General features: G+C 53.6%; 2 protein-coding genes and 1 long non-coding RNA gene across 3 annotated transcripts; 2 read left to right on the top strand and 1 right to left on the bottom strand.

Annotated features, from left to right (window-relative positions):
- The first annotated feature begins 23,085 nt into the window (after positions 1–23,085).
- Positions 23,086–24,492, top strand: GPR55 (G protein-coupled receptor 55). The gene has a single exon (XM_044381645.2). The coding sequence runs from the start codon at positions 23,114–23,116 to the stop codon at positions 24,074–24,076; it is 963 nt and encodes a 320-aa protein (XP_044237580.1). The 5' UTR covers positions 23,086–23,113; the 3' UTR covers positions 24,077–24,492.
- Positions 24,493–50,454: 25,962 nt separating this feature from the next.
- ITM2C (integral membrane protein 2C) lies at positions 50,455–64,272 on the bottom strand. The gene is made up of 6 exons (XM_026491725.4): positions 64,045–64,272; positions 56,175–56,315; positions 54,152–54,340; positions 52,845–52,955; positions 52,176–52,326; positions 50,455–51,655 (listed from the first exon to the last, which is right to left on the bottom strand). The coding sequence occupies exons 1-6, from the start codon at positions 64,162–64,164 to the stop codon at positions 51,564–51,566; spliced, it is 804 nt and encodes a 267-aa protein (XP_026347510.1). The 5' UTR covers positions 64,165–64,272; the 3' UTR covers positions 50,455–51,563.
- LOC130542338 (uncharacterized) lies at positions 51,525–53,620 on the top strand. Its single transcript, XR_008956821.1, has 2 exons — positions 51,525–51,678; positions 51,941–53,620. It is a non-coding gene; the product is annotated as an uncharacterized LOC130542338 (long non-coding RNA).
- Positions 64,273–69,656: the final 5,384 nt, after the last annotated feature.

Genomic DNA, 69,656 nt, shown 5'->3' with positions numbered 1-69,656 from the left:
ACCATCTTCTCTGGGGGTCAGTCCTACCCTGAGTGGAGCCTCTGCTGGGCCCTGGTCCAGGCACAGGCCAAAGAATCTGCTCCTGGGAGGCTCTAGCTCCCCCAGCCATCTGCATCCTCCAGGCCCCATGTGGCAGGAATCTGGGGTGCCCCGTAGATCAAGGGTAGGGGGACTGGCTCTTTCTGGAGCCCAGCAGGACACTTTGACCCTGGGCCTGCTGGACATAGCTCTGAGTGCTGCTGGGTGGGGATGGCAGTCTAGGGAGCTGTCTGGGGGTGGAGTGGGGGGAGTGGTAACCCTTCCCCAGACACACCTCCCTTCCCTGAAGTCCAGATTTCTGTGACCCTGGGGAGCTGGGTAGCCTGGAGGCGACAGTCTTCATAGGACAACAGAAGTGGACCACTTCTGTGAAGATCACCCTAGAGCATTTGTCCTCTTTTTGGTTTGGAAACTTCTCTGGGAAACATTTGGTGCTTGTTATGCCCAGGGTCCCAATCACCTCAGACCTGTGGACCTTCCCCTCTCGCTATGACCTGGGACACCTTCTGCTCCCCTGGGCATCAGCATCTCAGACAGGTTGACAAGGACAGAGCTGGGCAATGTTCTCCCAAGTCAGGAAACTAATGACCCAACTCCTTGGATCCATGGGAAAGGGACTCTGTCACCCAGAGCACCCCAGGCTCCTGCCCGGGGCAGTAGTAAGCACTGGGTTCTCAGAGGCTCAGCCAGGCCCCCAGGGCTAAGAAAGGGCTCATTGTTAGCTGGTCCATCACTGTCCATCTTGCACACTTGTCCTCTTAAGACAAGCTTCCAAGATGCACAATGCTTCCAACCTCAGGTGGTGAGATGGGAGCCATGTTGTAGCCCACTTTCCTTCCTAAGTACTATTTGGGGGCAACATTTAATGAACTCTTAAGAAAGGTCGGGCCCTCATGCTTTAACTGGAAGTTGTTTACCGAGACCCGGAAGAGATGCAGCTGAAATCAAGGTTCTCGTGAACAAACGATTGGACTTGGAGGCCATATTTCCTCCAACCAAAATGGTGCCCTTCGTTGGCTCAAGAGGAATGAAAAGAAACAAGGGCATGAGATCCTATGAAGAGCTTATGGCTACCCTGTGCCATGGTGGGTGGCTGGGTATAAGGGCCCAGACCTCCTCCAAGCCCTCCCCTTTGCCTACTGCTCGGGATTCTGCAGAGTTTCATAGTTTCCAGAGCTGGTAGAATTAAGCCAAAAGAGTATCTAGAATCTTCGCTTATTCTCCTCCTGATTCCAGTATCCCCAGCACCAGCTAAGCTGCCCCACCTTTCCTTCCCTCAGATGAGATGCCCTCAGGAAATAGCGAATAGTTTCCAAAGCAATATAAATACTTGTTCAAACCATTTCATAGAAAAATGGGGCAAAAGGCTCAGGTATGCAGGACTGGCTCAACCATCTTTTGGTCATCTGGTTATAGAAAGAGAGCTTTGATTGTACTTCTTACATATTTTAGAAGGAGTAAGCAGCATTACGTGGTCTATTGTAAAGAAAACCAATCCCATATGAAGCCCATCCCGAGAGCCTCATTCCCCAAGTGGCTGTTCAGAAGGTCCTTGCCTGGCCAGCTTTTTATGTGACGTGTTACATGACCCCCCCCCCGCCCCCATTATTAATATGAGAAATGACTCAACAAATTTTAAAGGATTCAAACATCTGGTCAATTCTCTGTTTTATTTGGAGATTTCAAACTGCTACATAGTTTGCAGATTCTGAGAAATTAGCATTGATGTTCTCCTACCTGAGGACTTTTGCCACATGATGCTTTTTTTTTTTTTTTTTTTGAACAAGCCAGGGCAAGACTTTTCAATGGCTCACATTGTTACCCAGAACCACACGCAAAAAATTACAAATTATTATGTACTATGTTTTTATTTAATGTTTCCGGTCTATGTCGTAAGCCCCAACCTAGAATCAGGGCCATCTTATTCAAGGAACCCAATTTAAAATTTGTTAAATTTGGGTGCCTGGGTGGCTCAGTTGGTTAAGCGTCTGCCTTCGGCTCAGGTCATGATCACAGGGTCCTGGGTTTGAGCTCCGCATCAGGCCCCCTGCTCAGTGGGGAGCCTACTTCTCCCACTCCCTCTACTGTTTCCCCTGCTTGTGCTCTCTGGCTCTCTCTCTGCCAAATAAATAAATACGATCTTTTAAAAAAGTGTTAAATTTGTGTTTAATTTATTAATACGTGTTTTAAAATTTATTAATAGACTTGGGAGACTAGAGAGGCAAAAGGAAAACAGGGAAACATTTTTTGGCCTAGGAGATCTGGCTCAGTTCAGACCAAAGAGTTACTACTTATATAAAAGGAATCATCATAAATATTGATTACTTACCACTTAGGCTCCAGCCAAGCCACCTAATAAGCCCAGGGTAGCTTGGCTGGTAAATAAGGTTCCAGTAATTCATTTTGTGTTTTGACAAGCTTTGGCCAATTTATCTTTCGGGATCATGCTGGACTCAAAGTTTTTATAGACAGTGGATTTCCATAAGCTGAAACCTACTACTGGATGCTTTCCTGGGTGCTCTGGGTGGGTAGGGTCTCTAAAGGCATCGCCGTCAATAAATGTTCTTGATTTCCCCTCCCAAGATTTAGTACCGGCCCCGCCTCACCTTCCAGGCTCCTTCGCATGTTGGCTAGCCCTTTGCCTTGACCCTTCCTTTGTCTTTTGTGACTTGTAGGTCGTGCCTCTGACCTTTCTGTCTTCATGAGTTCCAATCTTTCCACCAACCCGTTTACTAGTTCTCTTCCCTGGAGTTAGCTTCTTGATTTTTTTCTTACACTATGAATTATTTCCTACAAACCCGCAAGCTTCCTCCATCATACTTACCCTGATCGCTCCCCCTTCTATATCTCCGTGGAGAGTGGGTGGCATTTTGGGGTACCCCAAACCCTTGAGTCGAAAGTGGAACTGCTTCCCCGCCCCCAGCCTAGTCCTGAAGCCCATGCTGCATCTCCTTGTGAATTCCCCCATGACCCACCTAGTCCCAGTGTCAGCAGCTCAGAGCCGCTGTTGGTTCTACTAACCATATCCTTGTTTCATTCTGGTCCCCTGGTCTCCATGTTTCCTTCTATGTCTCCTCCACCCCCAGCTCAGGCACCATCTCCTCCAAGAAGCCTTAGAGTCTAAAGAAAGTTTTATTCATCTGTGTATTCCCAATGGCGTGCACACGGCAGGCCGTCAACTTTGTCAGGGAATTGCAACATATCATGTAAAGCTGGAAGTTTCCAAAATGGCAAATTAGCAAGAGTGTGTCCTCAGCATCACACTCGATAAGCCGGACTCCTTCTGCTTCTACAAAGAGGGCATCTCTGAACGCTGCAGATGGTGACCTTATTCCCCTGGCTAGCCAGATGTAATTTTTATTGGCCCATTTTGCAGAAGTCTAGGGAAACAGAATTTCGTCCCATCACTTGCATTTTCTTTCCTGTTTCTCACTATCAACTGCTTGTTTATTCGCATCGCTGTAATCCTTGCAAAAAATTCCATCCAAGTTTATTCCCTTAAAGCTATGGCGTAGCTTATGTATTGTTCTGTGTTGCTGAAAGTCAAATACAATTTTTTTCACGCAAGATACATCATAATTAACCAAATGTCTCACTTTCGTAAGCACGGCATTGTTCATTTCTCATATTAATCCTCCATAAGAGTCGTTCTTTAGTTGTTTTGATTGGGTTTGGGACTCTTCGAGAACCAAAAGACTTTTGGAATGCAACCTGCAGGGATATGTTCAAATTCTCCAACTGCATCCTGAGGTGGTCGGAGGTCGGGGGGCTTTCCCCTGGCCCGTGGGCCGCCATGAGTAAACTGAATTGAGCCACATGGCAGGAAGGTGAATCTTCCTGTCGCTGTCACTGGCGCAGGCCAAATTTCCCCCTGGCTCCGTCCTCTCTGGGTGTCTCTTGAAGGATCTGCCACCTTTTCTCCTGCTAAGGGCTCTGGGCATGGGATGCTTGGGACACCAGGACTGTGGTCGTGCGGAGGGACAGGAGGCCGTGGGTCAGCTGTGCAGTGACAGAGCTCCATAGGATCTAAGTGTGGTTCAGGGCTGTGCCATCTGAGAGCATTAGCTCTGTGTGTGTGTGTGTCCTTGAGGGTGTGTGTGGGGGGGGTTGGTCCTTGTGTCTCTGCACCTGTATCTTTGATAAGTGTGTGTGTGTTTCTAGGTTAGGGTACGTCCCTGGGTGTGTATGTGTGTGAGGGGGGTAAATGCCCACGTGTGTCATGGGTGTGTGCGCACCTCAGGGTGGGTGTACATAATTCTGGCTGTGAGCCCGTGAAGTTCTGAGGAAAGACTACAACACTCGGCACATGTATTCTGGACACAGGGACTGAATAATTGGGCAAAGCCCCCTTTTATGGCAACGCGGTATGCTCCCCATTTGCGGGCTGCTAGGAGCCCGTTAAGAAGGACAGACTTCCGGACAGAGAAAATAATGAGCAGACATGTGGAGTCCCATCAGCCTTCACCGCCTGGGCCCCTCGTCCCCACAAGTAGCTGAGCTGGAGGGGGGAGAGGCTGCCTGTCCCAGGGACCCCACACTTTAGTCTCCGCAGCCCCACTTCATGCAACCTGAAGCCGCTTCTCTGGTATGTTCCAGACATTCCCACAGGCTGACGACCAAGTCGAGCCCCAGGTAACACACAGCCCCTTTGTGGTGGCGCTGGGAGGCTTTTCTCGGAAACGTGGTGCCCTGTGGTGCCTTCCAGCCATCCGTGAGGGCAAGAGGAAGAGCTCCTGTCCCACCCCAGGCATTTGCTCTCAGACCCCGGAGTCTCTGCAGGGAGGGCTCCCGCGTGTGCTCATCTGTCCAGGCAGAGGGAAGGAGGGACCCATGGGCCTCCTGGCAGCCAAAGAGCGTCAGGCCATCCTGGATACAGGCAGCTAGAAGCAGGGACCCTGTGGGGACAGAAACCCGCAGACTGAGGACAGGGCCAGTCCCCAAAGCTTCCTCACTGACCTGTGGTGGCCAGCTCCGCCATGTTTGTCAGGGACTGTCCTGGAAGTCCCCATAGCCCTGGGCACCCAGGATAGTTGGTCACCCTCACCCCAGCCCAGGTAGCATTGGGGTCTCCTGACAGGAAGCTGCCTCTTGCCCTGAAGTATCCTCGCTGAGTGCATTGGTTGGGGCCCAAGGATATGGGCAAGTCTGGGGACTTTGCTCACCAGCCTCAGACCGGCCGAGCCTGGGTGGTCCTGCTGCGTTTGGCCGGTGTCCACCTTCCCGCCACCAGGATGTGGGGCTGGGGCTTTCAGTGGAAGATTCAGGCTGTGAAGAGCTGTGGGTCACCTCAGTTTGGTCTCCAGACCTACCTCCCTGAGGTCCTGGGGCAGAAAAATCCAGTGAAGCTGGGGAGTGGGGGGGTGGGGTGGGATGGGAGGATTGGAAATTGCTGAGAGAGGGGCTGGGGAAAAAACATTGAACTCGAGACTGTTGCACGGCTTTCGGTGAGAGAAGTGCAGAGAGGTCCTGGGCCTTTAGAAAACTGAGGTTTTGCGATTCTAGAGTCAGGGCTGGGTTAGAAGCCACCGAGTTCTGTCATCAGAGGAGGAAGGCAATCAGCCTTTTGTGTAAAATGGTTCAGAGGAGAAATAGCCAGGGTGGCGAAGGGTCTCCCTTAACAGGTGGCCCCAGTCCCGAGGCCAGTGCCCCGGGAGAGTACATGAGCTGTTGGCACTGAAAGGGAGATTACGAGGTGGACAAGGAAAGCGTCTGACCCCGGGGGCAACATGGGCAGGCAAGGTGGGTGGGAACAGGACGGGCTGAGCAGAGCCCCTCTGGGGGCGCTGGATGCTTTAGCGTGGCTGTAGGCATGACCTCAGAAACCAAAGTCAGGGACTTCTGAGGCCAAGCTTGGATAGGGAAGACCTGGTAATGCTTCCCCTGAAGTACCCAGACAGCCCTTCCTCCCCCTCCCTGCAAGCCTCCATGGCCCAGCACCTTCTAGCAGGGCTCCACCCCTCCTCCCGCTGCCACAGCCTCCCCCACCTTTGCTCTGCCAAAGGGAGCCCTGGTCGCTGTCTCCTGGGGAGGCTGGCTTCGGGGATGGGGTAAGTACCAGGCACAGGGCACCGTTGCTCCTTCTGAACAATGGGGACAGCGCTTGGCCCCAGGGAAAGAACAGCCCTGCAGGGAAAGGTACCCTGAGTCCACTGAGCCCAGCCATCCCCTCCCAGTGGGAACTCTGAGAGCATGGAGGGGCCCAAGTGTGGACACAGAGCAGTTTGTCATGTTTCTTGGGCCTGTGGCCTGATCCCGAGGAGGGGCACCCACCGGCTGACCCGGGCCAGACCCCCACGTGGCTGAGAACTCACTGGGGAGACGAGGGCTTCCTGGAGCACTGGAGGGCCCACAGGGCTGCCCCGCAGAGGCCAGGCACATGCTGCTCCCTGTGCCCAGCAGGTGCCCGACTCACAGAGCTCCCAGAGATCCAGGTGCCCCCTGGTGGGGATGTCAGCTCCCTGGGCTGGTTTGCAGGCTGGCCCAAGGGTGGGGAGATGCGGGGAGGAGGTGACTGGGTGGGAGGGGAGTAGGGGCAGCTGAGCAGTCTGGCCAGGTGGCTGGAGGCCAGCCCAGGGCCAGAGGGAGGCCCAGGGCAAAGGCAGAGTGAAGAGCAGAGAGGGAGGCCACGCTGAAAGGGGGGAGGCAGGACCAGGACAGGGCAGGGAGGCCGACAGGGTGAGGGCAGCAGGGGACTCCAAGGAGCCTGTGGGGACAGGGGGCCCTGTGGGCTTCCAGGGGAGAAGAGGGCCAGCTGGTGAGAGGTGGGAGCTTGACTGGGCGAGCTGGGGGGCCCAGGGCGGGGGCCAGCAGAAGGCAGGGCTGGAGGGCAGCAGGGAGGGGAAAGGGGCAAGGCAAGGGGGAGGGGAAGGGGGTGGGCTGGGGGCAGCAGGATAATAGTAGTGCTGCTTTTCCTTCATTGCTGCCAGGGAACAGGGGAGAGCCCTACCCAGGCTTCTGGAATCTGCCTGCCTCGGTTGCTTTAGGATTTCTGAGGTCCTCGTGACCTCAGAGGCAGAGAATTCTTGAGAGCGAGACCGGGAAGCCCTGCCTGCAGCTCAACTATGCCCATCGTAGAGATAAGGAAACTGAGGCCTTGCGGTGGGGGGAGCACTGGGAGGCAGTGCTCGGGTTGGTACCAGATGGACTTTTTGGCAGGGAGCCAGAAAGAGGTGGGATCAAGGAATGGTGTGCAGAGTCCTGGATCAGGCTGGCGGGCAGGAGTCAGCAAGAGAGCCAGGCTGCACACACATCTGGGCAGCTGGAAGATGCTGGACCTTTGGCCCCCGGTGGAGACTGTCCTGGTCGTTGCCATCTTCTGGAGTTGGGAACTCTGAGGGCATTTGCACGAGTCTGGGGACCTTTCATCTAGTGCATTTTCACACTCATGTGCTCTGTATTTAGAAGAGGTGTAGATCGAATTATTCTGATGAATACTGAAAACTTTCCCTTCCATAATAGCTTTGTCTTCATACAACAACCCGTGCCTCATGTAACAGAATTTAATGTACTTTTACAGAAGTCTCTGCAGTTCTAAAATGATTTAATGCATAAATGAAGCCTTCTGGTCACTTTAGAACAAGTACCCACCCAATACACGAATAATTTTCTACCTTCAAATCAACAAGTAGGGGATGAATTTCTGTTCCTGTGACACCTGCTGACGTTTTCTGTGCCCTGCGGACACCCCTTGTCAACAGCAGTGACAGCTGGGGGGAGGGAGGACGGTCCCCTGAGGAGACAGGTGGGATGGGCTGCAGGTGGGGGTGAATTCCCCTAAGCCGCGGAAACACCTTGGAGTTGTTGGTGGGGCGCAGGTGGCACTGGTTTGAGGACAAGGAGTCCGAGGTTCAGGCCTGACTAGCCAGATTTTCTCTCTCAAGTTGGAGGCAAAGCTGTCGAGGATGTGGGGAGCGGGGGTGGGGCCGACCTCGTGCCAGGAAAGGGGTCCTGGACTCCACGACCGCCATTTTCAGTGCGACCCTTTCCGACCCCAGCTCTGCTCTGTGCTCCTGCGGCGCCTGTGGGTTCCTGCCTGGACCGTGCTGCACCCCAGCTTCCCCATCTGTAAATGGGGCTAATGATCAGCTACACCTCGTAGGCGGTTTGGAGAAGGAACTGATTTTATTTATAAAGTGAGCCTCCTGCTGACTGATCCTTAGGACTCTTGATATTTTCAATGGTGGAAGGTGCTGTCACTGTCATTAATGAGGTCTCCTTGCAGGGCTGGGGTGGTAGAGGTGGAGACTGAGCCCAACTGGGCAGGAAGGGCCGGTATTCCATGACAATGAGTCAGCCGAGGTGGAGGACTCCATGTCTGGGGGCAGGAGGCCCTCGGGGCAAAGGGCTTTTGCATGAGAATGGGAGTGTTGCCTTCACCCCTAGAGAGGAGTTGGGGTGCCTGGGACCCCTCCCCCCCAGCTCTGACCTGCCAGGTGCTTGGTATTGGAGAAGCCTTTTTTTATCCTCCAACTTAGGATTTAAATAAAAAAATCAAAGATTTCCAGGAAGGAAATGAATACCGTAGTTTAACTGTGGCGGAGTGAAGATACACACATTATTGAAGTGCCCAAGACAGTTTATGGGAACAAAAGGACGTCCTCTTACACCCGAATGGACAATTGCCAGGCAGCAAAACAAATATAAATATGTGTGCATGTGGGGGGGGGGAAGGTGGCGTGGGGAGAAAATGCTCACAAAAAATTCGGTAGACATTTAATAACGGAAGTGTGAAGGAGAATATTACACACCCGAAGGACACGTGGGCTAGAGACTTAGTACCCTTGCTGCAAAAGGAAACATGAAGAGAAAAATATTTCAGAAGGATCCACCCTTCCCAACCCCCCACACGTCCCTAGGAAGCATTCAAGTGCAACCCCCAGCTGTGGCCTCTGACAGGTGCCAAGGAGCCCAGGGCCCAGGCAGGAGCGGCAGGGGGCCCTGCTTGCCAGGTGGGAGCAGAGGAACATCCTGGAAGTTCCTTCCACCCCCTCAGGGCATGGGCAAGCCTAGACTAAAGAAGCCCTTGTGTCAACCTGGGGGGGGGGGCTCTACTTAGAGCTCTGAGAGGCTCCGAGGCTCCCTGGAAGTGGGGGGTCTTTCCGATATAAGTCACAGAACCTCTCCCGAGTTCAGCAGGAGGGGAAGCTTTGTATGTCCATCTTTTCCAGAAGCCCGTGGTCTTTACAACCTTCACGGGGAAGGGCCCCCTCTGCATGCTGTGCAAGACCCACCTCTGGCTTGAAGACCGCTTTTGCTCAGGGGGACTTCGGGCCGCATCAGGGCCATACACGGCCGCGGGCAGGACGATATGGGGAGCGGGGAGCTCCGAAAACGACTTCCTGAAGTGGCGGTGGCGGGGACGGAAGGAAAGCCCACACCCAGCTGTCTGAGAGTCCAGAGCTTTATGCCTTAACCTCACCGCTACATTTCCAGCGAGAGCCGGAGGGGGCGTGTGCGAGGGGAAGGGGTGAGGTCTAAAGGGTTGCTGTCCCCCCCTTCCCCCCCTGGCGTTTTACTCCACCTTGCCTTGACGTGGATGCTGTCAGCAGCCCCGCACCCACTTTCAAGGAGGCTGAATGTTTTCAGTGTCTACGGGTGACTATTAGGGTCCCGCTGTCTTTTGGAGCAACTAGGGGGCGGCATGGGGGGGGGCGTCGGGGACTTGGTTCAGGCCCCAGGAAAGCGCCTCATTTCTGCTCCCGTGGAGTCTTGCAGGCTGAAGGCATAGGGCGGGCTTGGGGACAGAACCGTGGAGAGCCCGGAGGTTTGGCTCAGAGGGCGGGAGGGCACAGAGGGGCGGGACCCATCGCCCTCTCCCTGCCTTTCCAGCCTCAGTTTCTCTGTTGAGGCCTCCTCTTATTTCTGGGACCCCACCCTCGGCAAAGAGGAAGGTCCTGTTCTTTATGTTGCTTTTTTCCCAAAGACACTTAAGGCTGACATAATGTCAGGGGAGCTGGGGGACTCAGTGCCATCAAGTACCGGCCACTTGCCGGGTGCCTTCACACCCCTGTCAGACCAGCTCCTGAAAGGAGTTTTTGAGAGAGGTGCTGCTGTCTGTCTGGGTCCCCACGGCCTGGGACAGACAGTGATAAACAGATACTTGTTAATTGAAGGAATGTGTGGCTGCAATTTATGGAAGTTAGGTGACGAGCCAAGTTTACAGAACAGCTCCAGAGGGCATGGCTCTCACTGGCATCAGGCTGCCTCCGATGATGGCGACCCTTCTCTCAGACACGCCCGTCCCATCCCGATTCCTTCCTGTTTCTGCTGTTGCCCTCCCCCAACCCTGACCCTGGCACCTGAGGGAGTCTGTCCTGTGTCCAGTCCCTGAACTCCCATCCCACCGGGGCTGGTCCTGATTTGAATGGGTGTGAGAAGAAAAGCATTACACCGTTCCAGAACTTTCTCTTTGATGGGATGACTTCCAGTCCATTGCATTTGTTCCCTTGGTCCTCTGAGCACCCCTGCCCATCTCCGGTCTGGCCAGCCCTCCAGCCTCAGCTCCTGCTGGTCCCCGACATACCCAGGCTTCAGCTGCACAGAGACTCCTGGCTCTCACCCAAGACATCGTGTTTCTCCCTCCTCCTGTCTGCACTTCTCTGTGCTTCTAGCATCTTCTGTCCCCACTTCATCCCTTGTCCCTGGTCCCTGAGCAGCTCCCCCGTGGTGGGGTTGGGGACATCCTGCACGTCTCTGGCCCAGCTCTGACGCCCTGCGATGCCCCCAGTGGGCAAGCCTGGAGGAGATGCCCCAACGAGTGCAGGGAGAACCTTAATCACTAAGGGAGCAAATTAAAGCAACAACAGAAGGCGGTGTAGTGAGTCCCCCGCTCTTTAGCAAACCCAGTCAAAGTGGCTTGTTCCTCGCCCTACACGGAAGTGGCTCGTGGAGCTCAGATGCCGCTCAGGACATTGGTCAAGTGGGACGCAGGAGCCCCCTACTCTGGGCTTCTCAGCTGGTGGGCAGGCAGGACCCCCTCCCTCCATCCCCCCAGGCTCCCAGAGCCTCTGGTTTGTTCTGGAAGATGAGAGGGTGGGCAAGACCAGAGGGCCTGGTTCTGGGAGGTTAGAGAAGAAAGAAAAAAGTTCATATTTGTGACTCCCCAGGGCCGGGCGGGAGCAGGGTGAGGAGCGGAGCTGGAGGGGCAGCCCAGAGCCATACGTGGGGCCTTGGGCAAGTCCCTGCCTGGCCTACCCCGTAGGAGCGTCTCTCTGGCCCACATGCTCTCCTGCGGGGGTGTCACCATTCCGCCCTTGATGAGGGTCATCAGCAAAGCTGTTCAAGAGAGGGAGGGTGAGAGGTGGCTTGTGTGCAGAACGGCCCACGTAGAACTCAACCTTTTGTGTTAAAAGAGGGTGAAAATAAGAACACATGTGGACGTTTGTTGGTCCAGACACTCTGGAAGATGCTGTCGTCAGTGGTACCCTGAGGGGTGGGTGGACACTGGATTGCGGGAGGTGGGGGGAGGGTGCGCGGGGTGGGGGTGGTCTTCCTGTGTGTTTACCGATGTATTTGAACCAGGTGCATGTACTCCAAGTTTTAGATAAGAAACAAGAGCAATACGACAGAAATATTCATTACAAAGGAGAAGATAGCCAGATTGGGAGGTGGGGGAGGCTCCCTTCGAGGAGGGGCGGAGTGGAGACTCGTGTCCGTGGGCCCCTCAGTGCTGAGCCCTCCCAGGCCTGCTGGGGGCCTGCAGCGGACAGTGAACTTGGTTCTGCCTGTAGCAAAGCACAGGCATGATTGGAGTCATAGTGACAACTTAAAAGGGTGTCACAGTCGGTTCTGTCAATCCCTTCACCCAAGGATGGGGAGCCCATGCTCTGGAGGGCCAGGTGACCTCTCCACAGTCACACACAGCTGCTATTTCTGCAGAAATGACCATATGCTGAGATAAATTACCCAGACCCACTTCGGGGACTTTCTATTCCTGTAGATACCGAGAGTCACAGCAAGCCCGGCCTGTAAAAATAGCCCATGCTTTGGTCACTCATGGGGTCTCCTGGTCCCTATACCCCTCCGGCATGTGGGCAGCAGTCCTGCATCCTAAAGCCCCGATGGGCTGGATACTGGCTGTCCCCCGATACTGGCTGTCTCTGGGTGATGCCCGACTTTTCCACGGGCTTCTTAACACCTCTGCGAACACCCCGTGCTCTTTGCACCCCCACGGCCCCCACCCTCTTTTTGGAAGCTGAGTGAGCATGAGAGGTGACAGGAGGGAGACCTTCTTCCTTGAAGCATGCCCCCCTGCCCCATTCTTGTTCTACTCGGTGGGGAGGGACCCCTGCAAGGCCCCTCTCCAAACCGAGAGAAGAGGCACTTTTCTCATCTTGGTCCCACCCCCTAATTTCAGTGATGAGGAAGCTGAGCCCCAGAGAGGGAAGTGGCTCTCTCCGGAGCGAGCTGGTGACCAACCCGGGAGGACAAATGACATCTCGCAGCTCACTCAGCTGCCCTGGACCCCAAGCAGGTAACAGCCCCCCCCGGGGGGGCCACTTACAAAAACCGAGGCACAGAGCCACGGACTGACCTGGCTTTCCCGGATGGCAGGTAACTTTCCTGAGGCCAGTGGGGCCTCCGTGGTCTGGGTTCTGTCCAGACCTGCCCAGACCCAGTGTCCCCGATGGCCGGAGCGCCAGCAGCCCAGCAGGCCCCACGAGTCTCCGTGAAAATAGCAACAGCAGGCAGAGGACTGGTTGGCTCCTGATCTTAGTGACATGTTCTACGAACCCTCAATTTCCTCTTGATCTGACTCAGGGTTGCAGCTTCTTGCTGGGGTGGGGAACCCTCACGGTAGTAGCCCAGGAGCCTTCCCCAGGGGAGCTCGGCTTGCGTGCCATCACCTCCTGCGGGCCCGCTGTCCCGGAACCCGGCCTGGAAATCACCCACCGCCCAAGATGACACACTGGCAGGAATCACCCAACAGCCGCCGAGCCACAGGCTCCAGGCAGCTGGGCTTGGGAGCCCGGGCCAGCCACTTACCAGTTGTGTAAACGTCCCTGGCCTCGATGTACCTCTCTGGAGAATGGGAGCAATGATGGTTTTTCCCTCATGGGGCTCTTGAGAGCAGTAAGTGATGGAAGTGCTTGATTGTGCAGGAAGCAAATGGGCAGCTTTGGGGCGCCTGGGTGGCTCAGTCGTTAAGCATCTGCCTTTGGCTCAGGGCGTGATCCCAGCGTTCTGGGATTGAGCCCCGCAGCGTGCTCCTCCGCTGGGAGCCTGTTTCTCCCTCTCCCACTCCCCCTGCTTGTGTTCCCTCTCTCGCTGGCTGTCTCTCTGTCAGATAAATAAATAAAATCTTTTTAAAAAGAAAATGGGCAGCTTTGACGGCTCTTACGTATTAGAACTGGATTATTCCCCATGTGTACTCCTATGGCACACTGACAACTGGCCGCACTTGGCCACCGTAGGGGAACCACCTCAGGTGATGCAGGTGGATCAGGGAAGTAGGCATTTGAAGGAGGGATGAGGTTCTTAGGAGGGGAGATGAGAGTCTGAGGAGAAGGAAGAGATGTTAAGTGGAACTGGGCATGCCAGAAAGTGGGGAAGGGGGCGCAGGGAGCTCCTGGATATATTGGATGCTCCTGCTGGTGATGCTGATCCTGGGGTGGGGGTGGGAAGATACAGGAGAGACTCAGTGTGAGTGCCAGTGAGGCCCCTCACCACCAGTTTGCTCTTGGGTAGACTAGCTTCTCTGAGCCTCACTGTCCTTATCTGTAAAATGGGCATGATTATAACAACATTCCAGGAATATACCGAGTCCCCACCGCAGAGTACTTAGCATGGCGACGGCCACATCTCGAGTGCCTGAACTGAGCCCCCCACTCCCCCAACCCCAACCCAACCCGCAAGGCTCAGGGTGCAGCTTCAGCAGAATTTTGGAGTCTGGGAGATTCTATGTGCTCTGTCCCCTCTGTGTCCTTTTTGCATCATGTCTCCCGGAAGCCCAGCTCAGGTGTAGACGGATAGATTGATTTACACTTTGGTGCTGATGGCAGGTCACTGCATCCAAGTAAATATTTATGTTCTAACTGTGGGATTCAGCACTGCACCCCCAGCGGAGACGGGAATCGCAGGCAACACTGGTCCAGGGGAGTGTTCCTCCCCCAGTTACATCCCCCAGGCTGCACCAGCTCCGCTCAGCTACCGCTGGCCCTCCCTTCTCTTAGATGGCTCACACCTCAGTGCTCCTTGTGGATGAGGAGTTTGGCAGCAAAAAGAGAGGGGGTGGGGATCCTTTTCAGCCCGCAAACCTCCTAAAGTTCCCTGCTCACTGTGGCTGGTGTTTCTGGAAAGTGTCTGCTGCTGGAAGGAGGGTTGGCTTGGGCTGAGCCACACAGCTGGGTGTAGGTGCTGCTGCCTGTGGAACACCCCTGGGGCTGCCCCTGCTGGCACACGGGCCTAGACAGCTGCAGGAATCAGAGCCCAGGGCCTGGCCCTTTAGCAGGAAGAGAGCCAGCTCGGTGAGGCCCCTGGCTCCCGGCTCGCTGGGAGAAACCAGAACCCAGGGGGAGGCCCCACAGCCAGAGAGAGCCAGGAGCTGAGGCCTCGGGACTCCCAGGCCCGTCCCTCTTCACACCCAGATTATGTTCTCTCCTCTTCACTAAACGCTAGAAAATATTAATATATTGACAGAAGATTCCATTTCAGGGTTGAAAAAAAAAATCCTTCTGTATGTATGAATTCCTCTGACAACATTCTGGATAAATGGATGGCCTGCCTTTGCTTACATACCTCTGGTGACAGAGAGCTCACTACACAGCAAGGCTGCTCTGCTGTCACATATTCTGTTAGCAAGGCAGGTCCATCTCTACGGCACTGGTGCCCATTCTGTGGAGTCATCCAGTGTAGCATGTCTTGAGCAGTGGGGGATGCTAAAAGGTCTATTCTTCTATAGACCGTGAGCAACTCTAGTCCTTTCCACATATTCTCCTGGGCTGAGGCTCCCTAGCCTCTCCACATGCAGCCTGAGCAGAGAGGCTGCCCCCAGGGCGCAGGTGATCAGAGCAGTGGAAGGGCCACTGTCACCCCATGTTCCTCTTCTAGATCCTCTAAGAATAGCCTGGTTCCCCTTGTTTCTCACCATCTTTCCTGTTTGTGAGAATACGTAAGAACTCCCATTTCCCTGTAAGCTGTGACTGCCTCTGGGTTTTGTTTATAAATATTTATTCTTTTCCAATATTTCAGTAATGCATTTCTGATTTTATCTCTGACGCACACATTATTTGAGAGACCACGTAAGAGAATGCATACAAGTACCCGTTATATATTATTAATGTCATGGGGCACTTTCTTTGTGGTGTGAGACAGAAAGGGCAGACGTGCCATTGTCTCGAGTACCGGGCTGGGCCCAGGAATGGGATCCATTTGGTGAAAGATCCTTGTCTTCTCCCAAAGAAAATGTATTCCCTTGATTTATGATTTAGTCCTCACTGATCTGCCTCGTTAATTGGGCTATCCGGAGCTCGAAATTTCTCTGTCTGCTTGATCGATGATACTCCGAGAAGGGAGCGTGAAGGTCTCTACCTGCAATTATGTTTCTATTTCTACTTCTTTTTGCATTCCTGGCAAGTTCCCATTATGTATTTCTTTGCTATGGGCACTGGAACAGAAATTAAGTGTTTTCTGTTTTAATTATTCATTGTAACTTTTACCTCTGTAAAGTCTCTGTGTTACTCTCTTGTTTACGAAAAAAAAATTACTTTGTCATATTCTTTTTGTCCCCTAGAGTTCTGTGTGCCCGACAAACCAGATTGCCCAATCATCTTACTCTGTCTATACCTTTTTGTTCTCTCTCAGTTTCTTATTGGCAAAAAAAAAATTAGGTTTGGGCTTTTTAAATGAATGCCCCTTTTAGAGGGAGTGTTATCATTGTTGGGGAGTATTGTGATTCTATTATATAATTGTTAACATTCGTGTAACCCTCCATTGGGTTACCCCGCTGCTATCTACATAGAGACATGGCCGTTTTTTTCACGTGTAGTTTCTGTTGCGAATTTACTCTTCCTTGCGTCCCATTATAATAGGCAAGATAATTGAATATCCAATTTAGAAAATCTTTAAGTTTTAACTCTGACATTTGTTTCTCTTAATAGCTGTCCAAGCTTTGGGAGGATTTATGTAAATATCTTCCCTTCTTTGACCCCCTCTCCATGGTTAATCTGCATTTCGAATGCCTTTTGTGTCGGACTTCACCCCTTATGTTATGCACAATTATTATGAGGGATGGCTGACCCGTGGACAGATGAAAGTCTTTTTTTTTTTTTTAATCACAGATCACATTCTTGTTACCACTGCTCCTCTCTGAGGTGGCATTTGCTCTCTCATCTGTCACTTCCAATTCCGTCGTGCATTGTCCCCACGTCCCTGAGATGCTGCCTGTTGAAATGTTGATCTTTGACCCGGCAACACTGCTACCATCAGCTGAGCCCGGGTTAGTCCAATGCAGTCCTTTAAATTTTATGTGAACCTCACTCCCGCCCCTGCCATGCCTCAAACACACACCCAGAATTTTCTTCTTGTAAGGGAAAGTCAAAAGCTATTCTAATTTTTCTCCTTTTCTCCCAGCATTTACTACAACTTAAAAAAAATTGTTTTCATATCATCATTAATGAGAAAAATATATACAGAGAGAGAGATGGAAAGGGAGATTTAAAAGATTGAATAAGCACCCACCATCTGTTAGAAGGTAACCAATGTTGGGCATACGGAAATTTTTTTCTAGGTTTTTTTCCCCCTATGTGTGGGGGTTTTTTAAAAATCATAATTGAATCATTCTGAATGTATCGTTCTGTAGTTTGTGGGTTTTTTACTTAACATAGTCAGCATAAACATAACATAATCAGACAAAAATTTTCCATTGAGTAGATTTACCATCGTGAAATCGAGCTCTGGTTGGCATTTTAATGCATGTGTGTTTTTGCTATCAGAAAAAATGTTTAAGTAAACATATTTTCTGTACATAACTTTTCTTTCCTTTTCCTGATTTACTTAAGTAAATTTTTAATCACTGGATGAAAGATTAATAAGGTTTCTCTGCCTTGTACTCCAAGTTATCAAATCTAGAAGCTGTGTATATAAGCCGGCATATTGATGACTGTTTCACAGAAGCCTCACCCGCTTCTTTGTTGAAATGATGAGCAAAAGTTTTATCTCTTTGTAAATCCTCTTCTGGGAACTGTCTTTCGCCTGTTTGTCTCCTGAGGGTCTTGGTATTATATATTTTTTAAACTCTTCATAAAGAAAGAACACCATTCATCTGATGTATCTGTATTTTTTCTTTCCCTGGTATATTACTTGATGTTAAAATGTTTTAACAAAAGGGCATTTTTGTTGAAAAGAAGGTTTCTACATATTGTGGTCACTATAACCAACATCATTTCTGCTTTTTTTTTTTTTTTTTTTTTAATGGAAGACTTTGTTCTTGGTAGGCAGATAATTCATTTTGGTAACTGTTTCTCAGATACTTGAGAAAAAAGTGGATTCCTTCTGTGTTTAAACCCATCTTCAAGAGCTATGAATTTGTTTTAAGATTTTATTTATTTACTTGTCAGAGAGAAAGAGAGAGAGAGAGAGCAGAAGCAGGGGGAGCGGCAGGCAATGCGGGACTCGATCCCAGGACCCTGGGATCATGACCCGAGCGGAAGGCAGATGCTTCACCGACTGAGCCCCCCAGGTATCCCATGGGACTTTTACTTGGACCATTTCTCTGTCATTCTCTGTGACCTTTAAGATAAGCAACAAAGAATTGTATCTCATAATGGAACTAAAAAATGTTAGTTAATAAAGGAAAGTGTGAAGTTTCCACGTTTATTGTCATTCCTATACTCAGGTTCCTTTTTCGAATCTATTTACTCCTTTGCTGTAGGGTCCGATTTGTTTGTTTGTTTTTATCTTCTTTGGTGATTTTGAAGATAGGCATCCTGTTTTTAATAGTGGTTAGTAACTTCAAGGTTTAAAAAAAGTTCTTACACTTTCTGTAATTATCAAAGTGAAAAAAAACCTGGAACAATAACTTTAATTTCCTTTTATGAAGTATTTGTTTAGCCCACGTCCTATTGCTCACCACACCCCTGTCCCCCACACCTCAAGGATATTCTTCCTTCATTGTGAATTGATCTAAGGTACTTATCTTTTTTAAGTGATCCCTTGTACTCTTGTACGGTGTTTTTCTTTCAGTTTTTCGTCTGTAACTATCTTCATTGTAACTGTGTTTTTATTCTTCATTGTTATTATCTCCTGGAGGTCTAAATGTTTGCCTCTTGGAATCCATTTCTTTCCGGAAGCCCCACCTATCGAGGGTGGCTTTCTAGGATCTTCACACCTTCAGAGAAACCCAGTCGGGTAGGAAAGTCTTGTGTCCAAATTTTTTCCCTCAAACGTCTTCTGTTGTTGATCAGTTTTTCAGAGAAGTTTCCAAAGAATCTGTTTTGTTTATTCACGATGTTTGTAGGGCTCCATATTAACGTCATTCAAAGATGTGAGCGGGGTTGCCTGGGTGGCTCGGTCAGTTAAGCGCCTGCCTTGGGCTCAGGTCATGATCCCAGGGTCCTGGGATGGAGTCCCATGTCAGAGTCCCATGTCAGAGCCCCTGCTCAGTGGGGAGCCTGCTTCTCCCTCTCCCTCTGCCCTCCCCCTGCTCATGCTCTCTCTCTCAAATAAATTAATAAAATCTTAAAAAAAAATAAAGATGTGAGCAGATCATCTGGGAGGGGCTCTTTCTCCATAAATTTTGCATGAAACTCAGCTCCTTCATCCAAGTTCTCACCTTCTCCATTGTTCGATTCAGCCCCACCTCTCAGGCACCTCGCTGCCAGTGACTAACAAAGGTCATCTTGGGCCCTTCAGATCTATTCACAGGCCCGATTGGCTTGACCCATGACCTCTCCCCATTCAGTTCTATTTCCCTCCTGGTATGAGGCTGGAGACAGGGCTCCCAGTGAGGCAATAGGACCCACCATCCCTGCCGAAGAAAAGTAACAGCTATAGATGGTCCTGTGGGGAATGGTAACTGGGAATGTCCCCACTACTGCCTGTCACATACACACTTCTGATGTAAATGGCAGCGTTAGGATGGTGGCTGTTAGGTGGTGGCTGCTCCAGCTGCCCGTCAGGAGAACTGGCTGCCTCCCGGGAGCACAGGGGACGGCCCAGCTCTGCCCCTTCGGCCCCATCGGGATGTTGGCACTGGGGCCACAGTGTCCTTGGGCTGCTTCCAGCCGATCACTGAGCCTGGAGGAGGGACTGGTCCTGGGTGACTCTTCTTGACTTGGGTCTCCTGCACCAGACAAGCTGTGCGTAGAGACTCCCCAGTGGCCGGGCCAACACGTTCTCAGAGCTGCCCTGCGCGCTGACTCTCTTCCCACCAGAAGCTTCCTTCCCTCTCTCTCTCTGCACAGATGTCAGACCTGCTCTCCCCTGTGTCCTACACAGGCATTTGTCCTAAGAAATCTCTCCAGCGTCGAATCCTGTCTTAGCAACTGCTTCCCAGCCCCCCACTCCCCCCAGGGTGGCCGATCCGTTGGTGTGTATCCCCGGGTTGGCCCGCTCAGGAGCTATCAATGGCTCCCAGCAACAAGTCAAGTGTGGGGAGGCTGCTGGCTCCCACCGCAAGGGGACTGGCTTTCACCGGCAACCCGTCTCTGAGAAAAATGACTCTTATCTCTCACTGCAGCCTGGAGCCCTTTTATCTTATTCCAGACACTATTCTTTTTTTTTTTTTTAAAGAAGATTTTTAAAAAGATGCTTTCCTCGAACTTTCAGAGGGAATTCAGAGGATTAATTTTTCAGATTCTCTGCTTACTCTGCTATTAGCTGGAAGTATTTCTTTTTCAAGCTAACTTCTTTTTGCCAGTGCACAGAGTGCCCTCTCTGACTTCAAAGATTCCCTTTGGAAAAGTTCCCATTTGAAGTCTGTCAGTCATTCAAATGTGACCTTTAGGATGGTCCCGCTGGAGAGCACCAAGGGCTGAGCTGTGTCTTTTTCCCACACGCCCACCTGGTACGGTCGAGCCAGACAGGCCCCAGCATCCGTCCCACCATTGCCTCCCTTCCTTTTTCATTGGTGTGTTCAACTCAGCCGTATGTTGGGCTTGGGTTCGGGTTTGCCTTTGAGAATCACTGATTTTTTTTTTCTTTTTTCTTTTCTTCTTTTTTTTTTTTTTTTTTTTTGCTGCTGTTGGCCCTTTGGTTCTAGTCCCCGAGCCGCCGGGGATGTGGTAGATCTGTCTGTGCAGTGAGCCTGAGCGTGGCCCAGCCCCACACGGACGCCCGGGTTCCCTTTTTTGCAGTCGTGTTAAATCTCTTTAAACACCAACCTGTATTTATGGTCCTTTTCTGGTTCTTGATTTATTGCTATTTCTGCTGCCGAGGTGACTTCCTTGAACCAACTGAGCCTTCCTGTTTGGTGTTGCCACACTTTCCGGTGAGACCTGGATTGAGTTTGTACTTGCTTTTCTCATCAGTTTTGAAATTTCTCTTGCTGGCTCCAAGCTTCTCTAGCTAGTTTTTTTGAGGTAGGCCTGTGGATCTTTTTTCAGTCCGGAGGAAGCGGGCTGCCAGCCTGTGTTTTCTGCAGGCATCCTCGGGTAGGAGCAGTCACGCGGGGGCGGCAGGCTGCACAACGCCAGGGGGCGCCGTTCACACGGACCGTGGGGGCCTAAAGGTTTGAATGTAGGAAATACATTTTCCAAGATCTTTTGTGACATCAACCCCTGAGAACAGTTAACACAGGAAAGCCACCAACTCGAGGAATGTGTGTGAGATGTTTAACACATATCTCTCCGTAGAGGATATAAAAACAGATTCCTTTTTTGCTAGCAGTTAGGGAGGGTTTGGGAATGGCATTATAAGGTCTTAAAAATACCTAAATATAGGGTCTTAAAAATGCCCAAATCCTTCCTTTCCAAAGGCTTTCAAGGGAGCTATACTGATGAGAAACAGTAGCAGAATGGGGATTCTCTTAATGACGTCTGTGCAGCGAAGACGTCAGTCACAGGGATGCTCGCGTGGAAGTTTTTGTTTCCCAGTAAAACCCTACGAAACCTGAATGTTCGTCAATAGGCTGTTGGTTAAATGGGTTGTGGTATCTCCACACAACGGCATGTAAGGTGCCATTAAGAAGAAAAAGCCAATTCATAGATACTAATGTGGAACAACTTCCAAGAAATGTTGTAAAGTGAAAAAGCGAGGGACAGAGCTGTGGGTGCAATATTTTCCAAATTTAAAGAAACGTCATATATATATATACATATATATATATGATCATATATATATGATAAAGAAACAGCATATATATATATGCATTTATATGTGTGTATATATATATATGCATATCCTTGGAAGATTCCTGGAAAAAGTATGCACAGAACTATTAACTGTGGTCGTCTCTGGAAAGGACAACCGAGGCCCTGGGGTACAACGGAGGCTTCTGTCCTTTTTTTTGGTACTGTCTGAATATCTTATTGAATGCATAGGATACTTTTTCAATTAAAAAAAAAACTAGTAGAATAACAGAGGCCCAGCAAATTACTGCATTGGTTGCTGGCGCAGGATTCTCGGTAAAAGGCCATGTTGGCACTTTCTCTCCACCGTGTCTACATTTTTGGCCTCCACCCCCGCTGCCAGGAAGTCCCCGAGGGTGGGAGAGGTGCAGTGAGCGGCTGTGGGCCAGTGTGACTGACCTCTCCTGTGCAGCGACCCTGTGTGCTCCTGGGCCTGGCACGGAAGACCCGCCACGTCAGCAAATCTGCGTCGTTTGACGGGGGGGCGTGAGAAAGGAGGGGTGCCTGAATGGAGTCTGGGTCATCTTTGAATTTTCTGTCCAACGGCACTGGTTCTGGAGGACTGGGTCAAATGTCTCCTGGGTTTGATCTGCTCCGGGGCCACTGTTAAGGACTGAATGTTTGTGTCTCACCCCCCTTCCCAAATTCATATGCAGAGACCTAACCCCCCCCCCCCATCAAGGTGGTAGTATTAGGAGGTGGGGCCTTTGGGAGGTGATTGTCAGGATGGGGGAGACCTCGTGCTCTTAGAAAAGAGACCCCAGAGAGCCCTCTTGTTCTCTTTCTGCCATGCAAGGTCGCAAAGAGAAGTTGGCAGTCAGCACCTCCCCCAACCGCGCTGGCTCCCTGATCTCCGACGTCCAGCCTCCAGAGTTGCGAGAAAGGAATTTCTGTTGTTCATAGGCTACACAGTCTGTGGCATTTGGTTACGGCAGCCCCAACCAAGACAGCCACCTACGACGGTATAGAGATCCCCAGGGGCATGCACCCACCCTCCACACCCCCAGATACAGCTCTGAAGTGAGACCTGGCCAGGGCCTGCCCTGGACCCTCGTCTTTGGCCTGATTGGAAGCCCTGACTTGTCCCCAGGGTAGCAAAGGGCTGCAGCACCTCCAGTCCTTATGTCTTTCCGGCTTCAAGTACCACTGAGACAGCCCCAAGCCCCTTTCTAGAAACCCAAGTAAGAGCTTTTCAACACCTTTAAGTGGGTCAACTGTCCCTCCCTGAACCAGTGAACAACGAGTCACCGTGTCCAGGGGAATGTGATGTGCGACCAGCCCTTCGGGCAACCTTCCCGGATGTGGGTGGTGGAGAGGGACAGCGTGCAAAGAGGGTGTGGGTCCCGGAAGCAGCATTTGAATTCCTGATCAAGCTATAGCTCGGGTCGGCCCTGCCCTAGTTATGCTTTCAGTGGTGTGAAATTCTGTCCTTTGCTTAAGCCATTCTGGGCCAGGCTTTGTGCCACTGTTACTACTTCCAACAGGAGTTCTGACTGAAAAAAGGGACAGACGTTCACACCCAATTCCATTTCTGTAAAAGAGAAAGTCACGCGTGCACACGTGTGTGCGTGTGTGTGGGTGTGTGTGCGAGAGAGAGAGTCTGGAACGAACTGCACAAAAAGGTAACAGCGGTTCTGTCTGGGCAGCAGGATTCGAGGCGATTTGCTTCCTTGCTTTTTCTAGTTGCTCTTTAGCGGGCACGAGTGGCTGCGTGACACAGCCATTTGGACCCATCGCTTGCAGAGAGCAAGAGGGCCTTCATGTCATCTCTTGGTGTTGCAGGAGAGAACATGAGCCAGCCGCTGAACAGGAGCCAGGACTGCTCCTTCAGGGACGTGGATGAGCTGATGAAAACCGTGCAGCTGGCCGTCCATGTCCCCACCTTCGTCCTGGGCCTCCTCCTCAACGCGCTGGCCATCCGAGGCTTCAGCGCCTTCCTGAAGAAGAGGGGGCCGGATTACGCCGCCACCTCCATCTACATGATCAACCTGGCCGTCTTCGACCTGCTGCTGGTGCTGTCCCTCCCGTTCAAGATGACGCTGTCCCAAGCGCGCGCGCCCCCGCCCGCGCTCTGCACGCTGGTGGAGTGTTTCTACTTCGTCAGCATGTACGGGAGCGTCTTCACCATCTCTTTCATTAGTCTGGATAGATTCCTGGCCATCCAGTACCCGTTCCTGGTCAGCCACCTCCGGTCCCCCGGGAAGATCTTGGGGATCTGCTGCACCATCTGGGTCCTGGTATGGGCCGGGAGCGTCCCCATCTACAGCTTCCACGGGAAGGTGGAAAAGTACACGTGCTTCCACAACATGTCCGACGGCACCTGGAGTGCCAAGGTCTTCTTCCCCCTTGAGGTGTTCGGCTTCCTTCTTCCCATGGCTGTCATGGGTTTCTGTTCCTCCAGGAGCATTCACATCCTGGTCGGCCGTCGAGACCTCACCCGCGACTGGGTCCAGCAGAAGGCCTGCATCTGGACAATTGCGGCCAGTCTGGCTGTCTTTGTGGTCTCCTTTCTTCCGGTCCACCTGGGTTTCTTCTTGCAGTTCCTGGTGCGGAATGGCTTTATTGGGGAGTGCAGGGCTAAGCAGAACATCAGCTTGTTCTTGCAGTTGTCCATGTGTTTCTCCAACGTGAACTGCTGCCTAGACGTCTTCTGCTACTACTTTGTCGTCAAGGAGTTCCGCACGGGCATCATGGCCCACCGGCCTTCCAGGGTCCAGCTGGTCCTCCAAGATACCATGATCAGCAGGGGCTAAGGAGAGAAAGAACTACGCAGAGGAAGGAAACCCCAGCTCCAAATTCTGGTAGCAGATATCCTGTTCCGAGGTTTCTGATATGGTGGACAAACGTGGCACATCTGCTGGTGTGCTTTCCCCTTTTGACGCTCGCTGAACACCGTCTTTGCTCGTTGCGCCCCAAAGACCTTTCCCCTGCACCCAGGCAACTCAGCATAGATCACCCGGTATTTGGGAATCTCTGAAGGACCCAAGAACCAGGTGAATTCTTTATTTCTAAGCTCAAAAAGCATGAGGCAGAAGAATTGAAAAGAAAGAGACCATCTGAGCAAGGCTGTTTCCCAGCTTCCCCCATCCTCTGTTAGAATAGAAGATTCTGGAAAGGAAAAGAGAGGAGTTAGGAGAGAGAACCAAGAGGGTTGGTCGCAGTGAAAAATGTTCTGGGCAGAGACAGAGGGGTAGGGATGTTTGGGGATCCCAGGATAGAGCAGACTTGCTCCTCCAGGTCCCTTCTCAGGCTCTGGTGGCCAATAACTTCACAGCAAGTGGGGGTGATGGGGGCAGAGCAAAAACATAGAGAGAGCCCCAAGTTTGCAATGGGGAAGAAAGGCCCAGAAAGCCAACCAAACCTTCCTGTGCCCATGAGAAGGCTGCAGAAGAATGAGGGAAGCTGGTGTGAACGAGGCTGTGGCGAAGCTATAGAGGCTTGGTGGAGGCAGTGGGGACAGAGTGGAAGGGCGCTGGTGACACCTGGGGAAGGAAAGAGACAGGCCAAGGGCTGGAAGTGGACGGCCACCCCCCAGTGGCATCATGGTGTCCACTACACAGAGCTTCAGCACTGGCCCAGGGGGAAGAGAGGCGGTGGAGACAAGGCTAGGAGAGGGGAAATTCCTGAACGTGACCAGCTTGCTACCTTGAACAGACCAGGAGATTGTTCATGAGGCTGTTCACTGAGAATGAGGAGAAAGAACCAGGCTTGACTGGGCTCCGCCAGAGGAGAACCAGGAACATGTGCTTGTCTCACCCACCCGAGTCCTATCTGGGTGGCTGGCCGGGTGGCACTGCCCACAGGACTGTCCCTCTCCAGGGCCTGGGAGGGAGAAAATGAGCCAGCCAGGGGTCGGAGGAACCATCTGGATGGCACACAGCTCCTGGCAGTTCCTGGTCGGAGACTGTGAACAGTCGCATCACGGTTTGCATGGGGCTCCTTGGACGGTCTTGAGGAGGTTCTGGAGTGAGAGCCGAAAGCCTCCCGATGACTCAAGCTGCTTCAGAGAGTAAATGATGACAAGGATAAATTGTGGGGTGGTTTCGCAAGACGGAGTGAGTGGGATGAGATGTAAGAGATGAGACTTCGTGTGAAAAACGGGGAGGTCTTGGGGAAGAAAAGAACCACTTTCTACCTGTAGGGAAAGAGGCTCGCACCGCCAAGTGGTGGACGGAAGGTAGGGTGGCAGGGTGGCGGGGAAGGGGGTGATCTAGATAAAGCCCTGACCGGAGGACGCAGAGGCAGAGATCAGGCGATTACCCCTGGCTTGCAGCTACAGGGCTCGGTGAGGGGGTGGGGGGAGGCGGGGAGGAAGGATGGAGGGCAGAGCTGTTTCCTGCTCGAGACTCCCCAGCTCAACCAAGAGCCATCCAAGGCAGGCCAAAGGCAGCTCAGTGGGCAGGTGCGGGGAACGGTGAGGAAGCAAGTGTCGATGCAGAGGTGAAAGCGGGTGTGGAGGAGTGGTCCCAACCAGGATCAGAGGCTCCCACCCTGCAGACTGGGCCTCCAGGAGCCTACAGTGCTGTGGCCATCCTGCACAGAGGCCCTGAGGAAGCCAGGTTGTCGTATCCAGTAGGACACCTGTGCCGGATGGGGGTCAGAGCCCATGCGTGTGCGCAGTCAGTCCTCGCCTCCAATTTTCTCTCTGCATCACGTGGCATCTACGTCTCCTGGTGTACTTGGGGCCACACAGGCTTCCTAAGAGAAAGGAGATGGCAGGGCCCTGAGCACCCCCATCACCCCCTGTGATGTTCATAAACATAAAATTTTGTCTTGTGGGCAGCCTGACCCTGCCTGAGCTGGGTAACAGAGAAGGTGGGAGGGGCGGGGAGGTCCGTGAGCAATGTGGGTCCTTGGAGGGGGCTAGCAGTCTCAGGTCGATGCGGCAGCTGTGGGCTGGTGGGTGAGCCTTGGAGACGCCCCGGCTGCTCCCAACACACTGGGGGAGGACCCAGGCCTCTTCTCTCTGTCCATGCGGACCCATCCTGGCCTGCGAGTTTCAGAGGCCCCACTGGGGTCTGTGGGAGCGGGATCAGGTCCAGGACCGCAGGCCGGGCTGCTCTGCAGGAGGGTCTACACTCTGGGCCCAGCAGGCCGGCCCAGCAGGCACAGAAGGGGCAGAGGGCAGGACCAGGGTTAGGCCCAGGGGCTGTGGCCTCCAGGGGCCCACTCCCGCTAGCAAGTGGTAGCCAATGAGTTGGAGAACTCTGAGCTTAGTGTGGCAATGGCTGAAATGCCCGTTGGTAAAGGAGGCCTGGGGACATTATTTGGCCGTAAATGTGACCGTGTTTTTCCTCCCAGTCTGGAAAAACCAGAGACATACCAGTTCTAGGTACATGTGTGAAACTAGCATAATTCATTGGGAATATGATTTGATTAATCAGATTTGCCAAATAAATGGATTCCTGTGATGCTGTGTGACATGATCTCGGGCAGCACGCAGGCAGCCCTGGCTCTAGGGAAGAGCTGGCCGCTGAAGGCCCTCGCCTGGTGACCCCACCGCCTTGGCCGAAGGGGCCAAAGAGGGCTCAGGCTGGAGCAGCCGCACGGACGCTGAGTGCGAGAGCCTGGGGGCTGCGCTGAGGCCTGTCCCGGGAGCGGAGCAGGGCCTGACCCTGCATTGCTGTGGCGTGGCTTCCCACACTCGCTTGGGTGCTTGGTTCCTGGTGATAGCAGCCGGGCCGCAGAGACCCCACAGGCCCAGCTGTGGTCCCTCCAGGACTGAGTCCGCCTCACCCTCTCCCTGCATCTTGTCCCACTACCAGCATGATACTGCAGCTGCTTCCAAAGGCCGAGCTCATTTACAGACATCGCGTGGCCCAGCATAGGAGATCTGCTCACGCCCCAGAGGCTAAAGACACAGGGCCAGCCCCCCAGAGGCCTTCACTGTAACCCCTCCCTTCACCGACCACCTGTGGCATGAGTCTGACTCTCCTGGGTTCCGTCTGAGTTTTCCTTCATGGCTCCTCACATGTGAATCCTGCCTCCCCACCCAGAGCCCTGGAGAATGTGAGCTCCTAGGTGCTGGCCCGGGCCACCTTTCTCCTGGATTCCTCACAATCTCAAGCACAGCCCAGGTAGGGCCTGGGTGCCGAGGGCTGGCTGGGGACATCCTTGCTCTTGACCGTTGCTGTGTGTCTCCCCCCTCCCCCAAGCCCATATGTTGAAGTCCTAACCCCCAGTACGATGGTATTTGGAAATGGGGCCTGTGGGAGATACTTCGTTTTAGATGAGGTCCTGAGCTTGGAGCCCTCACAAAGGGATTGGTGTCCTTACGGAAGAGCCCCCAGAGTGTTTGCTTTTTCTCTGTCCCCCAGCATGCACTGAGGAAGGCCGTGTGAGGACACAGGGAGAAGGCAGCCGTTTGCAACCCAAGGAGAGAGCCCTCAGCAGACGTCAACCCCGCTGGCACACCTCGATCCTGGGGGTCCAGCCTCCAGAACAGTGAGATACATTCCCGTTGTTAAAGTCTATGGTATTTTGTATGGCAGGCCAAGAAGACCAATACCACAGCCATCTCCTGCTGACCCAGGAGCCACCTCCCATCTGGGCCGAGTCCCCTCCAGGGCCGGACTGACCCTCCTTTGGGATATCGGCCCCTGGGGAGTACTTGACAGGCAGAATGCTAGTCCATGAACTGCACAGTGCTCTTGCGACGCTCTCTGGGGACCCCGTGAAGCTGACAGGATATTAACGCTGTATAGCTGCTGTGGGTACCGATGACATTTGCCCCGTAGCAGGTGGCCACAAATAAACACTAGTTGCAAAGATGTTGAAATGGCTGAGGGCCGGCAGGTGCCTGTGGAGAGTAGCAGCTGAGGCTACAAAGGATTTAGTGACTAGATCCGCGAGGACAGCCCGGTGTGCGGAGCAGTCTCGAGGTAGGGACACACGTGTCTTCACTCAGGTAGCACGTGGAGACGGTGGCGATGCCCACACGGGGCTGCCCTCCCTTGATCCCTGTGCCGTGGACAGCGGCCTCCCAGGGCCAAGGAGAGGCAGCCGAGGCCACCGTGGGAACCCCGCTGCTGAAGGGGCAGGGGCTCAAGACCCAGAAGGGTGGCATTCTGGGGGGGAAGCACCCTCCGAAACTACCATCATAGCCCCCTCTCTCCTTCTCCCACCCGCAGCTGGCTTCCCGAGGGAGCCCAGGACGCACGCACAACCGTGAGCAGGCATTTGAGGGACTGTGGATGGCAGGGCGCGGGGGACTCGTGGAGCTTGAAGCAGGACAAACGGACGCCCCCCTGCCCAGTTTGAGCCTGAGCGTCCCATCCCCTCCCTGCCAAGAGCCTGCAAGGTGTACCCTCCACACAAAGCCGCCGCGGGAGGGGCCCCAGGCCCCTTGCTCGTGAGCGACCGCCCAAGCGTGGCCTCTGCACTTTGAAGTCTTGGAAGCAGATGTGAAGCGCTGTCACTTCAAAGCCTGCTTTGCTGGAGGGGCCCCGAGTTCACCTGGAGGCCTCAGACAGCCTTTGTTCTGGGGGCCGTCGCTGGAGCAAACGCCACCACGACGCTCCGTGTGGGGGGAAGCCGTCGAGTCGGGGTTCCGGGGGGCGCCGACAGTCACGCCAACCCCACAAAGCGCGCCCCCCGGTGAGAGACCTCTTCTCTAGGGACAGCTTGGGCGGTGCTTCCGGCCCGGTGACGGCCACAGCCCTGTGTGCGTCCGGTGGAGGCCACGCGGGCTCAGGAGCGATGCGCAGGCATGAGGCCGGACTGGGCTAAAGGCACATGGTCCCGGGATCAAAGACCCCAGGCTCCAAGCCGCTTCTCAGGGGTGGTGCGTTCTGACTTGGGGAGCAGACTGTGTCCAGGAACCCAGGGATCGTGTGGGAGGTTCGGGGTCAAACCGCAGCTCTGTCAGTGGGTGCTGGGGTTTCCCCGCAGGGCAGGGAGGCCTTATGAACTAGAAGCCTGGCACCGGGTCGGCGGGGAGACCTCGCCCTCCGCAAGGGCTGCTGGGCTCCGGGCTCTGGGTGTGGCCACCTCCGGGGGCAGATACGGGCCCCTTTGCGGTGCTTTTCCTCCGGTTTCCGTAGCCTTAGGCATGGACTTGAGGCCGCGGAGCCGAGCTCTCACAGACGGGAACCCAGTGCCGCCGAGCGGGCCGTGGCAGAAAGGCCCAGTCAGGAAGCATGCGGGGAACTTGGCAGGAGGAGACCCGGGAATACCTGGGGAGGAGAACCCAGCCGAAAAATGGACTCCCTGCACTGAGGGCCTCGGAGCAGCTGGGCAGCGAGTCCTCCTTGAAGGGGGCCTGGGTGCACCCCACGCGGTCCACCCGGAGGAGAGCAGGCAGAACGCTGGGTCAGCAGCTCACGCCACTCGGCTGGGCCTACTCCGGGAGGAGGGGTTGGGGCTGCGTATGTGGCTGGCCCCGAGAGGTAGAGAGGCCGAGTCTGAGTCAGGGTGGGAAGCCACAGAGGGCAGAGTGAGTGGCCTCATTCTAGGAAGGAAAGCAAAATGGGCAGATGGAGAAAGTCCCTGGGAGCAGAGAGAGCCGGGGACCTTGGTGCCCAAGTGGGGGGCCTTTAGAGAAGTCAGACCCAGCGTCTTTGCCTTGAAGTGCCTTGGAGAGTTTCCAAGGGCATGGAGTGCGTTCAGGGTGGGGCCCCACCCCGAGGGGGCAGGCCGAGGGCGGTGGGCCTGCGAAGTGGGCTTTCCGTGCCCAACCGATGGTCCTCGGCTTTGGGAACTGGATGATGCCGGAGATCAGCCGAGAAGGCCGCAGCGTCAGTGACTCAGTGACGTGAATGAGTGGTTTGATTCCAAGGGGTGTGCACATCATCTCCCCAGGGCTCCCACCTCCCTCAGGTAGGGGACTTGGGGCCTGTTACGGACTGAATGTTTGTGTCCGCACCCCCGCCCCCGCCCCCGCCCCAGAATTCATATGTTGAAATCCTTGCCTCCAATAGGATGGTATTTTAGGAGGTGGGGCCTTTGGGAGGTGACTAGGTCGTGAGGGTGGGGCCCTTAGAAGCCGATGAAAGAGACCCCAGAGAGCAACTTGCCCCTCCTGCCACATGAGGACACAGCGAGCAATCCTAGTCCGGGAAGAGACAGGGGGTCTCCACAGAACCCGACCATGCTGGCGCCCTGCTCTTGGATTTCTAGCCTCCAGACCTGTGGAGAAATGAATGCTTGTTTTTGGAGCCCCCAGCCTATGGTGTTAGGTCACAGCAGCCGGAACTAAGACGGGACCCAACGTACCAAAGAGTTGTTTTTGAGATCGAGAAAGTGTTATTTACCAAAATCCCCTGCAGAAAGGAAAGTATTTGGGAAAGCCCAGAAAGGGAGGAAGGAGGAAGGGAGACGAGAGAGGGTCAGAAGGATGGCAGAGGGCATGTGTGACCCAGAAAATCTGTATTAAATGATGGAAAGTCGTGCGATGCCCATCATGAGCAGACGTGCAAGCAGGGATGGGAGGCTTAGCAGCCGGCAGCTGGCTGTCAGCCAAGGAGTGTGTGGTTGTCACAGTGTGGGCTCTGTTCCCCCTCAAGGCTGTCACCGGGGTCCCAGTCAGGCTTATCCAAGCCTGCAAGAGGCAGGGAGCCAGGGTGACCCTGGGGGACTGAAGGTTGCTTGGTGTCTGTGGGATCAAAGCCGGCCACGGCCACCCCCATGGGCCGAGCCCTGGACTCCCTGAGACCACCTCCCCACCTTGGCCGGAGCTGGCCATGGCCCTGAGCTACACTCAACCCGGGCTCCCAAGACCGTGGTGACAGCCAGACTGAGAATGAGGAGAGCTCAAGAGCTGGGTCAAAAGGTCAAGGCTAACTCCTGGCTCCAGCCCTGACCACGTGTGTCCGTGGCCGGGTGACCCCACGCAGTGTGCCATACTTCAGCTCTGCCCAGGATGCAGCAACCCATGCGAAGTGCCTGGCACTGGCGAGGGCTCAATAAATAGAATTTATTTAGAATTAGAATTGAAATTACTTCTAATTAGAATTGAATTAGAATTAGGATTGTGGTTAAGTTCTTTTTTAAAAAAAAGAGGAAGTGGTGGCCAGTTGCTGTCAGTGTAGGTCATACGTCTCCAATCAATTTTGTACCATGGGTTCCTCCTGCAGTCTGGAGAGGCTTGTGGGCTTTCTCCAGAATAGCAGTTTTATTACTTCTTTTTGAAGATTTATTTATTTATTTGAGAGAGAGCGAGGGAGCACGCAAGCAGGGGGAGGAGCAGAGGGAGACGGAGAGAAAGCATCTCAAGCAGGCTTCCCACTCAATGCGGATCCCGATGCGGGGCTTGATCCCACGACCCTGACATCACGACCCGAGACAAATCAAGAGTCGGATACTCAACCGACTAAGCCATCCAGGGGCCCCCAGTCTAGCAGTTTTAAATGCATAATGTAAAATGTGTAGAATCACGAAAGAAACCTAATGTATTGAAATAACAGTTACCGAAATTTAAAAATTGTGCTATGGCCACAGCGTGCTTCTGTATTCAGGCCTTGCATAGGAAGGTCTGGTACCATGCTTAATAGCTATCAGAATTTTGAATTTGTGATGGGCTGAGCTGAGATAATATTTTGAGATTTCTGCAGCAACTGTGTGATGTGAGTGGTGTGAAACTGGTTGTGACTTCTGTTGGCGGCAAAGTCCCGGGGACCGTCGACACGACTGTGGTGTGATGCCTGCTCGCACGATGGAAGGAAATGCTAATTTCAATTAGCAATTAGTGAAAATAAGTGTGTAATGGTTTTCCCCAGCCAGTTCATGACTCCTCTGAGTGTGACGCCTGACCTTCATGTTAAGGACTCCTGGTTTAGGCAGAATACCTGGAAACAGATGTTCTCGCTCTGGAGAAGGGTCACTTGTGTGCCCTCTTGGTTATGCAAATGTGGGCCATCGGAGTGCCATCCTTTTCCTCTTGGGGTTGTGGGCAGTGGGGCTTAGCAGACGCCGGAATGCCCTGGCTGGTGTGCAGCATTGTAGGGTGGGGCTCTCTGGGGGAGTTCTGATAGCAAGGACACCCCCATATCCGCACCCCTGATCTCTGAGAGGCAGAGTCAGACATACCTGTTCAGGTGTGCTAGGGGTGACCCAAGGAGCCGTGGCTGGGAAGAACAGTGAGGCCCTCGAATAAATCACGTTGAGTAAAGGGGGGAGGCTGGCATGCTGTTCTCATTTCAAAGGGGGAGGTCTGAGGCCTGCGTGGCATGTGGCTGATGCGTGAGGTCCCTTTCCACCCAACCACCCTGCCCCCAGGATGGTGATTTAGGAAATGATGGCTGGGGGGGGGGGGGGGGGGGAGGGGCCTTAAAGAGCCATAAACAAACCTGAAACGAGATCACCAAGGGCATCCCAGGCTTGGGGCAGCGGCATCCTCTGTGCGAGCGAGCTTCAACAGTGACACCTAGTGACAGCAGGGGGCAACAGTAGCCGTGGGCTCTTGGGACCCTGCTTCTTTGGGCTAAGGAGGTCCCTTGGGTTTGGGGACATTGGGGCCACCCCCTGCCCAGTGAATTTGGACAAGAAAAAAAAAAGGGTAAACCTATTTGTGATCTAAGTCGGTGAAGTGAGTCATACCAGCTACATCACTATCATCATGCTGTGTACGATGTTTTATTTTTATTACTGTTCCTCCAATGTGTTGATGTAATGAGTTCCACTCTCAGGGGATGACCTTGCCTAGACGTATGTAAAAGTTTAGGGGCACATTATTGTCACGCCGTAAAGCATGCCAGCGATCCAGTCTTTGGCAGGATGGTGAATTGTTTCCCTACTCCTCACTCCCTCCTCCAGTGCCCCCTTCCCCTGCTCACTGCTCCCCACTCAACCCAGGCCATCTGTCCTCCTTCATCGTCTGCTCCTAAGAGTCATTGCTCCTCATATAAGTGCTTGGCCATATGGTTTTTCTGTCTTGGGATATTTACAGTGAAACTGGGAGAAAGCTGTAATTCCAACAAGAGAGCAAAGGGGAGACACTTTTAGGGATATCCTTTCCTCCCCCACCCCCCAACATTTAGCATTTAAAGTTGTGACAAAAAGCCTGCACAAGTGAGGTGCTGTGCTGATTCCCAAGGCTGTGGGGCATCTGGAATCAGCAAACCTGGAGAGGGGGCTGCACGAGGCAAGTGAGAGGTCCCTTGTCAGAGGATGGGGCTCAGGTGCATTTTAAATTTCTGTGCATTATAATCTGTCTCCACTATGCTTGGCTTTCCATAAAGTCCCCCACACTCAGCAGCCTTGTGACAGTTGTCCTTTATGGGACAAAGGAAGCAGGGAGATTTCTCATGTGGGGTCAGACCCACAGACTTGTAGGACCAGGGTTAAGATGGAGAATCATACAGTTTCCCCTGAGACTTCTAGAACTGTGGTGGGGAGTGCCAGGGTCCCACTGACGTGGGATGAAATCACAAACCCTTCTGTTTGGAGAGTAAAGGGAGGATGACCCCATAAAGCTGAGAACTTGGGGCCAGCTATAGGTGTGTCCAGGACTTGCCTTCAAAGCGAACTGCTTCACAGGTGTGGAAACATAAAACGGAGGCACGAGTGACCCCTGCTTTCTGATTCCCAGGGAAAGAAATACTCTTTCCTGGGCAGCACTCTGGGTCTCTGAGCCCTGGCCCGTCCTCCCCAATCCCCTCGGGTTCCTCACAGATCCTGCACCATCCCAGGGTGACCCCTCTGCTCCCCAGCAGAGGTTAGCGCAAGCCCACCTGCTAGCCTCCGGCCGATCGGCCCCTGGGGGGAACAGACTTACTCTCTCCCTGTCTGTTCCGCCCTGTTTGGCCCTCCATGGCACTCTGCACCAGGCGAGGAGTTCTAAATAGAGATGGTCCTTCCTACTTGTCACAGCGAGGGCTCACATCTTCTTTCCATTCCCGTGTGCCTGGTTCAGGCTGGGCACACAGCAGAGCCCTCAAATACCTGGGGATTGACAGCTGCAGACGCCACCGTGGCCCCAGCCCTTCCTACAAAGTAGGGGCGATTGGAGGCTTGGCTCCCCCTGGATCTGGGGTGCCCATAGCACCTGCTGAAGATAACAGAAAGCCAGGGTCCTGGCCCAAGCCCTTCATCCCAGCTGGGTGAGGGAGCCTTGGCCGCCCGTGGTAGAGGTGATAGTAATGCTGGGGTGACTGGTAAGTCTCATATCACCACTTACAAATAAAGTCCCACTTCTCTTGAAGTTCAAAGAACAACCGTAAGCCCCCAACATGGGAAAGGGCACCTGTGCCTTGGGATAAAATTTCTGGTGATAGCGTCACATAGGGATTCAAAAAGTGCCGAATTTGAGTAACTGAGACTTGAGGGGAGGTCGTAGGCCCTGCAAGTCCCTGGTGACTTAAACTGTGGTCCCAGGGATGACGAAGACGTAGACCTCGGAGACCCTGGTGAAAAGTTGAGATAGAAATGTCCCATAAAATGTGAAAGTAGAAACAAGCAACATTTCCAAATTAATGTATTTATTATTTACCTCCTATGGAATTCAAATAGATATATTTTTTTAAAGATTTATTTACTTATTAGACAGAGAGAGATAGCCAGCGAGAGGGAACACAAGCAGGGGAGTGGGAGAGGAAGAAGTAGGCTCCTAGCGGAGAAGCCTGATGTGGGGCTCGATCCCGGAACGCCGGGACCACGCCCTGAGCCGAAGGCAGACGCTTAACAACTGCGCCACCCAGGCGCCCCTCAAATCGATATTTACAAACACACACACATGAACTACTACAAGAGACATTTAAACAGTTGCATGCATAGCCTCATAGTATATTCAAGTTGCATCTTCTCATTTGGAAAAATAATTTCTTTTGTGTGTGCTTCTTCTTTTTTTTTTTTAAAGAAAAAGATTTTATTTATTTATTTGAGAGCGAGAGAGCATGAGCAGAGGGAGGAGCAGAGAGAGGGGGACAAGCAGACTTCCTGCTGAGTGTGGAGCCCAACACGGGGCTCGATCCCAGGACCCCGAGATCATGACCTGAGCTGAAGGCAGACGCTTCACCAACTGCGCCCCCCAAGCAAACTGTGTGCGCATCTTCTTAATGGCCAAGTGGGAGATCCCTCATATTCAGGGTCGCCTTAGTTTTGGGCCCGGATGGCATGTGCCCAGGGTTCCTGGAGAAACCCAGGTCTGGGTAGGTGAAGCAAATCCAGACTCTTCTGGTGGGCTATGGAAGCAGATGGGGGTGGCATTGCCCTAGGGACAGTGTCTGGGCTAATGCCTGCTTCCCCGCCATGGCTGAGCGACCCAAGGGCCCAGGGCTGGGGATCACCCCCAGCATCACACTACCATCCGTTCTCTCTCCTGGAGGGAAGTCGAGGGAGGCCCCAGGTGGCTGCAGTCACCTGCAGGGGTGCCCTCAGCAACTCCTCTGCAACTTGGAGCTCCTCTTATTTTCTTGGGTTAGCTCACGCTGGTTTCTCTTGCGGGCAACGAAGAGCCCTCCTGTTGGGGAATGAGGTTTCCTGCTCCAGAAGGACAAAGGCTGGTTGTGGGGAGAGGGGATGGGGGGGCCCCCCAGGGTGCAAGTGAGACTAGGAGATTCCCTCTCTGATGGAGGATAGGAAGGGGGTGTCATATGGACAGACCCTTTCCACAAGCCTCAGAGCTACAAGGGTAAGCCCTTTTTGATAATCCTTGGGAAACACCGATTAGGGTCTTTTCTTGGATGGAAACCCTCTGGGGTGGCCATAGATTACCCCCAGGGGGAGGCACAGATTCTTCCCTTTCCTGGGGTCCAGGAGGCAGAAGCCTGATGTGGGGGCTGGGGACACCTCCAAGGGCCCTGTCCACAGAGACCGGAATGGTCTCCCCAGGGGGATGTGTAGGAACAGGGAGGCTGCTCCGAGTTCACTGGGTGCTTGTGAGCGGCATCTGGTGAAGTGTTCTGGCTCCACTATGACCAGCGTAGGGGCTGCCTGGTCCAGGTGTGGCACCTGGCGGCTGCCACCTGAGGGTAAAGGAGGTGACGGGAATCTCCCGCTTCCCCACATCTCCAGGCCATTCTCACTGTCCTCAGGCCTCGGCTTCGACATACATCTCTCTGGAAAGCCTTCCCTGACCCCTAAGCCCCAGTGAGGCCCTTCCTCTATGTCCTCACGGTATTCTGGCTTCTCACATGGAATTGAGGTGCGTGAGGGTCTTTGGTTGCAGGGAACTCACTCAGATTACTTCAAGAAAAACAGATGATGATGGTAACTACACAATTTTATAAATTGACTAAAAATTACTGTGTTGTTGAATAAGGAAGCCGGGAAGGCAGGAAAGCAAGCTGCTTCATTGTAAAGATGTATGTGGAAATAAAGACAACAGGACTCTCAGCTCCTCTGCAAGGCCGGGACAGACCCACAGCAAGACCTCCCTGGGCGGGCCTCATGGGGCCTGGAACAGGGCTCAGTTCTTGGGAGGGCTGGAAGTTTCCAGAATGTTTACTGACTCCGCTCTCCCCTTCCAGCCTTTCAGCTCTGTCTCCTGCCAGCCCCACCCCTCCTAGCGGCCCCTCTCTCTGCTGGCCCGTCCACCTGTGTCGATCGCCGGCTTTCTGAGGCCCGGGCGCCTGTGGGTCAGGCGCTCACTGCTGATCCAGTCAACTACGGCAGGGGCGCCATGGGGCCACGCGGTGCGTGACACGGTCACCTATGGAGCTGCTGCCTTCAGCAGGGGCCTGACAGGCATTCTGAGGCTCAGTGCATCTGTCCCTGCCCCTAAGCCTGGGGCCGCTACCTGCGGTCTTGCTGGAAGTCACTCCCATTTGTAGTCTCTGTGGCCGCTTACGAGCTACAACCACAGAGCCGAGTAGTTACGACAGAGACTGTAGGGTCTGCAGAGCCACAAATATTTCCAGTGGGGCTCTTTGCAGAAGACATTTCCTGACCTCGACGCAGAACCATAAGCTCGTGAGAGCAGAAACCTGGTCTTATTCATACCTGGATTCCCAAGACTGAGCCGCGTGCAGACCGAGAGTAGGAGCTCAATAAATTGTGTCACGTGAACAACTGAACGGCATCGGGCTGCCCTCACTTTAGAAGGAGCACCCTTCACACGCTCCCGCCCGTCGGGCAGGGTGACCAGCTGTGCCAGTCTGTCCCTGATGGGGGTTTCCTGGGACGCAGGACGCTCAGTGCAGAAGCTGGGCGAGTCTTGGGCGAACCTGGACAGTGTGTTCACCTCGTGTTGAACGGCCTGGACTTTTTCTAAGTAGAAGCACTGCCCTCTGCATTTTGGCCCATTAATCCTCTCTGGGTGGCTGCAGAGGAGTGCCCGCCCCCCCAGGAATGGTCCCACGCCCACCTGCGGGACAGCGGTGGATTCCAACAACCGGGTGAGAGAGCAAGGTGGCACCTGCTGACTGCGGCCAGGGGGCTGGAGAGCCCGGGGCGGTGGCGATTCTGGATGTCCCTGAATGAAGCAGCAGAGCTGAGGAAGAAGGGCTTCCTGGGAGCTGGAGTCCAGCTGGTCTGGGCTGAAAGACAACGAACCCATCGCAGGCAGAGAAGGGAGGCAATGACTTCGTTAGTGCACGAGGCTGCTGGTGTCCTGGGAAAATGCAGAGGGGGTCACATGGCTATTCTTGAGCCCATTTCTGTGGCCAGGGGGCTGAGGGGTGATCAGCCAGCCTAGGTCATGTGCCCATCTCAGCGGGGGCAAGTGGGAAACCCCTTGTGGCACCAAGAGCATCCAGGGGAATGGAAGAGGAATTCTGGAAGGGAAATCAAGAGGACTTGGTTTGGGTTCCTTGGACAGCAAGGCAGGAAGTAAAGGCTCAAGTGACACTCCTGTGTTAGGAAGGGTGACCCCAGGGAGCAGGAGAAAGGGAAAGGGGAGTGCTGAAGGACAAGCCAGGTCCACGGAGCTGGCCGTGGCTTGGGAACAAACCCAGCTGGGGGCTCAGTCTTGTGGGACCCTCCTCTGAGAAGCTGTATTAATCACTGGTCCTCAGCACAGTCCTTCAGAGGAGAAAATGAGAGGAATTTGTCCACGGGCTCCCTCCCACGTTGGTCCCCTTGCAGTTGCTCACTGCTTGGACTTCAGGCTAAGCTAGCGTGGGTGTGGTGCCCTAATGTCCAGGGAAACCCCAGAGGCGAGAAGTGCACAGCCTGGGCCAGAGGGCCTGGGTTGTGTGTGGGTGAAGCCGGTCCACGTGCATACACAGGCGGTGGTCTCCGTGGTGGCTGGGGCTGGTGGCCAATGGCCCAAAGATAAGTGAGAGGGGTCCAAAGTAGCACACGGGCGTGTCTGATGCGGAGGGGACTTGAGAGTGTGGGGTGGGATAAAGCTAGAGCGACCACTGTCCTTTTCCAGACCAGCGAGGCTCCAGCCTCCAACTGAAGCGGAGACCAGGCTTGACTGCCGTTTGCACAAAGAGATAACCGGGGCTGGGGCAGTCACCGGTCTGAGGGAAGGCCCGCTGTCTCTAGTGAGAACCAAGTCCTTGGCTCCCACAACAAGAAAAGGCAGAATGAGCTCCTCTCTGTGGGATCCAGAGCGGTCTTAAAAAGGTTGCTCAGCAAACATTGCATTAAGCTGAAAGAAGGCGTGAACTCTTCCGACGCTTGTTTTCTTGACCGTAGTAGAGAAATTCGAAAACAGAGCACTTGGGCGTGGTGGTGGAGATACAAAGATAAACAGCTGGTTTGAAATTTTGCCAAAGGATTTGGAGGGTTGGGAAGCAGATGGATGGCAGAACATCTGGAAAGAACCAGGATCTGCTCAGCCCCGGCCCACAGCTGAAGGGAGGAGGGAGGATTTGTTCTCACCATGTGCTCTGCTCAGGTCACCATATCCTGCTCAAACCCCAGCCTCCTCTCTGTGCCGGAGCCAGAAGTCACGAAACCCAAGGAGCTGGGTTCCATCCGTTGGCCTCAAAGCCGGGTGAGGAGAGGGTGGCCCTTGGTGGCTGTGTGTGGGGGGGCTCGGTCACCATCTCCCTGTGCAGGATGATCAAGGCTTCTGTAGTCTGATGGGAGTCGGCCAAGGTCAAAAAGAGCGGTGAAAAGAGGGATACGGGGGAGTCACAACACAATGAGACATTGAGCCTCGATGGCACTGGATGACATTTAATATGAACCCAACACATAACTCCCCCCCGCAACATCCCAGGCTCCCCCTCACAACACGGCACACTGTCCCATCACTTCCTGTTTGTTCTGTCCCACTAGACATGCGCTCTGGAAGGACAAGCCCTGTTCTTGTTCACCCACCACGCCCACACCTGTGCCTGGGGCCGCCACACTGCGGGCTCTCCGCGGAGCCCGGAAGCTTGTGTTTGTGTCTCGGGCTAAGTGGCGGTGTGCCCGGGCCAGGAGGCTGGCTGGCAGGTCTGTGTGCTCCCAGAGGGCACGGCCAGTGTCCTGCTCGTCTGTCCCCATTCCCCGGACAGCGCCCAGCACACAGTAGGGCTCCAAACCATTTGTTGAATGAACAACTGATATAACCTCCTCACATTTCGTTTTTGCTTCCAGCCCAGCCTGTAGCCGGGGTAAGCTGAATGGTGTGCCAAGAAACTTCTCTTAACCGCTAGGAAAACCGACGACTCTCTCTGTGAGGAGACAGGAGTGGAGGTAGTGGTGGGGTTTCCTCATGGCTCCAGCCTCCCGAGGACAAGCAGTGCGGAATGTTTTCACCTGGTTCCCTTGCTCCCCCCACAACCCCGGCACATGGCCACCCTACGAAACTGGTGGAAGACAGCTCTCCTAATCCAGGGCGTCGAATTCCCTGGGCTCCAAGCCACCCGAGGAGGGCCACCCAAGCCCTGGGACTCGGTACAAGTCACCAAAATACTGTTCTTTCCACCTAGGGTTTGCCCCAGTTCTGGTAAATGCAAGTTTTATTACCGACGACAACAGGCAACAACACAAAGACAGAGTCGGAGAAGCTCCAACTGGAAACTTTCCTGGTCTCAGAGGCACAATCTCTGCTCAGCAAAGTCTGGCCCGGGGATCCTCGGCGACAGCAGTCTCCTGGGTAACCATGGGCTAGAATGGGGAGCTCAGGCCTGCTGGGGGTCTCTGGAGCCAGCCAGGCAGGCTGTGTGGGGCAGCTCTGTCGTGAGGGGTTCTCGTGGGGCAGGAACGACCTGGGTGGGCACGGGGGCTCCATCCACACAGTGGGCATGGAGGGTGGGCACACCTGGGTTGTCAGGGGCTAGGACGTCCCGTGACACCTGGGAGAAGGGGGCACTGCTGAAACAGGATGCACCTCGCCCCCTCTACCCCCAGACAACAAGTCCCCCAGTCTCCACAGCCCCCGCCTGCCCTGCCCTCCTCAGCTGGACAGTTCTGAACACCCAGAGAATCAGGTTTTTCAGTCTCTTGTGAAATGGGAAGAAAGGACTTTTGCTCCCCGGACTGGTTAGGGCTGCCCCATTTCCAAATTACAATTCCCTAATTTCCGTCACATCGCTGCCCCCTGCTTCCAACACCCTCAGTCCAGAGAGGCCTGAGGGTCCCCCGGGATGGGTCCCTGCGCCCCCTGCTTCCCACAGAAAGTCGTAGCCAGGGCTCCCGCACACTGGAACCTGGAGCCTGTGGCGGCCTGGGGACGCGGATGAACTGTGAACTTTCGCCTTTGCGCAGCTGCCCTGGCAGAGGGTGAGGTCAGGGCTGGTCCTCTTCAAAGCCGGGTGTCCCCACTTCTTTCTCTTCTCCCACCTCACCCTTTCCCTACAAAGCTATTTTACCACCGAGGGAAGATTGGAGGCCCCCAGGAGGTCAGCTCCAGTTTATAACCATAAATCACTCCCAGGTAGTGGGAGCCGGTGGGAATAGCTTCACGTCTGTGGGCGGAGGCAACGTTAGCAGCATCGACCGGCAGGATGGGGGGTGCGTCCCAGACCGTGGAAATGGATACCCTCAACGCCCCATCTGGTGGGGCCTAAGACACTCCAGGAGCAAAGCCCTGACCTGCGGGCCCTTTGCTGGCACGTCTCCAGGGAGAAGGGAATGAAGGGGTTGAGGGGGGGGCGGGGAATCTCGGGTGAGGACACTAGAGGCAGGAAGGAGACAGGGAGAGATGTCAGAGGCAGATGCCCAAAGGACTATGGGAACCTTTGCCACCATCCCCCGGATGTTGTGTGTGTGCAGGATTGCCTCATACTCCTCTAGCTCTTTGGAGCTCCCAGCTGTTCTTAGACATTCTTCCAACTGTTATGAGCTCAACCGAGAGCTTCTTTAATCCCATCGACAGCCAAGTGGGGATAGATATTGTTATCCTCAGTTTACAGAAGGGGAAACTGAGACGAGGAGAGCTTAAGTAGCTTGCTCAGGTTCACTGTTACCACCGTGGCCGCCACCTGAAGACTCCCCGAACAGTTGCACCCCTCCCTGTCCGTGCACACCTCCCCTCCCCTCAGGAGGCGGAGCTCATGTCCCCTCTTTCTGCCCAGAACTGCTGTGACCAATAGAATGAAAAAATGGTGTGCCGGGGGCCTCAAACCCAGGTGTTAAGAAGGCCTGGAAGCTTCTGCTTCCTCCCGGTTGGAACCCAGCCCCTGAGATGTGGGGAAGCCCAGGCGGTCACGTGCAGAGGCCCATTTGGAGGAAATCGACTGGCCCAGCCGTGCTCCGAGCTGCTGTGAAGCTCTCTTAGCAGATCTTCTTGCCGCCATAAAGCCCACTCAGCTGACGACAATAAGGCGAGACAAGCTGTCCCCACAGAGCCCTGCCCAAACTGTAAAACCTTGAGCAAATGCTTGCTAATTGCAGCCACAGGTTTTGCAGTGTTTATTTATGTGGCAACAGAGAACCAAAGCCATCACACAGCCAGTAAGTGGTGGCAGTGGGTTCAAACCCAGTTCCGGGGGCGCAGGGTCCGCTCTCTTATGGCCATCGCCCAGGGCTGTATGGCCAGTGTTGACATGTAGGGCGTCATCCGGACCTCTGAGCGTCCTCCCGGAGATGAGACTGCGCAGACTTCCTTTCATGTCTGGGATGCAGTTTGGTTCTCAGTTTCCAGGAGCCTGGGGCATCAGAACATTCTTCCTCATGTGCTCCCTGAATTCCCAGCCCAGCCCGGCGGGGGGTGCAAAGAGCTGGCGTCAGTTCAGATCCACAGCTCCAGCCCTCCTCAGCTAGAGACCTGCCTGGGATGCCCCCAGGGGAGCCTGCAAGGCCTGAGCCTCCCCCTCCCTACACCTGCCATTCAAATGTCCATGAAGGCCCCACAGGCTGAGAGAAAAAGAAGTCAGAGCGGTTAAGTGAGGTCCTGGAGGGGGACCTGGGTCCTCCTGCCCGCCCCCCCCATCACGCAACGTTAGCTCCAGGGAGACCTGTTAGTGGTCCTTGGGGATCTGAGAAAAGAGAAGGATTGTGCCCACTGGCGCACATACCGAAATAAAGGACTTGCCAAGGAGGTGACCCCAAACCAACTTGTGCGCATCCCCCACTCCAGCTTGCTAACAGGGCAGAACATTTCTAGGGAGAGAACGATCAGAATCCCATGAGCCATGCTTCTGTCTTTTGACTGCTGGAGAGCTTGATACGTGTGCCCTCGTGTTTGGGGGCGGGGGGCGGCGCGAGAACCCAGGGTGCGAGAGGATCCTGAGGAAGCTTTGGTGACAGGCTGTGGCTAGAGCTGTCTGCTGGGAGCAAAGAGCCAGGAGGGTTGGCTGTGCCAGGAAAGGCCCACGCTCTGGGAGCCGCTGGCAACAAAGGATGTGGGAATGTTCCGGTAGCTGGTCTGGGTTGCTTAGCTCCAGCCCAAGGAGATCTGAGCCAGCAGTGCGTTCACCTGCCCTGAGATGCAGTGAGAGGTGAGGATGGGGGTGGGGTCAAAGACTCCCACAGGTACCCGCCAACACAGGTGCTGCTGCGCCAAGCCCCCCTCCCCGCCCCAGCAGCCTGTGAGGGAGGGGGAGCGTGGGAGCAGCAGGCAGGGGAGAAGAGAAGAGGCTGGCCAAGATCTCCTTCGCCCGCTGCAGGCTGCCCACGGGGCGCAATTTTCAGATGGTGGAGGGGAATGGCTTCTGCTTCAAATGAACTTTAGAATCTGGGTTATTTTTCATAACTAAACTCTGTAATTACCGAAATCGAATTTTTGTTGTAAAAGTGACCCAAGGAATTTTTCTTCTCTAGGATTGACCCCAAAAAACAAGAAATCATCCTTAGATTTCACCCAAGGTGAGGGGGAGAACAAACCCCACTGAGCAGGCTTGAAAAGGAAGTGGGGAAGAAAGAATGAAGTTGTTTTCAGATAATATCCTGCAAGGCTCTCTTGCTGGGACACAAGCAGCAGGAAGAATTCTGGCTAATTGAGCAGAAAGGGATTTATCGACAGGGGGCTGGGTGGCTCAGAGAATCCCGGGAAGGCTGGGGAAACTGCTGCAGTAATCAGTAATTGTGAGGCGACACGGTATCCATGGTTGAAAGCAGGCAATGGGACCATGGAGACGATGCCACCACCTCCCTGCCCACAGATGCTGGCTGATGTGATCTTCGCTGTTCCCATCCAGCGCATTTCTAGCAATTATACAAGGAGAGAGCCTCTGTTTCCATCAGATTGTGTTGGTGGGAAGACCCCAAATACAGGAACAAGGTTCTAAAGCTGGGCCCTCTGTGTGTGTGTGGGGGGGGCAAAATTAATATTTACTGAAACGGCGAACCCTTCATTGAAAGTGAAATAATGGCCGAGTTTACCCCAAATGACCAAAATTACATCTTCTGCCACCAGGATGAATGGGGATTTGAAAAGGAGATTGTTGTACAAAATAATTATAGGGGTGCCTGGGTGGCTTAGTCGGCTCAGGTTGTGATCCCAGGGTCCTGGGATGGAGTCCCACATCGGGCTCCCGGCTCAGCGGGGAGCCTGCTTCTCCCTCTGCCGCTGCCCCTCCTCCTGCTTGTGCTCTCTCTCTCTCTCTGTCTCAAATAAATGCATAAAATCTTCAAAAAAACAAAACAAACAAAAAACCAAAAATAGATTATTATAGGAAAATCATAATACCTTTTTGCAAACCTTTTGCCTGCAAAAAGGTTTTTGGCTGTGGAATTCATACTCACCCAGGGATCATGCAAGAAATGAGCAAAATAAATCAGTGAAAGCCCTAGGCATACACTTGGACCTAGTGGGCCCCTGCTCAGTGAGTGCTGGACAAGGTGCTGGTCAAAGTCACAGCCCCCGCCCCATTTCCTCCCTGCCATCCCTCTTCTCAGCAGTCCTCCTGCAGGGCCGGCCCAGACAGGACGTGTCAGCTTCCAGCGACAGGACTCTATGTCTCTGGGGTGGAAGGCTGGCACCATGACCTTCATCTGCTCCGGTGTCTCCAGCTCTGTTGCTGGAACGTGGGTGGCACGTGGAGAGGATGAGACGCCAGTGGTGGACAGCAGCGTCAGGGCGTCACCGGTGCTCTAGACCCACTGTCCTGGGGCAGCACCGCCCCTCCCTGGAGCCCCAAGTCCTGGTCTTCGAGCCTCCTTCCAGGCCCCAGGACCCCTTAAGGAACTCGGTCCCAGGAAGGCCAAGGGCTGTATCGCACCACAGGGAGTCCTCGGGCCCCTGGAGGGTGTACTTCCCTTCCCCGTTGCCTTTTCCCTCAGCCTGCCATTCCTCCTCATGGCTCTTCAAAGCTCAGATGAGTCCCCAGGGTGGCTGACTGGTCATTGTCTGGTCTCCCTCCTCTGAGCCCCACGCTGCCAGGTCACATGCAACCCATGTTCGGAATGACTTAGTTCAAGCTCTGCAATTCTACAGAGGGGCCGGCCAGAGCCCCGAGGTGGCATCAGCCCTCCACGGCCATACAGCCCACCAGCGGCCAGCACAGGAGTCCAGATGCCCCGCACCCTCCAGACATGGGCCCCATGTCCACTCTGGGGACCCTGCCTACACTCCTCGGGTGTCATATGTGTTATGCCCCCCTTGGCGATGGACTCATTCTCCTTCCTGGGCAGGCAGCGAGGGGTGCCCAGAGCCCACCTGACATCCCTGGGGTGGGCAGGGACTTGTCCACCATTTTCTCCCTAAGCATTTATTGAAGCTCTGAGGTCCCTGCGAAGTAAGACTTCAACACCAGTGGGTGGTAACTCCTTCAGGCAGAAGGCTGAGAAAGGTTTCCATGGAGACCGCCCAGGCTCTGGTTTCCATAGTAACACTTGCACGAGGTTACAGAGCTTCCTATATGTGTCAACTTAACATTTCCAACCACTCTCTTCTTCAGGCCAGACCTGGGCCTAATACAGGGATTGCTTTCTAGGAGGGGGACAGACCTGGAGAGCCAGAGGGGAGACGGTGGGACTGTGTGCAGTTGGCTGACAGTGAGGGCATCTCCTCAACCAGCAGGCCCCCCCCCCAGCTGCAGAGTGTGCCTGTGTGTATATACACTCACACACGCTTGGATTATAAAAAGAATATATCTTCATGACATAGAAGAATAGAAAGTCCTACACCTCCCTGCCGTCCCTGTTATCCAGAGGTAACTGGTGTTACTTGGCTTTGAGTATCCTTCCAGAAATAGTATATGAACATCCATAGAGCTATCTTTTAGAAAATTCACTAATGGGACATATATTCTGGCTCTGCCATCTGTTTAACCCTAATTATAGATCTTGGAGAACTTCACACCTCAGCACAAATAGATCTACCTCATTCTTTATAATAAAAAAAAAAAAACACTGCACTTTTTAAAAAAGTAAGTCCCCAGTTGAGGGACTTTTGCTTTCGGTTTCTTGCTATTACAATAATAAATACCCTGTAGAGATATTTTTTGTATACTTGTTTGAGTATATCCATGTGGTAACATCCTAGCCGTGAAATTTCTGGAATTTTAAAATTTGATTCTTGTCAAACCAATTTTACTGCCATGATTGATACAAGAGGGCTTGTCCACACTTGAGAAGACTGGGTATTATTAAACAGAAACAAAACAAAACCATAAAAACAATCTCCCCAACTCATTCTATGAGACCAGTGATCCATTAACATGAGAGCCTGACAAGGAGAGCATGAGAAAGGAAAATTACAGGTCAGCCTTACTAATAAACATATATCAATAACTCCTAAATGAAATATGAGCAAACAGAATCCAATAGTGTAGTAACAGGACAATACATTATCCCTAAATCAGTTATTAATGTTATACACCACATTAACAAATTAAAAGAGGAAAAATACATGATCATATTGGTAAGTGCAGAAAAAAACATTTGATGAAAGAATTCAACATACATCCTGATTAAAAATGCAAACTAGGAATTGAGGACAACTTCTTAAATTAACTTCAAAAAGAGCATTCTCCCAATATCTATAGCTAAAACAGTGCTCAAGATGGATTCCCTTTAAGAATCAAGAAAAAATAAGATTTATGACCATTACCATGATACCAGAGCTCCTACTCAGTGAGGCAGGATAAGAAAAAGAAATGTTTTAATTATTTGAATGAGAGAAACAAAACCTATTCATAACTAATAGAGGGCTTATGTAGAAAATACAAAAGAATCCTCAGATAACGTCTTAGAATAAGGAAGACAGCTCGGCAAGTTCACTGGATCAATACTCGAAAATAAATTACATTTCTGTACATTAGGGACAAAGAGGTATAATTACTGTAACTACAAATATGAGACTCAGGAATCAATCTAATGAAAGATCAGCAAGACTTCTGAGAAAAGTATAAAGTTGTATTGGAAGAAATTGAAGATCCAAATAAATTTTTAAAGTGCCATGTTCATGGATCAGGACACTTCGTATCATAACAACCTCAATTCTCCTCAAGTGGATATATAGATTCAATATACGTCCATTAAAACCTGAACAGAACATTTCACAGAACTTGATAAATTGTTTCTAAAATGCATATGAAAACAAAGGGCTGAGAATAGGCATGGCGCTGGGGAAAATCAAGGTAGGAGACTTGCACTACCACATATCTGGACTTTTTAAAAGTGTGATTATGATCCAAAGGATAGACCTAATAGGACAGAGCAGAAAGCCCAGAAACAGACCTACACATATGGAAACTTGATCATTGTAGACACACACTGCAGCTCAGTGGGGAAAGGAAAACAATGAAAACAGAACAAATGGTTATCCCTACCTCACACCATACCAGGGAATAATTTCCAGGGAATGTTTAAATGTAATATACAACACATTAGAAAGATTCTAAAATAATCCTTGAGGATTAGAAGAAAACATAAGATAGTATCTCTTCAATGTTGGGATAGGAAGGGTTTCTGAAACAAGATGCAAAAAGCCATAATCATAAAGAAAAAGATGGATGAATTTGACTACATTAAAACCAATAGTTTCTGTTATCAAAGAAACAACAAAGAAAGTGAGAAAGACAAGTCATAAATTTGGGTAAGTTATTTGCCATACACCAGTGGCAAAATACATAAAGATCACCTACAAGTGAATAAGAAGAAAACAAAGCATCCAATAGAAAAATAGGCCAAAGAACACAAAAAAGGCATTTTATCTATTTTTACAGATTTAATTATTCGTGTGTGTGTGTGTGAGAGAGACTGCATGCATGGGGCAGGGGAGGGGCAGAGGGAGAGAATCTTCAAACAGACTCCCTGCTTAGCATGGCGCTTGATCCCAGAACCCTGAGATCATGACCTGAACTGAAATCAAGAGTCAGACGCTTAACCAACTGAGCCACTCAGGTGCCTCAAGAACACAAACAGGCATTTTATAGAAAAGGAAATTTGAGGGTCTAATACACATATGAAACTTGTCCCACTTTCCTAGTAATCGGGAAGGCGAAAATGAAAACCATCATGAAATACCATTTTACCCTCAGTCCACTGGCAAAAAAAAAAAAAAAGGTTCTGAAGGTTGTTAACATTAAGTGTTGGCAAGGATGCGGAACAAGGAGAACACCTATGCTGCACAGGTGGGAATGTAAATTGGTTTGATTCCTTATACAAAACAACATGGCAGAATTTTGTGGGTTGAACTTTTGCTTATTTGTGACCCAATATTCCACTTTCAGGTGTAAATAAGAGAAACCCTTGGACAGGTGCACCAGACGCCTTGTAAAAGAGATGTTCTTTAAAGTATTGTTGTAACAGTATGAAATTGGAAAGAACCCAAATTCTCATTGTTAGGAGGATGGGTAGGTAATTAAATTGCATATTCACATAATAGATTGATACACGGCCACACAAATGAGTTAAATAATATAGGCATTAACATGGATGAATCTTAGAAATAAAAGGCTGTGGGAGGAGACAAGTCAGAGAATAAGACGTGTATTTTATGACTATTTTTATATGTTCAAATCCAAGTCAAACTACGCTAGAGTTCATAGGTATGTGATAGAATTACAAAGCAAAGCAGAGAAACTCAGAAGAGGCGTTATTAATTGGCCTGGATTGGCTAATCAATATAAAGAAAATTGACATATTTTCATGGTTGTCTTTAGACCTAAGAATTGATGTGTCTTTAATGTCCCTCACAGGATATGGAGGGAAGGGGGTACAGAGGGGAGGGGCTGGAATGATGTGGGCGGGGGGTGTCTCTGAACACGGGAGCATATGTTCCCTGCATCCCTGAGCACGGAACGCTTCTCCCCCCATCTAGAGGTAGTCTACTTCCCTTCCACTTAAGTCAGGGCTGCTTTTGTGACCTGCTTTGACCATCAATGCAATGAAAGAACATTCTGGGACTTTGGATTCCAGGCCTTAAGAGGACTGAAGCCTCTGGCTTCCTCTCGCTTGGGGCTTGGTTGCCAAACTCTAAGGCAGGCCAGGGTATTGATTAGAAGCCGAGCTGAGTGAGGCGTGGGAAGGGAGGGGCACCTTGGATGGGGAGCCCAACCAAGCTCCCGGCTGAATGCTAAGCAGGAGTGAGCAGCTCCGGAGAACTGGCCAAACTCAGCCAGCCCTGGGAACCAGGAGAAATAGTAAACTGCTGTGTGAGGCCATTAAGTCTGGGTGGTGGTTTGCTAGCGGCAGATGGAGAGGTGCCCACGAGGAAATCAGAGGTATTGGCAGTCATACGTCTTCCTAATTTTGATTTGCATTTTCTATGTAACTGCAATTACACATCTTTACACGTTTAAGCAATGATCCACTTGTATTTCCCTTGCTCTGCACGGCCTGCTCATGGTCTTTGCCTATTTACCTATTGGGTTGTTCATGTTTCATGATTTATAAGAACGTTGCATATTGAGGAAAATAGCCCTTTTTATGTCCTCAGTTTCAAAAACATCTCGCCCAGTTTGCCCCTCTTGTAAATCTTGTGACTTCATGGTGTTTGGCTGTACATCAATTCGGTTTCCACAGTCAAGTCGTAACTGGTGGGTATCATGCCTAGGTTTTCCCTCCTCTAAGGTTCTTTCAAATCATTTAAGTACTTTTATGGCTTCATTTCATACTGAAAAAACTTTCATCTATCCAGAATTAATATCGTGACAGGGAAGTAGGATCCAGGTTAATTTTTGTCAAAATGACTAGCCAGCTGTTCCGCTAAAAGGAACCTATACGTACCCCATTAAATTTCCTTATATTTAACACAATTTCCAGGCCCTCCATTGTCCTATCGACCTCCTTTGCTACATGTAACTCCTTAATTATGGTAGTTTATGATGCTTAAAACCTGGAGACTGTTCTTTCCCCTTCTGAGGATTTACCAGACCATTCCCCACATTGACTTTCCCAAAAGAACTGTGTCAAGTCAAACAATAAATCCTATCGGCGTTTTGTGATTGCATTGCATGTAGACTGACGTCTGGGCAAGACTGCCTTTGAGAACAAGGTGTGTCTGCACTAACCTGAGTCATTTATGTCCCTCACAGGATTAGTGAGCCAGACCAGCCGCAAGGGCGTAGGCACCCACACTCGCCCCAGGTCCTGCCTCCGGGGTCCAGCTGGCCAAGGCTCTGGGCTGGCTCTCCCACTGCCTCCTTCCCTGCAGAATGCGACCCTGTGACTCATGCCAACCTCAGCTCAGATCCACTGGGATGGTTACTAATTGCCTCGAAACTGTGCAGAACACTACATCGTCCTTGTACTTAAGGACAAGCAATAATGATGTCATCTTCCGTGCGGAACTAAACGGGATGGTTTATGGGCACTTGAAAGCAGCATGACCTTGGGCAAGTTATTTCCGGTCTCCAAGCCCCTTCCTCCTCCTTCCTGTAATATGTGAATTCACCTGGCTCAGCGACGTGTGAGGACTGAGGGGACACGGCCCCACCTCTGCCCCCCACCCCGTCCACCCCTCCCCGCTGCTCCCAAGTCCAAGTCAGAAGTCAAAGATTTTTATTCTACAGACACTTCTGAAAAGGGATCTAGTTGAGAAAATATACAAAGCATTTAAGAGTTTCATCTAAGTCTGACCGGAGGCGTCGGAACCTCCTCTTCAAGGCTCAGGGCTGAGGACGGTTAGCATATTGAATGATCAGTAAAAACATGCAAAAGTGAGAAGGAAGAGGAAAAAAGGCTGCGTTCCCCCAACGCCGAGGGGGACGGAATCTCAGAACGAGGAGGCGGCAGGGTGTACAAGTACCAGGTGGCTCTCCCTTTCCCCCACATTATCTTCTAAAACAGCTCCAAGCTTGGAGAAAGCAACGAGCCCACCCCCTCGGCTCTGCTCAGCGCTCAGCCCCGCAGGGCTGCCCGCCGACAGGGTGGGAGCGGCCCCCCTCTGTTCCATGCCTGTGGCCATGGCCGCAGGACCCCATGCTTGTGCTCCTGGGGGGCCAGGGGGATCCTGGCTCCTCCCTTCTTTGGTTCCACTCAGAGAACGATTGTGCTTGACAGACTTGTCCTCACCCCTCATTGCAGGCTCCCACTGGTGGGCTGAAGGCACTGACAGGAGTCCTGGGGGGAGCCCCTAGGACTCCACCTTCCCTTGTGCTCTGGGTGGGCCCATCCCTGGGCACACTCCCCCATCCTTAGCCCAGATCTGGGAATCTGGACACAGGACTGTCCAAGGAACAAGCCTTTTGGGACTTTCCCAACTGTGCAGACATTTCTGAACCCCATACCACATCCTTCCTGTCCCCTCGCCCAGGACCCCCCTGAGCCCAGCCCCTCTGCCCAGCCCTTCCCCTGGGCTGCCAGTGCAGCTGTGGGCTGGCCCAAGCGGACCTGACTGCAGGACGGTGGTCACGGAAACCACCCCAGGGCGCCCTCCTGTCCCCCAGACCCGGGAGCTCAGAAGAGGTGGGGCCTCGAGAGGTCACGGCTCTGGTACGGGGAGGCGGGCAGGGCTGGAAAGGAACCAGGAGACACGTCACATCTATGGAAAGGTGTCCAAAGTACAAGCTAAGCGAGGGCAGGGAGGAGGGCCAGAGTGGCCGGAAGAGAAACAAGGAAGAGGGCAGGGGTGGGGCCTGGAGGGGGAGGCCGTCACACCACCCCACAGATGAGGGTCTCCACCACGAAGGTGTTCTCGAAGTGGCGGATGGCGTTGCAGTTCTTGGCCCCTCGCTTGTTGATCCCTGGGAGGGAAGAGAGAATCTCAGTGAGGACTGTGTCCTGGCCGGTGCTGGCTGGGCCACAGAGGCTACCAGCCTTGGAACCTGAGCGGGACCTCAGGACCCTGAGGGTGGGGGCAGGGGGGTGGCTCAGGAGTTGACACCCAGACTCACCCAGAGGCAGTGCACTGACGGGGTGAGAGAGCTCAAGAGCTGGAGCCAGACTGCCCGGCTCTGCCACCTTCCCCGCTCTGTGACCTTGGGGGCGTTACTTAACCTCTCTGTCCCTCCGTTTCCTCATCTTTCAAGGGGCAGCAAGAACAACGATGAGGATGACGACAACTTACACACTCTTAGAAGGACGTAAAGAGCGTGAACCAGAGCCTGGCCCGTGGGAAGTGCTTCGTTACCATGAGCTGCTATTACTGCTACGATCTGAGCTCCCTGACGGCTGGTCTCCAGCTCCCAGGCCAGGCAGGGCTGGACGATGGCCGGGACCTAGAGCTCAGGGCAGGGGCCCAGACGGGTGGAGCCGGCCACTCACGCCTCCGGGTGGCCCGGCGCCGCAGCCGGTAGGTGTCCTTCCCACTGCACAGGTGGTAGATGAAGGAGCCCAGGGCCTCCTTGTCGCTGACGTGCTCCGTCACCACCATCTCCTCCTGGATGATGTACGTCTGCGGGAGGTAGGTCCCTCTCTGCGAAGGCAGCAGCCGCAGCGCCGGGTCAGCAAGCAGGGCTCTCCCGCCTCGCGCTCCCCTGCCCGCCCCACGTTCCCCTCGCCCCCGTGCTGCTCACTCGCGGTCCCCGCCCGCCCACCTCCCCCATCCACGGCCTCCATGGCTCGTCCTCTGAATGCTCCCAAGCAGTTTCTGGTTGCGCCCCAATGCTGCATGTGGGGGAGTCTGGTCTCCCGCCCAAGGGGGAGTGCTGCTCGGGGGGGGGGGGGTTCCCTGCACTGCCACGTGGGGCATGGCCTAGGGGGCTGAGGAAGCTGGTCCCGGGACTCTTCGCAAGAGAGGGAGCCACAGCACAATAAGGAGAAGAAAAGGGGGCCGTTGACCTGGATGTGGGAGAAGGAAGATGGAGGACGGAGGACCAACCTGGGGTGCTGGGCCCAGCTGACAGCAACACCCCCAACGCAGGAACCTCCCTTGCCCCAGGCCTGGCACCCACCGGGGGGGGGCGGCAAGATGCCGTGAGGGGTGCTGCTCACCTTCACATTCATGAGGAGCTCCCAGAAGTTTCGGGGGGGCAGCACGATGGTGGTGTTGAGCTCGATAACATAGCACTTGTCCAGGGAGATGTCATGGTAGGCGGTGAGCCCCTGAGCGGGAGGAGGGGCCATGTCAGGCTCTGCAGGCCAGGAGGCCTCCAGCCAGCAGAGGCACCAGCCCTGCCATGCCAGTGTGATCCCCCCAATTCCTGCTCCTCGCCTCGCCCGTGTTTGTGGAAGCTTCCACTCGCTACATGAAAAACACCAAGCGTCCAGCGCCTCAGCTATTATGAGGGTTCTTCTGCTGCGGTCACAGAGCTGGGGTTTGGGGAAGACAGTAACGTTCCAAGTGTGCATTTTATCACCCCTGCGAGGTCCTGTCATCCCTGCGGACAGCCTGGACCCTTGGCAGGAGATGCTCCAGCCCTGGCTCCCTGCGGGCTGCGGTGACAAGAACGTCCAGGATACAGAGCGAAGGGATCGCACTGGAGAATCCGTAGGAAGCTCTGGGAAGTGAGCACGGGGGACAGACAGCTGGGGAGCCTGCATTTCACCGGCCGCAAAACTGTCGCTGGCAGCGGAAGTGCAAGGGGTGGGCGTGTTTGAAGGGTTAAGCGGCTGCCTTCCACTCAGGTCATGATCCTGGGGTCTTGGGATCGAGCCCTGTGGGCTCCCTGCTCAGCAGGGAATCTGCTTCCCCCTCTCCCACTGCCTCCCCCCACTCCTGCTTGTGCTCTCTCTCAAATAAATCAATAAAATCTTAGGGGGAAGAAAAAGAAGTGCAAACGATGGTTACCACTGGGGAGGGGGCACAGGCTGGGGGGAGGGGCACAAGGGAACCTTCTGGGGCGCCCGCAAAATTCCAAATCTTGATCTGGATGGCACTGCGTGTAGCCTCTGGGATAATCCACTAAGCTGTGCACTCCATGCCCTTGACGGTGGGCGTGCCACACCTCCAGAAAACGTCAACGCAAGATACCCAGTGAACAGGAACACTAGCCTTGCCCATGGTGGCCAGCGTCTGCCGTGGGCAGGTGGCCGAGGGGAAGATCCATCATGGCTAGCTTGCGTTCAGTGAGAAGCACTGCCTCCGTAACGAAAGCAGTGTCCTTAAAATCCCGAGCAACTAAGCCACCGTCTCCTGCCCATACTTGCCGTTACACGGTACATACTCAAAGGAGGGACTAGGGCCACTGGCCTTCTCCTTTCGCTCCTGCTCTCCTTTCACATGACCCCTGATGGAAGGGGGGCTCTGGGTCCTCAGGACACCCTTCCACCACTCCTGCCCCAGCCCCGGCCGGCCTCACCCGCTGGAAGTCATGAATGATGTCTGCGGGGTCACCGCCGCCAAACTGGGGCACTGGCACGTTGATGCGCTCGTAGTTCTCTTCGAGGTAGATCTTCACGTCCTCCTCCAGCTCCATCCGTGTCCGGACCTGGGAGGACAGGGAGTCCTCGTACAGAACCCCGCAGTGGAAGAAATTGTCTCGGGCCAGCTGAGCAAGGGGGGAGGAGAGACAGAGAGATTGGTCACACAGTGCCCTTAGTGCAGACACCCTGCCTACCCCGCCAACCTCACCGTGCCAGGACCCCAGGGCCTCAGCAAGCGGGAAGGGTGGGCCAATGAGTCCCATTTCACAGATGAAGAAACTGAGAAACATGGGGAGTCAGGGAGAGGGCGGGTGAGCCGGCTCTGCTGGGTCCTTGGTGGACAACCTCCTTGGCTCTCAGGGGCAAACACAGGAGCCCCGAATTGAACAGGATGGGACCTGTGGGGTACCCGGGAGGCAGGAGAGTCTTTGAGAGGTAGCCAGCTCCGTGTCCAATCTCACACAAGTCCCACCACCTTCCCGGGACCTTGTGCCCATTGAGCAATCCTGACAAACCCTGGGCCCCTATGTGAACAGCCAGTCGAATCGCCCCCTTATCCAGGGTGGGGGAGGCAGTGTGACATGACTGAAGCCAAGTAGCTGAGCCCATGGACCAGTGTGCCCACCTGTCCCTCTCCAGGGGCCTCCCCAGATCCGTGGGCAGACTACTGGCCTGCCATCGGGATGGCCCTTCCTCTGTTTTCGTGTCAGCTCTCCCAGGGGGCTGAATCATCACACATGAATCACGCTGTCCAGGGCACAGACTCGGAGGCTGCTCTGACATGTCCCCATTCCCCAGCAAGCAGTGGGGTGAGGAGCCCCAGGAGAGCACAAGTTGGGGCTGGGAACAGAGGGAACACGGACCTAGAGCAGGAGGGTCCTCGGGTCCTCAGGAAGGGCCTGCGGCGGGGGGGGGGGGGAGCGAGAACCGAGAACATATGGGGAGCTGGTCGTGGAGGGGGAAGATGGGGAGGAGCTGGGGGGGCATGCCAAACAAAAGGGAAGTCGGCAGGTGCGTGGGAGCTGAGGTTTCCAGGGGAAAGTCACATGGAATACAAAAACTCTTCAGTAATTTCCATCATGGAAAAAACAAAGTAACAAAGTTAAAAACCATTGCTTGAGGGTGGGGAGAGGTCACATGGGTCGTAAATGACTGGCAATTCCCAGCCTCTGTGTCTGGGGCTGAAATTCCCGGTGTTGTACTTAGGGTTATTCTTTTGAGCTCTAATTGAACCACCTTGGTGGCACCGGCTCCATCCCCAGGTCTGGACTGATCACAAGGTCACGGTGACCCTGACCGGTTCTCCCGCCCAGCTGCAGGCCCTGACTGCCGGTGTGAGGACATAACCCGGGATGCTACCATGGGTGGAGGCCGCCCCTTGCAGGAAAGGGTGGTAGTGAATCTGTCCCTTAACCCACCGTCTACCTTCTTTGTTTTAGAATCCAAATAAACGTCCAAGGAACGCAAGTCCTTAAAGCATGACCCTTGGGCATAGGGTCCGGCTCTGGAGGGATCATAGAGATCCAATTTCTGTTGGATCTGAGTTTCTGGTGATAAGACTTCAGGGTGACAGTGTGGGAAGGGGTCACAGATTCCAGTTCCAGCTCCCCCACTGCTCACTGTGCTCCTGGGAGAGTTCCCTGTTGGGCCTCAGGTGTCTGCAAACAGGTGAGGACAGTCTACCAGGGTCTGTGGGGGTCAGAGGACCGGGCTCTGTTCCCATCTCCTGGACCAGGCAAGGGGCTGCATGGGCTGGCACGTGCCCAAGGAGGCCCCCTGGCGGGAGGACGCAGGGTTTCTGGGCTTGGCTGGGCACCCACTCCCACCCGGGGGCAGGTCACCTGCTGCCCCTCTCACCTGGCTCTCACGGCCCACACTGCCACTCCCACCACCTCCCTGCAGTCCCCTGTAAACACCCCCTTTCCCTGAGCGCCATGCCTCCCTCCCACCTGGCCTCACCTGTGCAAGGAAGAAGTATCTGTAGATGTAGACGGAGGCGAACACGAGGCCCATAAGCAACACGACCAGGCCCATCGACAGGTAGCACGCGCCGCCCACAGAGCCCCCCTTCTTGTAGCGCTGTGGCGGGGGCCGCTCCTCCTGTGGATCGCGGTGCAGCTCAGCCAGGTGGTGGTCCCGTCCCTCCCGGGATCCTCCCGCCCCTCTCCCGAAGTGCGAATTGCCGACTTCACTGTGCTGGCCAGGACTGAGCCTTGGGACAAGCTGGAGGCGGGGGATGAATGAGGGGGAGAGGGAGGGGCAGTGCTGGGGACACACGCAGCACCATTTGGAAGGAATGCCTTGCCCGGGCCTCCCCAGTTTCTTCCCAGGTAAAGAAAAACTGAGACCCACATCGAAGCCAAACAGAATGACGCCCTGGGATCAAGCAGGCCCATCTGGATTACCCAGGCCATTAGTCCTCTTCATTACCCCAGCTGTGACCACAGTATTCTCTCTTAAACACAGAATGGGGGAAGCACAGACATGGCCTTCATAATTGCACCAGACCCAGGAACCTGTAGGAATTGGGGTGCACTGGGCAGGCTGGGAACTGCTGCTCTGGGCAATGGGGAGCCAGGGAAGGCTTCGGATCCACCCAAACGCGGTAGTGCACAGGGTGGACCAGAACCGGGGCAGTGGGAGGTGGTTTCTAGGTTCCACCAAGAAGGCTGTGGCAGGGAGTGGTCACTGGCTGAGGGAGACGGAGGTTCCAGGAGGCCCACGGGGTCTGGGTATGGTGCTGGTGTCCTTCTGGCCAGGCAGCCCTGAGCCTGTGATCCCTGCTGGGCACAGCGCAGCCAGCGGGGGGGGGGGGGTGAGCTTCGGCCCCACACTGGCAACTGGCCAGCAGTGTCACACAGGCTGTCAGGAGTGGAGCCTCAAGGATGAAGTGTGGAGGCTTCCGGAAGCCAGGGCACTTCTGCCAGGAGGGAAACGTGGCTACGGTGGCAGCAGCTGCCATCAGGGAGGCCAAGGCAGGAGGCTTCCGGAAAAAACCCGCTCTGGGGAGCCAGCTGGGCTCAGGACCGTCGCCTCAGGGCAGCCAAGAAGCAGCAAGTTAAGCTGACCTTCTTCCAGGCCACACATGTCTGGGCTGGTGGACCAAGGTGTGTGTGTAGAACTTAGTAACACTGCTTGACCGTGTCATGATTCAGGCTTTTCAGGAGCTCCATGTCCTTGGCCATCTCTCATGTCATGTCTCATGTCTACCCCCCACACCCCTGCCCGAACCCAGGCCCGAACCCCTCCTGGGAGCTGTTGCAGAAGCCCAGGCCTGCCTCTGCCTCCACTGTCCCCATTCAATCTCTCTCCATGGGGTCCAGATACAGTCAGGGTGAGGGCAGAGTCCGGTCCCAAAGACTACCCCCCTCAACCTCCAGGAGCTGAGGCAGTGTGGGGGAAGGCAAGGAGCGCCAGCCTGGATGCCAGAAGCTTCTCACTCCACGTATGCCATGAACTGCTGGCTTAGCCCCCTTTGTGCCATGTGTCCCCTCTCCCTTTACCCTGGGGGCTGGGGACGCAGCTCAGGTCCCAGGTACCTCGGACAGATAGGCCCTTATCTCTCAGCACAGCACAGGGGAGCCTGGCCTAGTGGGGGTGGGGCATGGGGCCTGTTGGGCTGCTCAGGTCCCAACCCCTGAGGGCCCCTGGCTTAGAGAATTCAGGGTATGGGGCCCAGGTCTCAGGAAGCAATGGGGAGTACCATCAGAGGGGCAAACGCCTCCCTGCTTGGGGCTCTCCCACTCAGCCACACCCAGGAAAAGGACAAAAGCACCTGGAGGCCCCTCCCCCTCCCTGGGCACATCTGTCACCAAACCAGCTAGTGCCCAGCCTCTGCACCACGGGACAGAGAAGTGCCCCGGCCCAGCCTGCTCCCCAACACCCCAGTCTGCCCTCCAGGGAGCTTGCCTGGCAGGGGTGGGAGGCCAAACCCATTGCCCCAAACTCAGTAGCTGAGCGCTGGGGCTCCCACCACCTCAGCCCTGCTGGGGGGGCCTGTGACCAAGACCAGAGAGGCAAGTTCGTGAGACCACCCACCTGGCTAGCGTTGGCTCACACCCTGGGGTGCCCTGGGGTTCCCTAACCAAGGTCCCACAGGGACAGCTGCTGCCACAGGGGGGCCCACAAAGAGCAAGCTCCCCAGGGGCTCCTGCAGATGAGGTGCTGGCCTTTCTGCTCCTCCAGAGTATTGAGTGGGTCCCAAAGAACCATGGCTGACCTGGGAGACAGGCCAGGCTGCCTGCACCAGCGGGGGAAGTGGGACATTCATATGCAGTGGGGTGAGCAGTGACCGGAAGTGGAGAGGGGCCCCAGCAGGGACTGGGATCCCCGTGAGGGGAGCATTGCCACCTTCCCCCTTCCCCTCCACAGCTTCTCTCTGGAAATGTGAAGACGCAAGGATTAAAAGAGACAAAGAACCTGAAAGCCCTTTGTCAAGGATGAAGTGCTAGATAAAAATAGCAGATTTTTCTCAGCTGAGCCTCTCCTTTGCAGGGCCGAGGCCCTGGACAGCTGCTGAGGCTACACACTGGCCACGCTTTTGCTCAGGAAAACCAGAGAGGCAAGCTTGGGAGAGCTGCTTTTAAAAACAACAAAACAAAACAAAGTCAATGGGCCACAAGTGAAGGAGCCTCTGGGCCAGCTCCACGGATGAAGTCCACAGACACGGAGGCCTCCGGGTTTTAAAGCGGCCTTTCGGCTTCTGGCTGGGGAGGTGTTTTGAAGGGCCTGGGGAGGAGTGAGCATGGTGGTGGCTACGTGGCTGAGGAGAAAATGGCCTCCAGGGGGCCCCCTGGGTACCACCCTGCGTGCTTACTCTGAGGGGATCACCGGGCAGGCTGAGGATCCCCCACCTTTCCTAGATGTGCAGTGGACATACCCCTCACATGTCTGGGGCTAACACACCGCTCCCGATCCCACCACGACTGACAACCCCCTAGTGCATACCTGAGGCTCAGCTGCCCTCCCCAGCCCGTGCCCCTTCCGCCTGCAGGGCCGGGACCTCACAAGTGTCATGGCTGAGCAGCAGGCTGGAAGGGAAAGCAGGACCAGAGCTTGCCAGAAGGCAGACTGGGAGCCGTGGATGTCCCTGCTTTCAGACAAAAGGGACTTCAGACACCAAGCCCCACACAGGAGGGAGGGCCCCTGAATCTGCCCAGAAGCTGCCATTGCTTACGGGGCCCCACACAATACAACAGAGAACCTGGGGATTCCTGGCTGTCTGGCTCACCCAGAACCGTGGAGAAGCCTGCTTCCTGAGACCCCCCAGCTGCTTCACCTGTCATGCTGGAGACCCAGGGAAATGCCACCCCCCACATGGAGCAGCCAGGCCTTTGGGGGGGCTTCCATTTAGAAAGTAGAAAAACACTGCCTACTGTTTCCAAGGCAACTGGGCTTTCTGAGCAAAGTGCCTCGCTGTGCACTCGTGTGGGGCACGTGAGCCAGCCGTCCGGGGACCAAGACGGGCCTGGGCCTCCCCTGCCCGCTGCACTGAGGCCCGCAATGGCGCTCATTAAATGGTTTAGCAAAGCCAGGGCCACGGCGGTCAAGGGGAACCCGGCCAACTGGAGCATTAACTCAGCGGACTCCCATGGCTCCTGGAGAGCCCCCCAGCTACAGTTCCTCGGTAACAATGTCCAAATTAACTGCAAGCAGATTAAACTACAATTGCAGGCTGCTAGGGGAGGAGGCTGGCGGGGGGCCAGAATTGCACTTGCTGCGGCCCAGGCTGGCAGCTGGAGGGGGAGGGGCTCTTGCCTGGCCCTCCTCAGCTTCATTCCCCCTCAGCATCTTGCTTTCCCAGGCTGCAGACCACATTCAAGGTCACCGATGTGTTGTGTGTGAGAGACAGACAGACAGACCGAGTGGGCGTAGGGTGAGTGGGCATCGGAGCACACAGAACTGGGTTCAATGTACAGGCAGCTGGGTTAATGACAGGGGGTCATGGAACCCCATTCCTGTCGTGTGGCTCAGCGGCTTGGGCTCAGCGCGCGGAGCCCTGAGAACTCCCACACAACCCCCTGCTCTGCGTCTATTCGGTTCCTGACAGTCAAGACGAGACTCCAGAGAACAAAGGCTCCAAAGGAGGAAGAGCAAAGCTGGCTGCTGGAAGAGCTCTCCTGGGGGACAGAGAACTTGGAGAGTTGAGTTGTGTGTGTTGGGGGGGGCGGGTAGCCGGGCTGCACTTCCATGACTTTACCATAAACATTTTTTTTCTAAGAGGAACTCAGCCTCCCTGGCAGTCTGCTGACAGCCTTGAAACAGGCAAGGACCGGCCCAGAAAAGCGAAAAGAGAGGGAAATAGAAAGGGAAGGGAAAAACCACCATGATGTATGCAAAAGCCTAAAGCCCAAGTCCCTCGGGCAGGCCTGGGACCGGACCACCCGAAGCCCCCCACCCGGCCCCCGGGGCAGGACCCTCAGCAAGGCCGGCAGGGCCAGCGGGTACTGGGGCAGGAGCACTCCATGCCCGGCCAGGTCCGGCCAGGTCCGCCCTCCCGGCTGGCAGGGGACCCCCCCCCCCCCAACCACACCGGGAGACCCAGCTCCTTCCCGCCAAGAGCCTGAGGCCAGGACTCAGAAAATGAAATCTGATCCCCAGGTATGCAGGCTGGGGGAGGGGGCAACGCAGGAGCCATTAATCAAAGGCAAAGCCAAGGAGAAAATTAGCCGGTGCTGAAGAAAGGATGGTATTGAACATGTCTCTCTCCTCTTGCAGCCCCCAAAGCCCATCCGCAGCCCCCGAGCCCTGTCCTGTCTGCACATGCCTACACCTGGCTGCGTGTGTGTGTGCGCGCGCGTGTGCACTCAGGCACAGGCAGATCGAGGGGAGAGCGGAGCTGGGCGGAGAGGTGCAGGGCTGGCCGCTAGGCCTCCAAAGGGGAAGAATGATCTAGCCAGCGCGTGCTAAGAGGGGATGCTTCCCGGCCAGCCCACTTTCCAGGCTGGCTCCCCGCCAGTCGCCCATCAGCACAGGCTTCTCATTACCTCAGAGGGAAGCGCCAAGGGGAGGGTGGGCAGCTGGAGGCCCAGCTGGGCCCCCACCCCCATCCCTTCCCGGCCCACTGAGGCACTTCCTTCCAGCAGCAGGTCCGGGGACAGAATCCTCCTTGTATTTGAGTTTTTGCTCAGAAGCCGGAGGGAGCCCTGCCGTGAAGGTGCTGCCGCTGTCTCGCCCCGGCCCCCTGGGGCGGCGCGCAGGTGGACGTTTTCATCGAACAGCCACAGGGGAGCTCAGGGCTGAGAGCGTTCACAAACTCATTTCTTCACCGAGTGGTCCTTCCAGGGCTTTCTATCTGATTTTTGAGTCCAGTTCAGTAACGAAAGAGGGTGATCAGGTAGCCCTCAGCCAGAAGACACCTTCTAATAAGCTTTCCTCTGCCGTCCCCATCAGCATGGGGCAAACCTCAAATGCTCTGTCTTGATAAAGGAGAAGGCTGGGCCTCCCAGTTGGCCTGCCTGTCCCACCCACCTTCTGCTTTGTGCCCTACTCAATGGTGGCCCTCTGCCCTATGAACGCTGGGCACCTGCTGTGCTCCCTGCCAGAGGCAGGAGAGGGGGGCTCCATCCACTCCCGACCGCGGTGGGTGGGTAGGGGTGGGGTGGAGGAGTGGGGATGTGCGCCTTGGCCAGGTGAGGGCACAACGGGCCCAGAGCAGTGAACTCTCCTCTCCTGCTCCAATTCCAGCAGGTGCCGGGCAGAACCAACACCTAAGTCCAAAGCCCCTCTGTATCACCTCAGGGCCCTGGGGAGCTATGATCGGTTACTGATATGCAGCTCTGTCCTAGAGGTGCCAGGATTTTCATCCTCCTCCTGGGCCCCCCCGCACTCCTCCGTGCCAAATCAAGACACAGGGGACACAGGGGACCCTGAGCCACTAACAAGGTTTGGGAGAGGAGGCTCGCAGGCTCCCCGCCATTACAAACAGCACCAGGAAGATGTTGATATTTCCATTTCACGCTGGGTGAGGGGGAGGAGAGGACGCTGGATTTCAGCGCCAGAAGCTGGGTATCAGTTACTACCCAGGTGACGCCGGCGTCGCCATCCAGCCCCACACCACCAGCAGCCCGCGGCTGGAGAATGTGCTACTCCTGTGAAATTTGGTGGGCCTTCTCAGACTTTGAATTACATCCTACTGTCTGGTTGGTCCTCCCTTCTGCTGGAACCCTAACAGCCCTCAGAGGCAGGGCCTGAATTCCTGGCCTGAGCTGGGCTGCAGGCCCTGGGAGAAGAAAGGGGCAAGGTCCCAGCCCTGCTCTGTCCGGGGGCTGAGAGGAACAGAGGAAGCTGGTTCCCTGGTGAAGGGAAGAAGGAAGCTTGAAGAGACCCTTGCAAACTTTTAAAGCTGCAGACCAGGGTGTTCAAATATGGAATGCCTCCTGCCCGGCTACACATGGGATGAGGATGGAGTTGCTCTGGTTGGGGGTGCATAGCAACGCCCTAACCCAACCCAGGTGGTCCTGGATGATGCAGTGACCACACCGGGCAGGGGAGCTGGCCTGCGGCTTCTCTGTGCATTCCTCACTCAGGGTCTTTGCTCAGGATCTGACACCCACCTCTGAGGCCCCTCTCAAGTGTCCTCTCTTTCGCCGCCCAGGACCCAAGTCTTCCCCTGCAGGCCGCGGGTAATACTCCGGGCAAGGCTGAATCTGAGCCACAAAACTTGGGGAGGGACCTTGGCGCTGAGGAAGATTCATCAGAAGCCAGAAGCGGGCAGAGAAGGGGAGTGGACAAAGACTTTGGAGGTGCAGTCTAGATGCGACCGCTTGGTGCACCCCAAGACCGCCGGAGACTACGGCTACGTGGACACCTTTGCCGGAGCAAAAATACAGCCTGGCTGGACCAGCTCTCCCTCCCCTCCCCGCCCGCCACGCGTCCTGCCCTCTCCGGGTCAGACTCCACGCAGCTCAGACAGTTTTCCACTGGCGGAAATGCCTTCTCTCCCCTCCGCCGGAGGGAAGGGGGAGGAGGGGGAGGACGCCCGAGGGGGCGGGGTGCACCGAGGCCCGCCCCCACAAAGAGCCTCCGGGATGCGGGAGGGCACCCGGGCAGTGGGGGAGCCTCCCCACGGGATGGAGGGGGGCAGCCCAGAGCGAGAGCCGGGAGGTCTAGACGGCAGGGGGTGGGGTGAGGTCTGGGCGCCTCGCCTTATAACCTCGAACCTCGAACCTCAAACCTCGAATCCCAGACATGCAGCCGGGCCGGTTCTGGTTTATTTCCATTTCTTCACTTTCTGGTCCACCAATTCAGGTGCAGACCTGCAGCACACTCCCCGCCCCTCGCAGCCCCACGTTTGGGACGAAATCAACGGCCCCTCCCCCTTCGTTGGCACCAGACCCTTTCCCCCCCACCCCCCAGCCATTCCCCACCAATCCTGACCCACCTCTCTACTTTGGGGAAACAACATCCCACCCTCCTCCCATCCCCCACCTGGGGCTCGACTCTCGGCCCCTCCCCCTTGATTAGAAACAGACGCATACCCCCCACCAGCATTCCTCCAACTTCCTCCTACCGGCCCCTTCCCCAGTTTTGGGGCCAGCCGCTTAGGGCCCCTCCACTTTTGGAAGAGACCTTGAGTGCTTCCCCACTCGGGGACCAGCGATTCGGACCCCTCCCACTCCCCGGACTTTTGCTTTCGGCTGCCGCTTTTAGGAGAGGAGGATTGGAGAGGACCCAAGCCCCCTCCCCACTTTGGGTTGGGGGGCCCATTCCGGACCCTCACTCCCTCCGGTCACGGCTCCGGGGCCCCGATACGCCTCGAACAGTTCCCGGGGCCGGCGGGGCGCGCCTCGCCCCCAGACTCCAGCCTGAGCCCCCCGGCCCCTCTTACCTGAGCGGGCGTCAGCAGGATCTCGGCGGCCGGGGCCGGCGCGGCGGCCGACGCCGACGCCTTATCGGCCTTGTCGCCCTTGATGCCGGCCACGGCGGGCTGGAAGCTGATCTTGACCATGGCTGCGCCCTGCTGCGCGTCCGCCCTGCAGCCTCTGCCCGTGCAGCCTCTATCTGTGCGGCAGCCGCTCCGCGCTCTGCAGGCACCGGAAGTTTGGCTGGTGTTCCAGTCCCTTTCCCTAACCCCGCCTCTAGTCCGCCCCGCTCCGCCCCCCCCGGAGGGCCTCCGCGCCCGCCGCGCCCGCCGCGCCTGCGCCCCCGTCCCGCCCCCGGGGCGCGCAGTGACCCCTGCGGGGCGTGCCGCTCCGACCGTGGGAGGGCTGAGGTTTGCTCACACACTCTCGCTCGCTCGCTCACTCCATCCATCCATCCATCCGTCCATCCGTCCGTCCATCCGTCCATCCGTCCGTCCATCCGTCCATCCAATCAGGCATGGACTCAGCCCCTTTCGCAGCCTTATCCCTTCCAGCTTCCTCTCCAAGACCAGCGTCCCCATAACACTGTAATTGTTAAAACAGTGTTTGTCCGGCAAATACAGCTTCTAGACAAATTCCCCATCTTCCCTCCCCCACTTCATACCCTCCTCTTTGAAGCCCTGGTGCCCACACGGCACCTGCTCTTGCTGCTCCGTCCTCCTACCCCTTCTGCGCCCAGGAGGAGGCTTCAAGGCCGGTTGCCTGACTGCCTGCATCCTTCACCCATCCACATCTCTTTCATAGTCCATCATCCTTTTTCCTTCATTTTTCATTCCTGTAGAATCTTCCTGAGGGTCTCTGGGAATGCATGCTGAGGATGCTGGGAGTAGAGAAATGAGGGCAGCCTGCAGCCTCCGTTAGTGAGTGACCAGCCCTGTTGCCCGTTTCTCCCCTATCCAGGAGGGCCTAGTGTGGCAGGAAGATCTGCGGGGGTGGGGGGGTGGTGGTGGTGACTGGAGGCTTGGGTTCTAGTCAAGACTCTGCCCCTGCAAAGCATCACTGCTACCATGTAGGACCAGGGGCTTGTGTTATTGGAGTGGCTCTTGGCACCCAAACCCTGGGTCTTTCCTTGCTGTCCCTGGTCCAGACTGGACTGGGGACAACACCCAGCAGCCCACATGGCCTTGGCCTGAACACCAGCTTTTGGTTCTGCATTTGAGTTGACTGGGGAAGGCAGGGGAGTCTGAGAGCTTGTTGAGGATAGTGGGAAGTTCTCCACCGATCCCTCCTACTTGTCCGCTCTTGTGTGGCTACCTTGAACCCGAGGTGCCCACATCCCAGACTCCGTCATCCTGGTTCAGAGCTTGCATGAACCTATCAGCCTGGAGGACAGACAGCCTGAGAAGGAAGATTTAACCGATGCTAAGGCCACCACCCTGGGAAACGGAGAGGGAAAGGGAAGGTGGAAGAAGATGGTTTGGAGGCAGATGAATTTGGTTGGGACAAGAACCAGAGAGGAAGGGGCTATGGCCTCTTGTTAACCAGCTCCAAGAACTCCTAGTTGAATCTTGCTGTTTGGAGAAGTTAAGTCCCAGCCCTTGGTTAGATTCCCACCCAGCATCCCCAACATACATTCCTCCATTCAGTAAGTGTTTGCCAAGGGCCCCTGCATGTCAAGCATTGTGTTAATCCTTGTGGCAGAAGATAGAAAGCCCTAAGATGCAACTTGGCAACCAAGGACCTAATCAGGTTCAACCTTCCACCTGCCAAATTCTCATAATGTTTATGAAATTTACCCACAATGCTTTGCTCTTTTTTTATGGCTGAGTAATATTCCACCTTGTTAATATACTGCAATTGTCTGTCCATTCTCCTGGTCATGGACATTGGGGTTGCTTTCGGACTTTGGCTATAATGAATAAAGCTGCCCTGAACACTTCTGTACGTAGCATTTTTTGTTGACATTTGCTGTCATTTTTCTTGAGTGAATAGCATCACAAAGGTGGGGTGGGAACGGTCCACTCCAGCAGATAGTGTATTTTATCACGTGACGTTGTTTAGAATGCATGGCGATAATATAAAGTGAACCGATGTTTAGTTGGTTTGGTTTTATTATTGTGTTTAAATTCTCCACAGATATTGCACCCCCTTGCTGCCTGATCTACGGCAGACCACTCCCACCACCCCGTCCCCGCCCCCTCGGTATACTACTGCCTGGGAGTGGAATTTGATCATTTTATACTCCCACGAGCAATGCATGAGAGTTCCAGTTGCCCCACAATTTCACCTACCTTTGGTGCTGTCAGTCAGTCTCATTCTAGTAATCATAGCTGATAAAACAAGTTGTATCTTATTGTGGGTTTTTTTGTTTTGTTTTTGTTTTTAGTGAGAGAGAGGGGAGGGGCCGAGGAGAGGGAGAGGGAGAGAGAAATCTTAAGCAGGCTTCACACCCAGAGCAGAGTTGACAGGGGGCTCAATCTCACAACCTTGAGATCATCACCTGAGCCAAAATCAAGAGTGGGTCGCTTAACCGAGTGAGCCACCCAGGCGCCCCCTTATTGTGGTTTTAATTTGCATTTCCCGGATGATTAATGATGTTGAGCACCTTTTCTTACGGTTTTATGGTATTGACCATTTGTATATCTTCTTTTGTGAAATGTCTGTTCAGGTCTTTTGGTCATTTTAGAGGTTACATTGTCTTTTTTATTATTGATTTGTAAGAGTTCATTGCATATTTTGTATACAAGCCTTTCGTTGTATATATTTATTGTGAATATTTCCTGTTAGATTGTTCATTTTCTTAATTTTGTCTTATGATGAGCAGAAGTTTGTAGTTTTGATACAGTTTAATGTATCAATTTTTAATTTTATGGTTAGCACTTTCAGTGTTTTGTCTAAAATATCTTTGCCCACTCTGAAATTTTGAAGATATTTTATTTAGTATGTTTTCTTCTAGAGGCTTTGTAATTTTAGGCTTTACATATAGGTCTACGACCTATTTTTAGTTGTTTTTTTTTAATGTATAGTGTAGGGTAGGAGTTAGGGTTTGGTTTTGTTTTGTTTCCTATATGGTTATCCAGATATTCCAGGATCATTCGCTAATGAAATGGAAACTCCATTTTCCATTGAATTGCCTTGGCACTTTTGTCAAAATCGGTTGACAATTTATATGTTGGCTGATTTCTGGACTCTGTTCTGTTACATTTTTCTATTTTTTTCTAACCTTATGCCAATTCACACTATCTTGACTGCTGTAAACTTTTTAAAAAAAATTTTATTTATTTATGTGACAGAGAGATAGCCAGCGAGAGAGGGAACACAGCAGGGGAGTGAGAGAGGAAGAAGCAGGCTCCCAGCAGAGGAGCCTGACGTGGGGCTCGATCCCAGAACGCCAGGATCACGCCCTGAGCCAAAGGCAGATGCTTAACGACTGCGCTACCCAGGCGCCCCTTGATTGCTGTAAACGTCTAGTAAGTCTTAAAATCAGGCAGTGTAAATCTTTTTCTTCTTTTTAAAGATTATTTTGGCCCTTCTAGATCCATATATCCTTTAGAATTGGCTTGTCAATTTCTACAAAACAAAACCTGTTAAATGTAAATTGAGTTTGAGTTAAATCTAGAGATCAGTTTGGGGAAAACTGATGTCTTAACAATATTGAATTTCAATCCAGGAACATGGCATATCTCTCTGTTTGTTTAGCTTCTCTTTAATTCTTCTCACCAATTTTTGCAGATTTCGGTGCAGAGGTCTTATGCATCTCTTGTTAGATTTGTGCCTAAGTGTTTTATGTTTTTGATGCTATTGTATTTATTATTTATGTCATCTTCCAATTCTTTACTGGTAGGATATAGACGTACAGTTGATTTTGGAAAATTGATCTTGTACTTTGTAAATTTAATATACTTACTTGTTGCAGTATTTTTTACAGATTCCTTGGGCTTTCTTTTTTTTTTTTTTTTTAAAGATTTTATTTATTTATTCGACAGGATAGAGACAGCCAGCGAGAGAGGGAACACAAGCAGGGGGAGTGGGAGAGGAAGAAGCAGGCTCATAGTGGAGGAGCCTGATGTGGGGCTCGATCCCATAACGCCGGGATCACGCCCTGAGCTGAAGGCAGACGCTTAACCGCTGTGCCACCCAGGCGCCCCTCCTTGGGCTTTCTAATATATATTCATGCCATCTGAGAACAAAGGCAGTTTTACTCCTTTTTCTCAATCTTTATGCCAATTATTACTTTTTTCCCTAGCCTTATTGGTTAGGACTCTGGTAGTGTTGAAAAAAAGTGTTAAGGGTAGACGGCCTCATTTTGTTTCTCGTCTTAGGAGGAAAAACGTTCAGTCTTTCACCATGAATGTAATTTAGTTGTAGGTTTTTCATAGATGCCCTTTGTATTAGTTTACCAGGGCTGACGTACAGGCTGACACCACAACTTCGGTGGCAGAAAACAAGAAATTTATTGTTTCAAAGTGCTGTAAGTTCTACGTCTCAAATCAAGGTTTCAGGGGCACCTGGGCGGCCAAGTCGGTTAAGCATCTGACTCTTGGTTTCGGCTCAGGTCATGATCTCATGGGTTGTGGGTTGTGGGATTGAGTCCCATGTTGGGCTCCGAGCTCAGTCTGCTTGAAGAGTCCCTCCCTCTGCCCCTCCCCCTACACATGTTTGTGTATGTGTGCACACTCTCTCTCTCAAATAAATAAATAAATAAATAAAATCAAAGTTTCAGTAGGGTTATGCTTTCTCTTATTATCCCTATAGGAGAGAATCCTTCCTTCCCTCTTCCAGCTTCTAGTATTTGTGGGCGACCCTGGCATTATTTGACTTAAAGACACATCACTCAGATCTTTGCCTCCATCATCACATGTCTTTCTTCTGCCTGTGTCTCTGTTTTCACATGACACTTTCCTCTTCTTATAAGAACACCCATCATATTGGATTAGGGCCCACCATGACGACCTCATCTTAACTTGATTATATATGAAAAAACCCTTTTTCCAAATATAGTCGCATGTACAGGTTGTTAGAATTTCAACACATCTTTTTGGAGGACACAATTCGACCTGTAACATCCTGAATTGTATTGAGGAAATTCTCTTTTTTTCCTAGTTTGCTGAGAGTTTTAATTATGAACGGGTATTGCATTAGGTCAAATACATTTTCTTCACCTACAGAAGCGACCATATGAGTTTCATCTTTTATTAGAAATTGTATTAATTGATCCTTGAATATTAAAAGAGCCTTGCATTCCTGGGATAAACCTTACTTGGTCATAATCACTTTTCATATATTACTGGAGTCAACTGGTTGATATTTTGTTAATTTTTTTTGGTTGTTATTTGTTTTGCTTTTTTATCTATGTTCATGAGGGCTATTAGTCTCTCTTTTCTTGTAATGCCAGTTTTTGGTATCAGGGTTATGCTGACTTCATACAATGAATTAGGGAGTCTTCCATCCTCCTTTTTTTTCTGAGAAAGTTTAAGTGAGATTGATGCTATTACTTCCTTAAAATATTTGATATAATTCACCAATAAAGGCATGGGGGTCTGGAATCTTTATTATGGGTAAGCTTTTAATTATGAATTCAATTTCTTTAACAAATATAGTGCTATAAAGATTTTCTATTTCTTCTTATGTCAGTTTT

The sequence above is a fragment of the Ursus arctos genome, unplaced genomic scaffold (genome assembly GCF_023065955.2).
Source record: "Ursus arctos isolate Adak ecotype North America unplaced genomic scaffold, UrsArc2.0 scaffold_1, whole genome shotgun sequence".
Lineage (NCBI taxonomy): Eukaryota > Metazoa > Chordata > Mammalia > Carnivora > Ursidae > Ursus > Ursus arctos.
The sequence above is the reverse complement of the archived record's forward strand: the minus strand, read 5'-3'. Positions and strand labels throughout refer to the sequence as shown.

Bases quoted from the DNA above. Each gene is read 5' to 3' on its own strand.
- GPR55 (XM_044381645.2), top strand. From the start codon at position 23,114: ATGAGCCAGCCGCTGAACAGGAGCCAGGACTGCTCCTTCAGGGACGTG.
- ITM2C (XM_026491725.4), bottom strand. From the start codon at position 64,164: ATGGTCAAGATCAGCTTCCAGCCCGCCGTGGCCGGCATCAAGGGCGAC. The intron at 52,327-52,844 runs GTGAGCAGCACC...CTGCCTTCGCAG, and splicing joins AGCTCCTCATGAATGTGAAG to AGAGGGACCTACCTCCCGCA. The intron at 51,656-52,175 runs GTGAGTGGCCGG...CTTCCCTCCCAG, and splicing joins GCGCCGGGCCACCCGGAGGC to GGATCAACAAGCGAGGGGCC.